Source organism: Leuciscus leuciscus (genome assembly GCF_965113295.1).
Source record: "Leuciscus leuciscus genome assembly, chromosome: 7".
In the NCBI taxonomy this organism is placed as follows: Eukaryota; Metazoa; Chordata; class Actinopteri; order Cypriniformes; family Leuciscidae; genus Leuciscus; species Leuciscus leuciscus.
This window is the reverse complement of record NC_138731.1, coordinates 6,693,622-6,765,710: the sequence shown is the minus strand read 5'-3', so window position 1 is coordinate 6,765,710 and position 72,089 is coordinate 6,693,622. Positions and strand designations below refer to the sequence as shown.

Here is a 72,089-nt window from a genome sequence, read left to right as displayed (position 1 = left end):
TGGAGCAATGGACCCTGAGGTGGAGGCGGAGCCAGGCGATCCTTCATACTGGGAGAAGCTTGTGACCTGAAGCTCCGAGGCAGATCCACCCAGAATGGTGTAGGAAATGAAGAGGGGCTGAAGGGAACCAGCGAAGGCAGGGCTGAGGTACTGGCTGTAGCAGGAGGCGGTAGAGGGAGGCTGGGCAGGACACAGGAAACTCTGAACTATGCAGGACCAATGGAAACAGGAGATTAAAGGGATACTCCACTTTAAAATGAAAATGATGTCATCATATACTCACCCTCATGTTGTTTCAAACCTGTATGAATTTCTTTCTTCTGCTGAACAGAAAGGAAGATATTTAGAAGAATGTCAGTAACCAGACAGTTTCTGGTCTCATTGACTTCCACAGTAGGAAAAAAATATACTATGGAAGTCAATGAGACCAGAAACTGTCTGGTTACTGATATTCTTCTAAATATCTTCCTTTCTGTTCAGCAGAAGAAAGAAATTCATAAAGGATTGAAACAGCATGAGGGTGAGTATATGATGACAGAATTTTCATTTTAAAGTGGAGTATCCCTTTAAAAGGTATTACTTCCTTAAATACCTCCAATCAATTTCCAGTGGTCATGTTATTAATATCCACAGTGGCGGGGTTGTGGGCAGGGTCTGGTCTCTGAATGTGGAGAGGGGCTGGTGTGGTCCTCAGCCATGCCGATGATGAACGGGGAGTTATTGTTCACCAGCATCTCTTGAGGACCATCCACGGGCAGACGTACCTTGGACCACCTCGTGCAGGCTGGAATAATAAAAAAACACACAGCAAGTGGTCGGGGGAAGTTGGTGCGGTACGCCAGGTCTAAAAATATCTTTGTGTGGTCCTCGAGACCTTTTCCTTCCTGCTCCAGACAGAGCAGCTGGACGGCTGGCAGGTCCATGAAAAAAAAGTATAAGTGTCTTTGTTTTCGAGATGTGAGAGGGTTATATGTAGGGCTGCTGAGATAGTGTCTGAACTAGATCTGTTTGGGCGGTAGACATACTGTAAGGGATCCAGTATTTCCGGTACACTGAATGTGGGTCAGAACCACTCTCTCAAAACACTTCATAATGGTTGAAGTGCAACTGGTCTGTAGTCATTCAGACAGGTCACTTTGCTCTTTTTGGGAAATGATTATGCTAATAGTCTAAAATAGGTGGGGGACCGTGGCCTGTGAGAGTGACAGATTGGAGGTGGAGGTGAGAACATCAGCCAACTCTGAGGCACATGCCCTGAGGGCCCGTCCGGGGATGTTATCCAATGTTTAGCCTCCTTGATGGTCTTCCTTCCCAGTAAGTGATAGCCGTCATTTCACTGTCTGGGTTAACTATAGACCTGATATAGTCTGGCTATGAGTAACCCACTTCTAGCCAGAATAACGTGAATTTGGTTACATGTCGTTTTTGCCAAAATAACGTACGAGCATGGGCGTCGGAACCATTGTATATGGGTGGGACAAGACCCACCCACTTTTTAAGACCAATGATATTATACCTATGTATTATACCCACTCACTTTTACCGTCTCTAATTCAGCGCATTTGTCTGTTCGCTTTTCAGAGCGCCGTCAGTCAAATCCATTCCACTTGAGGAATTCCCTGATAAATTAAACTCCATTTCCGCTGAATCGCTACATTATATTTCTCAACGAGCCGCAACTGACGAAAGTAACCGCCCGTTGTACCCTTCCAGTCAAATATTGCGTTGCAAACATCAATAACAGCTTTAAGTTGTCATTGCTGGCAAATGACCATGGAATTAGGGTGATAATCCACCGATAGCTGTGCATTTAATGCACGACGTGGAGGCAAAGAACCGCCCGGCGTGAAGTGGAGTTTAGTTTACTTGTTTAATTAAAAGGCACCAGAATACATGGGATTTACTCCAGTAACATTTTTCTGGGGGAGGACCCACCCACTTTTTTTTTTCTTCCGACGCCCATGCTTACGAGGTGTATGTTATTCCATCATGTAAGCAAAGTAATCAGTGATTACAAGGTGTTTGGTTTAAAGCAACACTATGTAACTTTTCAACCTTCATAATATATTTCCAAGATCCTTGTGATGGTACATCAATTTACAATAGGTTGAATGACACGTCTGCCATAGCCTGACAGGGTCTGTATCGCTTTTACTGGCACTATGTAACTTCGGGGTTCGGGTAGTAACCAGAGCACAAAAAGAACTACAAAATTCGACTGCTTTACGGCATACGTCACTTCCCCCACCACTTCGTCAAATTTGGACGTGAGAGGCCAACCAGCGTTTGTTTTCGGGCTTTCGTGCGTATGTTTTTGTCATGGGGGTTGTTTACACCTGGCCACTTAATGCGTTTTCTCAGATCGGATAGCTATCCGATTGTGAAAAGTCCAGGTTTAAATGCCCTCCGAAATGCATTTGAGACGGATTTGAATCCGACCGCTCAAACCACTTCAGGAGGAGATCTGAGACGCATTCCAGACGAAACTGGACAAGTGTAAATGCATATGGTTGTTGAAACCACATATGTAAATTGTACTCCTCCCAAAAATGCTAAAAAAACTAACAAAAAACGTGTGAGAGCGTGTAATAGGCTATATGCAGTGTTGGGCAAGTTACTTCGAAACTGTAATGCGTTATTTATTACTTGTTACTGTCATTTCAAAGTAATTCATTACATTACAATATTACTGTATTTAAAATGTAAGGCATTACACTACTATTGCATTACTTTTAAGTTACTCTCACCAAAATAACTGCAAATATGGATTTGGCAATCTAAATGTAGCGTATGATGCTCAATTAGCTCATTACACATCCAGTAGAAGGTGATGTGGTATCCGACTGAGCTTGGACCCATAAGAAATTTTACCATGATGTACTATAGTACATACCATGGTATACCATAGTAGTACCATGGTAGTACCATGGTACCTTACATCTAACCATGGTACATACTATATAGTACTTCAGATATTATCATGGTACCATGGTACATTGCATGGTACTGTAGATGTTACTATGGTACATAGTATGGTACCTCAGATTTACCATGGTACATACCATAGTACCTCAGATATAACCATGGTACATACTTTATAGTACTTCAGATATTATCATGGTACCATGATAATATCTGAAGTACTATACTGTACAGTATGTTACTATGGTACATAGTATGGTACCTCAGATTTACCATGGTACATGCCCTAGTATCTCAGAAATAACCATGGTACATTCTGCCGTACATATTACCATGGTACATACTACCTCAGATATAACCATGGTACCTCAAATATTACCATGGTACTTTGCATGGACGCATGGTAATCTTTTTACTTTAAACCCGGGGTAAACTTTAGGCTTAAACTTTAGCAAAAATAAAAATAACTAATGAATAATAACTCAGCCAAATATTTTTATTTTATTTTAATTATTATTGTGAGTGACTGCAGTAGTGTGGGCATAGGCCATTTGGTCTATGAACGAGTCATAGATCTCCAAAATCAGTTTTAAATGTATAATTTAATATTAATGAGATTTTTATTTAAGTAATGTTCTAATTCTAGATGTTTGTAAATGCTGCATGATTTTGACGTGGTTTAATCAATTGCCGTGCGCGTGAACTTTGAACATTCATGTCGCTTTCAAACACTGGAGCGGCCGCGGCGCAGAGTTGCCATGGAAACGGCGCTGGACCACTGCGACTGGTAAGCAGGAAACTCCCTCTCTCGCTGTTGAGAATGTACTATCCGCTGCAGGCTCACTCATCTCGGCTCTGTCTGATTAACGTACAGGAAGTGAAACATTTTGCGCGATCTCGCGGTGATTTTGGCGAATTTGTATGAAGAAAAAAAAAACTACCACTTTATTCCAGGTTAACTAACAATGCTTGTAACGCGCGTTACTGACATTTGTACCGAGTAAAATATTACTTTTTTTCCCCCAGTAATGCCTTACATTACCGCGTTACAGCAAAAAGCAATGCATTACAGTAATTAATTACTTTTGTAACGCGTTACTCCCAACACTGGCTATATGTTATATCCAGATATGACGACGCGCTGGAACACGCATCACCGCAGATGAGCAACTGCATCAAGCCAACGTGCAAACTATCGCAAATCAAAGTGAAAGTAAGTCGCAGACGCTTAACACACAATCTTCATCATTAAAAGTAAAGAAACGAAATGATCTTACCAGGGCTGTTACTGCTCTCTCTTATTGCGGTCTTTGATTTAGAAATTTTAGCTGATGATCTATAAAATGCAGCTCATATCTGTTGCTTTCGGTGACGTGCACTCCATTAAATCTGCATATACAGCGCGAGAATTGAAGATCGAATTTAAATCCGTTTCGCAAAAATACATTTATGTGACCAGGTGTAAATGGAATCGTTTTGATAAATCAGATAGCTATGCCTCACGAACTAGTTTGCCAGCTGAACTCAGGTGTTGTGAGGTGTATTTATCACGTAGTCCTGAGGGATATCAGACAACGCCGTTTGATGTTGATTCCTGCGATTATCATGAGAACAGCTTTCAATATCTCACATAATTATCAGGACATAAATAAGCCTAACGTAGAGGTTGTAAATAGTGTAAACGAGCACAATTTGCAAACTATTATGATAAATTGCAATAATCATGTCTAATGACATCATAACGGCCAATGTTATGAAATAATGCGACGTACATTTAACTTAATTGATGTTATCTGGCATTTTGTAATGTTTACATTCCAATAGAAACAACACAAATTAAATTATACAGTAGGCCTAGACTATAGACTATTTACTTGTGATTTAGCTGCAATCATGTAAAAACGTTATAATATAATATATTTACGACAGTGCAAGTATTCCACAGCGACTCTAGGGGTCGCTGTTTGACAAAAACACAATTTCTACTTAGTGTGGCTTTAAAGGGTAACTAAACCCCTGGTCAGAGCCTGACTCCACCCACTGGCAATATTTGAAAAATGCTAGAAAAGTAGGCAGAGCCCAGTGGAGAGGGGGTGTGCATCTGTGACGTATCTCTCTGTAGGCAAGGGCGTGGTTAGCTGGTACCCTCTGACGTCAGAGTGTACCACAACTTCCAATAGGAAAATTCAACTGCAGTAGCCACTGTTCAACCTGAAGAGGGCAGCACTCAGACATTTTTACACCATATTTTGTCAAATTAAAACACTTTAAACACAAATGTAAAAAAAACTACTTGAATCAATGAACAGCACTAATAAAGCCCCATCCTTACAGATCATTAACTAAAAAAAGTTGGTTTAGGGTTTAGTTACCCTTTAATTTCTTTACTCATTTAATTTCTTTGTTATCTAGTTGATGACTAGTCTATTCTTGAGCTGTGGTTTAAAGGTCTATTCAATTTTCTCTGACTGCCCAAATTTTGCATTGTTGTAGCCTAGACGTCTGGGCTGTGTTTGGACGGCTATTAGACGTCTTTTAAACACAATATTGTATGTTGGGTTAGTATGTACTTTGCTGCATTTGGATAAATTGACGGAGACAGGACAAAGACTGCAGGAACACAAGGAGTATACATACTAGACTAAACGAGAAAATAATAAGATATTAAATGAAACAACAACAGGTGAACTGAATACAAATATCAAACACACTGGGAAACTGGGTCAAATGACTGGGCACACAGGCAAACATGACAGAAGCAAAAAAAACAATATTCATGTTACATATATTACGTTGTACATTATATCATAGATTACATTATTTGTACTGTGCATATAATAATATTTAATTATTACCATATTTATTGTAACAGTTTATGAACCACTTATCTGAATAATGAAGGGACAATCTCTGTAGTAATTCTACAAACCTGGACCAAAAAAATCCAGCTTTTTTCCATCCCTTTCACTCTCTTGGTATTTAATGCCACACATCATGTGCTTTGTTCAGTTATAATCATACATCATGTGATTTGTGTGCATTTTTTTATATCTGCTGTCCAGCGTGAGGCGTTTCAGCCTGAGGCAGCTCATCATGGCGACTGAATTATGGCTGATAATGCTGAAATAAATCTGAGATGCTGAAGCGCCCATCTTCTGTCCTTTTCTGCCTCGATCTTCACAGCTGCGCTCTGCCCGTCACATCTCTATTCATGAGGCTTTTACATAATGAGCTGTTATGGAGTTCTGGGTGATCTGTCATCAAGAGCAGCGACCCCCAGGGCTCTCACTGGACCACTAACTTCACACTTCACGCGCTGGGTAAGTCACTGATGCCCATGCCATCCTCAAGCTAACTCTCATTCTCTCTCTCTCTTTCCCTTTTTTAATTTTACTCTCTAGCTGCTTCTGTCGGAAAATTGGTTTTAATATGTGTTTCAGACTTTAAAGTCCAGATGCAACTGATGATTATTGCCAAAATCTGTTACAGGAGTCATTTTAGCTGTCAGTTTTTAAAAAAATTTTTTTATCTAGGCTTCAGTGTTTCATATCATGATGTTTCTTATGAAAGTGTCACGATACATGAGCTGATAAATCTAAAATAGACAAGATAATGTTAAAATTCTAGCAGGAATATTCCTTATTCATGTTCAATGTGTTAACATGAATACAGAGCCGGAATTAATTAAATGCATATTAAGTGCTAATATTATGAGGAATGATATTTGACTTGAGGTCAGATCTGAGGGAAGTAAGAAATGAATAATAAGTAAAGTTGTGAAATCTTTCCCTTGTGAAAAAAGAAGTGTGCTTATTTTTAATGAATGTACACTTGTAATGTACTTCAAAATCTTAAAAGAATATATTTTTTAAACTGTACTCAGTGCCGTCACCAGAACGTATAGAATGGGGGGCAGGGAATTTAGTTTTCATAGGGGGGCACTCTTCTTTATGATCTGAGAAACAAACATTCACCAAAACAGTAACATCCCGTATTTAGCCTAATATAATTTAAATAGGCTAAGTTCTATATTAAAACAGCAAAAAAAAAGAAAAAAAATGAGTTTTCTGATATGCAGGGGAACCAACACACTGAGGATATGCGCTTCCCCTTTAAAAACATTTACATAGATTTCTTTGAAATAAATTTCAAGTTACGTGTCGCCACACAACCTACACATCCCAGCATAAACGCTCCTGATAAATTATTTGGTACTAAAGCGTCTACATTTACAAACCAATGTAAATATTAAAGTCCCCCTGTAGAGTCAATCATTTGATCCTTTTAAAACTCATCTTTGATCACCAAAATGTCGTTTAAATGTGCTTATATTCTGTTCAGCTGTGTTGCTTGTGTTCCTTTAAGTTCTTCCTTTTCAGTCAGTCCTTGTCTGTTCACCGTCTTGGTTAGTGTGTGTGTGTGTGTGTGTGTGTGTGTGTGTGTGTGTGTGTGTGTGTGTGTGTGTGTGTAGTGTGTGTACCTGATCGTCTGTTTGCCAGAATTACCATTAAACCTGTAATTTTGGATTTCTTATCTTCGTCTGTGTTTGCCTTGCTGCAACCACCGTAAATCAGTATAATACATTTTCTTTTTATTGCTATTATCATGCTACTAAGTGTCTGAAAACATTACATTTAGTTCTACACACACACTCAGTATGTTCTTCTTTATTTCCATAAAAGTATGCTAAAGTGTACATATTTTTCACAAGGAAATGCAAATTTAGCAATGAGATATATTACAAATGAATTCTGAGCATAGCAATATGAGTGTGTGTATGAGAGAAAGAGAGTTAAAAATAAATGTTGCCTGCAGACCCACAGACACTGACTCTGGTACCAGCTGCATCTCCCTGAGCACAGACTGACTGTGACACACACACACGTTCATACGTCCTGTCCTTTCAGTGTGACTTACAAAGTTCAGACACATTAGCACTCTATTATAGACTTAGTTTCCTAAATATATTTCCTTTTTTTATAGAGCTACACTGTAGAGGTGTCAGTATATATATTAGAGATATACTTTGTATGTGCATGATTGTAATTTATGTCATGACAACTCTCAGAGCATTTGACATAGAAATGGATATGACAAAGTTGATATGTTTGTTCTTGGTGGAATAGATCTGCTGTTATTGCTGCTGTAAGTACGGGATTTGCCACTGCCATTACATTAACAGACATTCTGCTGCTGTACAATAAAATATACATGAATTTCTCAAAGCAGATCTATACAGGTGGAGCTGGGGAAGATGGAGGGTTTCTGAAAGCGCTGCAACTGCATCAGCAAATGAAGGTTGTGCAGTGATCTCATTGGCTACTGATACAGCAGGAACCAATCAGCTGTGCCATCTAGAGTTTCATGACAGAACTTAGTATCTAGTGGAGGAGAGAAACAGAATTAGAATTAGCTTTAAAGGAACAGTTCACACCAAAATGCAAATTCTGTTATTACTGATTGACCCATATGCCGTTTCAAACATTTATGCAAGCTGTAAGAAAAAAAAAAAAAGAAAAAAAAAAGAAAGAAAAAAGTATAAAATTATGTATTTAACTGTAATAAATGAATCCATTCATTTTCCAAACTGATTTGCAGGGATGCTGGAGAGAGAGTGAAATGTGAACGAAGCAATGTGTGTTTTTGCTCACTGGCACTCTGAACACAATCAGTCTCCTGAGCCGTAAATGTCATGTGACTGATAACCCTGGTGCCACAGGATGATGATGACATCACGAGACGCTGATTGACACACACAGTCCCAAAACATTCACATCTGAGTTGTGACGTTGAAGACAGCAGAAATTTCATGCTTTTGGGAGCCTCCAAAAATAATCTGTCTCTGGTTAAATATCTACTGTAATATAAAGAAATACTTACAATTAATATGACTAGAAAAAGTTTTTCATATGAACACACAGATACTTTTTAGCAACCTGATGTGTGCTTCGATCTCTATGGGCCCTACATATTTAAATGCTACAATGCTCTATGGGCCCTATATCAGCGCGATTCAGATATTATTTTCACGTCCTGCACCATGTTGTTTAAAGAGCAAATGCACTGAATTGCGCAGTATTTTTTATTTTATTTTAAAGAGTGCGATAGTAATGTGCGCCTATAGGCATGTCCACAATGTGGCTCGAACTCAGGTCTCAGGTGTGGTGAGTTGAGGGATCTACCACTTAGCCACAGAGAAGGTAATGTTGGACCCAAACGAAACACTCAATGCAATTCTCCAGGCAAAGTAGATTTATAAAAAAAGTCAAAACAAATCTTCTCAGAAAGAGGTATTACTAACAGTAGTGATACTGCAAAGAATCACAAGAGAGAAATAAAATAACTCCACAAGGCGAGAAAAACAAAATAAAATAACTAAGAACACCTTACTTGGGATAGCTTGGGAGAACACAGCAGGAGACGCATAGCCAAGACTCAAAAACCTAGTGAAGAACAAGAGAAAAAAACACAGCTAAATAGGGGAAACAAGGCACGGGTGACCTGGATAACCCTAACAAGGACACACGAGGAAGAACTAAGGCAGAGGGGAACACAGGTGACCTCTAGAGGCCCGGAGACAAACAACAGGAGGCAGGATGTTGACAGCTGGAGGCATATTTAGCATTTTTTATGTATCAAACATCAAACACCCCTTGTAAAAAAGAAGTAGCCTAAATTTTTGCACATTAAAAAAAAAAAAAAGAGTACTTAAGGACTTTAAAAGAATATACTCGAGTTTATAGAAACTTGCATGTCAGTATTTACCTATATTTGTAATTACACATTTGTAATGATGAAGTTGCAATTTTGAAGTCAAAGCAACAGGGGATCTGATCTGATGTATGATGTAAAAGAAGGCTGTCATTCTATAACATTGGATGAGGTCTGGCCTTCTCCCTTCTGGGAAAAATGCCAAACTGAATTTAAGGCAGCAGTGATGAGATCCATGGATGTCAGGTGCACGTCATTATGCACAGCCATCAGCCCTGTTGTCCCATAGCAAGACCAGTTACACCCGTCATGAACCCGGTCTAGCCCCAGTGATAGGAGGAGGCTGATCCTCGGTCTCAGTATGCATGTGTCTGATAAGGTGTGCAGGGTAAAGACTGGCGTGTGTAAGTGTGGGTCTGTGGAAGAGGGGTTTTAGGGGGCAAGCTGTCAATCAAGATAAAGAAAGAGCTATATGAATTATACATGTGCTTAGAGCTGAACCTTACAGACCCACCTCTCCAAAACACACACGTATATAGTTCCTTCCATATGTGTGTGTGTGTGTGTGTGTGTGTGTATGTGTGTGTGTGCAGCTGATCTGTCTGTCCCTTAATGCCTCTGTCTCTCTCATTAGCTAAAGGCCACTTACAGATGACCTCTCTTAAGCTCAATAAGAGTTTCATTATGCTAATTAAACACACAAGGCCTGTGTGTGTGTGTGTGTGTGTGTGTGTGTGTGTGTGTGTGTGTGTGTGTGTGTGTGTGTGTGTGTGTGTGTGTGTGTGGCAGCAGACACCTTTACACATCGAGCATTAAAATTAGCTTTAGTAACTATGCAGCTGTTCTGCTTCATTGTCTGGCAAAAAAGTGTTCACAGATGATTATGTCAGGTAAAGATAACAGGTCACCTGTGCATTAGTGACATCAGTGTGCATGACCTGCTGTGCCTCAATCAAATCTGTAAAACTTTACTGATAAATCCTTTTCTAACCTGAGAAACAGGTTATTCATCAATAATCTCCATCATTTAAATCGGGAAGGCTGATTATTACGCTGCATTCAACTTGCCTCCAAAGTCAGATGTCGGAGCTGGGAATGACGTCAAACCCGAGTTCACACGTTCCAGCAAACAGGTTAGAAAAAAAAGATGTTTCTGTGTTCATGCCTTATGTTCAGACAAACCTTTGTTGTGTCAATATCTCAAATTAATCAAGGAAAAAGTCGGTCACCCCATAATGAAATTACACTGCATAATACATCAATAAAAATGTCAAATTCAGATCTTAATGAAGTTATGGATACAGTTGTGAAGATTGTCCATTTTATTGTTAAGCGATCTTCCCTCACAGTTCCAGTCCCTTCTCGAGGAAATGGACTGCACGCCCAAAGATATTCCTCTCCACTCGACGGTAAGCTGGCTAAGCTGTGGTAAAGTTTTAGAAAGGTTTGTAGGCTGCTTAGTATTAAAACTTTCCTGGCTGAAAAAGGCCAAGTCTACTCTGAACTCGAAAATTAGAAACTTGTTTCTCAGCGATAACACAGGCCACTTCAACGAGCTAACTCTCCGACTTCAAGGTGCAGAACAAACTGCTTTGAACATGTTCGAAACATGGGCTGCATTTGTTGTCAAGCTAGTAATCTTGTCAAGGGATATTACTAATGCGCAGCATTAACACAGGTGAGATATCCAAGTACATTTCTGAACTTTAATCTGAGTTCACAAAACCTTCGAAAATATGGACCCATTTTTTGTTTAAGCCTGAAAGCTTCGATGGACACGGATTTGATGAATCCCTGATACAGTAGATGGATACACGGGACATGGAAATGCAGCTGATTGAGTTCAAGAGTTCAGCATTGTGGACGACCAAATTTGCAGAACTGCGCAACGAGTTGGAAACCATAGCAGTGTACATTCAGGGATCCTGCATTTTCACATGCTGAACATCATTGGCAGATAAATCCTGCTGTCTCAAAAGAGTTGCTTTGGCTTTGCTGACAGTGTTCGGGGGGGGGCTCTGTTCCAGAGCCCGTTCCTGAGTCTGTTCCCAAGTCTGTTCCCGAGCCCGTTCCCAAGCCCGAGACTGTTCCCGAGCCCGTTCCGGAGTCTGTTCCCAAGTCTGTTCCCGAGCCCGTTCCCGAGTCTGTTCCCGAGCCCGAGTCTGTTCCCGAGCCCGTTCCCAAGCCCGAGTCTGTTCTCGAGCCCGTTCCCGAGTCTGTTCCCGAGTCTGTTCCCGAGCCCGAGTCTGTTCCCGAGCCCAAGTCTGTTCCCGAGCCCAAGTCTGTGACCGAGCCCGAGTCTGTTCCCGAGCCCGAGCCCAAGTCTGTTCCCGAGCCCGTTCCCGAGTCTGTTCCCAAGTCTGTTCCCGAGCCCGAGTCTGTTCCCGAGCCCGTTCCCAAGCCCGAGTCTGTTCTCGAGCCGTTCCCGAGTCTGTTCCCGAGTCTGTTCCCGACCCCGAGTCTGTTCCCGAGCCCAAGTCTGTTCCCGAGCCCAAGTCTGTTCCCGAGCCCAAGTCTGTTCCCGAGCCCAAGTCTGTGACCGAGCCCGAGTCTGTTCCCGAGCCCGAGCTCGAGTCTGTTCCCCGAGCCCGAGTCTGTTCCCAAGCCAGAGCCTGTTCCCGAGCCCGAGTCTGTTCCCGAGCCCGAGTCTGTTCCCGAGCCCAAGTCTGTTTGTTCCCGAGCCAGAGTCTGTTCCCGAGCCCGAGCCTGTTCCCGAGCCTGTTCCCGAGCCCAAGTCTGTTCCCGAGCCCGAGTCTGTTCCCTCCCTCTCTCTGCAGTTGGCCTATCTATGGCACGAGGACGTGCCTACCGGGAAGGGGGAGTACTGTCACATGTCAGTGTATGTTTGAACTTTCGGTTTGTGTTTTGATTTGTTCCTGTTTTCCTTTGTTCTTTTCCCGCCACTCCTACGTTTTCATGGTTACTGTCATTATCAGTTCAGTTGTATCACCTGTTTAGTCATCATCGTCATCTGTATCACCTGTGATCTGTTAATCAGTGTAATCTGTGTTTGTATTTAAGTTCTGTCTGTTCTGTCAGTCTTGGTCCGATCTCCGTTATATTTAGTGTGTGTTGCTACCTGTTCTGCTGTCCTGTGTTTAATTAAATTAAACCTTCGTTTTGAAAATATATCTTCGTCTCCGTCTGCCTTCCTACAACCACCTGTGACACCATTACAGTTTTTGCAAGCCTAAAAACTGTTTTGAAATTGACGTGTTTTCATTGGGCGTATTTTAATTCGCAATTTACATTTTTGCAATTTAAAGGGTAATGGAAATGTGGCTTATAAGTGCTGTTCTGATTGCATAAATGAGTGACAGGTGTGTGTGATTATAGTCTGGGGAGAATACACACGCTGCATCCAAAATCAAATACTTCCCTATAGTGTACGTAAAACAGTACACCAACAGAGTAGTATGTCTAAAAACATAGTATTTGAAAAAACAGTAGGCGAAAGGTACCCAGGATGATCTACTATTTCCACCCGAGGGTGTATTGCAGGGAGACTGATGATATTATGTGCTTTTGAACAATAGATTCAATCAGGATCCTCCCTAACATTCATTCCATGAGTTCACATATTCATATCCCTTGGGAGTGATACAGTATGGCTTGCTGCACAGAATGGAAATAAAAAGAACACCATCTTGTTGTCAGGCTGATGAAATGTGTATTTCTTTCTTCTAAGCAAGTCTCCTTCTGACGGATGTCTGACACTGGGATGCAAATGGACCAGCAGTGGTAAAGTTTGTCCAGTAAACACTTCAGTTCACCTCAACTTACTTCAAGTTCACATGGGAAGCTTGTATCCCGGACATATTACAGCATGTCGGAAACATAACATGGAAGTAGCCCAAATTATATTGTCAACAATAAACCCAAAATGACTACACCTGAATTCAAAAGTATAAAAAAAAAAAATTAATTTCTGTCATTTATTTATACACAATAAATATTTTTGTTACACAAAGCAAACCATGAATGTTGAACAATAAACGTTACAATTGTTGTCTATAAGCTGTTTCGTGCCTCACACCTTTAAAATGATTGAAATACTGCATGTCAAATTTAAATAGATATATATTCATTTATTACCATTCACTACAAACATTGGTGCATTGTGCAATACTTCAAATTGACACATCCTTTACAACGTCACAACTCGGCAAATTGTGTGAATCATTTAGAATTGCGCAGCCGATTTCAGAAGAAACAAACTAAAACAAAACAGTAATTGTCAGCATGCCCAGAATCCCAAGGTCATTTGTTTGAGAGAAATTCAGAAAGATCGAGAATGGGAGGGAATTATATATATATATATATATATATATATATATATATATATATATTTTTTTTTTATACCAAAATTGACCTAACCAGCATTTTAGCCACTAAATGTTTGCTATTAGTCACCGTGAGATCCTCTACCACCATTTCACCCAGTGCTCATGTGGTTTTGGATCTTGGGAAACAAAAAATATTTAAATGAAATGAATTGACAAAAAACTGAAGCAGTGACTGATTACGATTATGAGATACTAGGGGGGGGAAGTATATTTTTATATTGTAATATTACAATAATTATAGCTACTAATAGTTATTAATATGAATGTATTGAAATGTATCTGTACTAACCACGTATTACAGTTAAGTTCATTGTTAAAAAGCCCATTTATCTCTGTCCTTCTACTGACAGAATAAGACCATGTCAAACGGTATGTATCGATCTTACTGTTTAAATGTTAAAAATAGTCTGTTCTGATGTATATGCATGACACTATTCCACCAATTTCATGTTTAGTGTGGTTTTAAATTTTTGTAATGAAGAAGAGGCATGAGCTACTGAACAACACTTCCTTGATAACATAGCATTACATAGTCACATCTACAATTGACCATTTACTCTTCAAAAGATCCTCCAGCCACGGGACAATCTTTTCTTTAGACTGTGCCAGGCTTTGACATTCTGAAACCTTTCAAAATGTGTGCTGTCATGAAATGTCAAAGTCTGAGAGCTGAGTTACCATTATAGTAATTTTCCCTATACAGTTAATTTCCCCCTGCAGTCAATGATTTTATTCCTTAAAACTCATCTTTGATCTCCAAAATGACATATTTAAAAGTTTTTTCATTGAAAAGAAATTTTCGTCATGCCTTATAATAGCTTGAATGTAACTCGACACCTTTGACTCATTTAGTATGCGTGGTTCTATGAATATGCAAATGCGCCCTGCCTCCACTCACTCACTCAGCTCAGAGATCCACTGGTTGACGATCACACGTTGATCTGATTGGTTACAAGGTAGTTTGTGACGTCAGAAACACCAGCGATTTCAAACCGTGTTTTTGAGACTGTCTTTGGTTCACTGCAGTTTTAAGGAGAAAATACTCAGTAATGGTGTCGACTTATGAATGATGTCGACTTATGAATGGTGTTGACCTCTAGAGTGCCTTAAGTTGGAATATAAGCTAAGTGAAGTTATCCTGCAGTTTCACCTGAGGACACCTGTGCTTTTACTCCTCAAAGACAGTGCAATCCTCCATGCACAAATAGCTCACAACCTAAGAGTCTAACCTCTTATCGTTTTAGAATTTGAAACTATTTTTAAGTGCCCTCCCATCTATGTTCCCGAGGGATCTCTCTCTCCTCTCTTTCTTCATTATTAATCATGCCATTGTGTTTAAGATGATCAGCAGGAGAAGCTCTTGACAGAGGACAAGGTCAGAGTGAGAAACCGAGTCCCGGCTAAGCAGAATGTAAAGAGACACCAACAGGCTCTGTGTAAAGAGTGATCAGATTTATCTGAGCCGTTTGGTCAACAGGAATCTTTGGGGATTTTAGAGCAGAAGGAAGTGGACAATATTATGATACACTCTGTTCTTTATCCTATGTTTTCTCTCTTCTTCGGCTCCCTTCATAACCGTTAAATCACATGCAATAACCATGAGACCAAGCGAGCTAAAGACAAAGAGTGTGGTTGATAGGTGTGTGTGTGTGTGTGTGTGTGTGTGTGTGTGTGTGTGTGTGTGTGTGTGTGTGTGTGTGTGTGTGTGTGTGTGTGTGTGTGTGTGTCAGAGTAAGCTGTGTTTTATAGCTTTGATTGAGCTCTAGCTGCTGTCTGGAACCGACACTACATTCCCCGGCTGTCACTGCCAATAAAACAATGTCACATGTTCCCTTTCGCCACCGTAACCACCGGTTTGACACCTGAACAGCTTGATCTGAAGAGACACTACAAAATGGTTTGCTAGACACGTTGTCTGTTCACTTAAAAAGGGAAAAACAAACAGAGATAAAAATACACTCCTTGTTTTTGCTTTGTACATTTTCAGCCACTTTCTCCCCTGATAATGAATGTTTGATTTGATGTCCATGAGGGAAACAGGTCATTATAATGACCCTAACAAACATAACAGGGTGTCTGTCTCTCTCTCTCTCTCTCTCTCTCTCTCTCTCTCTCTCTCTCTCTCTCTCTCTCTCTCTCTCTCTCTCTCTCTCTCTCTCTCTCTCTCTCATCTGATAGTGCCCTGTGAAGTGGACTTTACAGGGTGTTCAAACATCTCCAATGAGATTTCAAATCGCAGGCAGTGTATATGTGCAATCAAAATATATATTGAGATATGATTTTGAGCACAACCTCAGCACTACACAGTTTGGCTAAAATAAAGGAGTTGAGGGTCTGGTCTTCCTTTACAGAGTCGGCGAAAGGGGGCGTAAATTATCCCCAACTTGAAAATCATACGTGGCCCATTCACTTATTTGTCGGACCATAAACTAACTTGTCGCAACCATGAAACTAAAAGCTACTGAGCAAATGCAGATAGTAGAGCAATGAATAATATTACATTAAGCAAAAAGGAAAACTGCCTAAGCCAACATATTACAAAAAAATTCGATCTCATCAATACACAATTTCAGCAGTTTTATTACGAATACAGACAAGATATATTGACTCATCCTTCCTGTTTAGGAATAGGCCTCATTCACTTCCACTTGAAGTGCTTCATTGTAACCCAGATTTTATAGAGACGTTAACAAATTTAAATCCCATTACTAGACATAGACAAGCGTGAGGCACACATGTGACCATTACAAAGACCATAGTGATAGTTAAGAAGGTTTTTAGAAGTGGACATTGCTATATAATTTGTCTTCTTGTCTTTTCGGTTTAGCTTACAGTTTTTCTCAATTGATAAAACACAATTTCTGAAACCTTGCTCCTTTTTCTGAAAACATTAAACACAAAACCTCATCTTCAAGCACTATTTACAAAACCTCTGACTCCTCTTGCAAAATGAAACTTTCGCCTCAAAACAAACACTGCTCTCAAATCATAGACAAAGTGATCAAAATGATATACACTATCAAACAGTCAGTAAACAATACACCAAAAAATAGAAAACACATTGCTCAAAACATATAGTTCTCGAAAGATATCTATGGATTGCTATTCTGTTTGTAGACTTACCCGTGACACCTTACTGTACCATCAAAAAGTTCAGGGAGAAGTACATTTTTAATCTCAAAACAAATTCCATATTTTTCCGTCATTGCCTTTTAATGAACGAAAACACGTTCTATCATAGTAGCTCAAAATTGATCAGAAATTACCCCTCTGCTTTGCTCTATGCAATTTTATTTTGTTCTTCCTCTTCCTTGTACCACTATTTTTACAGTACTGTACCCTGCATCTCACAAACTTGTCCTTTGTCTCTGTGATACTGTAATTCTTGTTCTTTGTTTATTTGAACCTGCAACCAGTCAAAATCTATTGAGCAGTCAGTGCTGTTACTGTAACAAATGGAAAGCACAATGTTCAGGGCCATACAATTTGAGCAAGGTTTCAGAAATTGTGTTTTAGCAATTGAGAAAAACTGTAACAATGTTCAGGGCCATACAATTTGTTCATTGTAAAGTAAACAGCCTACAATGCACTGTACTACAGTATACAATACTAAAAGGGACAAAAATCAAAGGAGTAAACCAAGCGGCAACATTCTAATCTGAAAAATGAAGCCTACCCGGAAGTGCGAAAAACTGCAATACATCGAAAATCCGCTAGGGGCAGGTCCCAAAAGGGAGCAAATGTCCATACACCCCCATGTTAAAATGTCCGTTTTCACAGCATAAATTCATGTTTTTACAGGTTGGTCCCATGGACTTTTATTGTATTTTTCGATAGGTTCCGAGTGCCTGACAACTGTGAGGGGGGTGAATTTTTTTCTAACTCGTTAGTTTAGATCGTATTTAGATATAAAATGTATGACAAATAAGGGCGTGATTGACAGCTTGATTGACAGCTGACAACGAGCATAGGCTGCGCCGAGTGGAATTCCTGAAATTTGACGTCTCGGCCATGATCTGACACAACACATCATACCTGTAAGTTATCCTTTCTGAACATTTGTATTGAAATATGGCGCCGCCCATACCCCCCATAAACGGCCTCAAAACCGTTCTTCAGAAGTCTATGGGTGACGTCACAGACGCTTTGTCCATATTTTTTACAGTCTATGGAGTAAACACGTGATCAATGTGCTTCTTCTTGTCTTTGGGCTGGGTCAGGCCAGGCCAGAGCACTTCGTCGACATCACAAGCAATATTGTCCCTCCTCCTTTCTTTAAATTAAATACATTTTGAGTGGTTGTGTTCAATCAATGACGTGTGTTCTCTATTTGTATTTGATTGTTGCCACTTGTGTTTACCAGTGTGGATGACATGTGCATTACAGTGCAGAATGTATTTTGAGAATGAGAATGTGTTTAGAGTTTTGCTGAAAAGTCTAAGTGAGATCTGCAAACTGTGTTTTACCATGTGAAATGGTTTAAGGTATTGACAACAGACTGCACAATTAGCTAAATGAGTTCAGGCAACTGAGAACTTTGTTCAGCCAATGGGTTTTAGTGTTTTAGCAATTGAGAAAAACTGTAATACTACTTTCCAACCTTGACCTCTTAGCAACAATCTCCCTCACTGACACTAACTTTAACTTGTGATTGCTTCTGTTAAACTGATTTTAAGCGGTTACTCTTTGACTTAACTTGATATTTTCATTTTGAAATAACATGTTTCAATCAAGTAACCTAACCATGCACTCCAAAAAAAGCTACTTTAAACTAACTCAATTCAATTATGGACAGTTCCACTCAACCAACTTAGTTTTTATTAACATTAAAGGTTTGTTTTTAATCTATGCAATCCTTGTGTTGTGACAAAACAACTGACTGAGGAAGAAACTAAAATAGTCCAACCAACTCAATTCAATCACTTCACTGTAACTTAAACTGGTTACGTTTTCTGAACATGTGTTAGTCTAGTAACATATGCAGCACTCAATCAAACAGGACTTTCACTTCCCATCATGCTTTGCAAAGGGGCTGAATTAGGAGAGTAAATATTGAAATAAAGTGTTATTTTAAGCATTTATTAGCAAGATGAGAAAATGGAGAGACTTTTTAATATTTTATGTTCTATTGTGTTCTGTATTGAAAAGTTTCTGTAATGTTAGTTTTTTGGGGGGATTTCCATTGTGGTGAAGTGTCGAGCGTGTGCTATGGGTTGAGGACCTGCCAACAAGAATTCAAATCACGCTAATAATAAAGCCATCATATGGTAGTGCTCTGGATGAAGCCAGTATCACCACTGCCAACACAAAACTAAGTTATATATAGTTTGATGTTATGTAAATCACAGGACTAAACAATGAAAATATGAACATAAATAAACATAAAAATATGTTGCCTCAGCGAAAAATATTTGGAGAATTTTTACTAGATCAAAACGTGTTCAGAAAACGAAACCAGTTTAAGTTACAGCAAAGTGATTAAATTGAGTTGGTTGGCCATAACTGTTTTTCATAGATTCTTCCTCAGTCAGTTGTGTTGTCGCAACGCAAGAATTTTATATTGATTAAAAATAAATCTTTAATGGTAATTCAAACTAATTTGGTTACATGGAACCATTGTCCATAATTGAATTGAGTTAGTTTAAAGTAGCATTTTTTAATGTATCCTAACTTACAGTGACCCCTAAATATGCCAGCAACTGCAGAAACATACTTGTGTGTGTTTCACCACACTGTACTGTGTGAGATTATCCTGAGAAAGCAGAAGTAGAGTGAGGTGGTCTTCCCTAAAAAACACCTCTCATCCTCATGTTACCCCCTCTATCCTCGATGAGGAAGAGAAATCCCTGGGTTTCACCATCAAGACAAACGAGTTGCGCATCAAACTCAACTTCCTGCATGATTTTGTAGTATCAGCAGTTTGTTTATTTGTGCTTATCAAGTTATTGTTCCTTCCTTAATCACAGTGACAACTAAATGTGAAGATCTAAATGTCCCATCCATGTGAGGGGATACTTTGTTTTAGTTTCTTGTAAATCGTGAGACTGTGATGTGAAGGACACTCTTGTGTGAAAAGCACTGTGTATCTAAACATGATTGAGCTTTTAATCTTCTAGGCAATCATCATTTTCTCCAGGTGTGTGATGCTTATTTACTCAATAAATGCAGACAAATCCTAAGCAAAGAACAAACAAATACATCTAATACTTCTAAATAACGCCTTTCTGTTAGTTATTGCATGATGCTTATTTGTTTATGTTAGTGAATATACTGCTTTTTATAATAGTAAATTACATATGTCTAAAATAAGACATTACACAGCACAAAAATAACACGCAGTGCTAATGTTGTAATGGATTTTAAGTATTTGGAAACCAAAGGAAGTTGTATCACTAAAATGTAATGTTTGTGCATTTTGTACAGTTATTTATGCAATTTCTGAAATAGCTTGTTTATTCAAGAAAGGTAAAACCTCAAAAATAAAATGCAAAAAAATACAGGTTTGTGATTTTGTAATAATAAATAACTGGATATTGTATAGATATATAATCATTTTATTATATATAATATATCATTCTTGAATTTTACAGAAAAAACCCTACATTGAAATCAACATCAGCACAGACGGAAAAAATGTTTCACAAAAATTACGTTTTTTTTTTTATAGCAGTTGATGGTTCCCTGAAGAACCTTTAACATCCATGGAAACTTTTCAATCCACAAAATGTTCTTTATAGTGGAAAAAGTTTCTTCAGATTATTAAAATGTTAAAATACCACCAAAAGGGACATGTAGGCACTAAGGCCGCTACGTACACCTTCAGTGTGGAAGGGGATAACCCTGCGGAAAAACAAACCAGCAGTAACTCCAGCACTGTACCAATCGGGCAGTAACTGGGCACCACTGTCCAAGACCCGCAATATGAAGGGAAAACCCATCACTAAATACATAGAGTTTCCTCATGGAGGGAGCTCTGGAGTGAAATATGGTCTCCACAACCTCAGTTGAGAGACCAAAGTCAATGAGTTGGGCCCCCTCAGAGGCCAAACCCACAGGTTCCAAATCTCTGGGCTGGGGTGAAGGGTCACCCCTCCCACTTAAAACCAAAGGTCCCTCCTGACTGGAATCTCCAAGGGAGAGCCATCGAGGAGAGACACTGGGTCTGGGAACCAGTCAGCCCGGCCAGTACGGCTCTACTAGCAGTAGACTTATTCCGTCCTGGCGGACCTTCTCCAGAACTCCTGGGAGCAGAGTAATCGGGGAAAGATGTACAGACGTAGCCTCGGCCATGTCCATACCACAACGTCCAGCCCCAAGGGAGCTGGGTGTGTGAGGGGAGAACCAAAGTGGACCGTGCGTCGTATCTTGAGATGTGAAGAGATCCACTTGTGCCTGGCCATAAACCCCCCAAATGTGCTCCACCACCTCGGTGTGGAGCCTCCATTCCCTGGGCCTCAGCCCCTGCCTCAACAGGATGTCTGCTCCTACATATTTATGTAAGAGACCACTGATGTGTTGTCTGTACGCACAAGCACATGATGGTCCCTCAGGTCTGGGAGGAATGTCTCAACGCATTGAAGACTGCCATCATCTCCAGGCAATTTATGTGCCAAAAAGATGATGACTCCTCCACAGGCCCTGGGATGAGCGGCCTCCCATTACCGCTCCTCAGCCGGTGAGGGAAGCATCTGTCGAGATAGCAACTCAATGGCAAAGAGCTCCTAACACTGGAACCTGGGAAAGGAACCAGTATTTCCTCCATATAACCAAGGCACGGAGACACACCGCTGCGTGATCTTGATCGTACGAAGTGGGTTTCCCCTCTGGGAGAACCCTCTGGTTCTGAGCCACCACTGCAAGGGTCTCATGTACAGTAGGCCAAAGGGTATCACAATGGACCCGCTGCCATGAGGCCCAACAGTTTCTCGAACTGTTTCACAGTGCGTGACTGCTCATGTGGGATGGGAACCAGTATTTCCTCCATATAATCAAGGCGTGGAGACACTGCCACGTGATCTTGATCGTACGAAGTGGGTTTCCCCTCGGGGAGAACCCTCTGGTTCTGAGCCACCACTGCAAGGGTCTCATGTACAGTTGGCCAAAGGGTATCATGTTGGACGCTGCTGCCATGAGGCCCAACAGTTTCTCGAACTGTTTCACAGTGCGTGACTGGCCTAGCTTCAACTCTTTTGTCCTCACATTCCACCCATTGGCCCTTACCAATCATGGCCTCCTAATAATCCCCTTACATTGAATTGGCTCTATCACTCTCTCTCCTCTCTCCACCTATAGCTGGTGTGTGGTGAGCGCACTGGATGCTGCACACTGGAGGTGGTTGAGGAGAGATCCCCTGATATGATTGTGAAGCGCTTTGGGTGTACAGTAGTACATATGAAAGCGCTATATAAATGCCTCATTCTATTCTATTCTATTCTATTCTATTCTATTCTATTCTTTTGTGGCTGTGAGGATAACAGCTACATGAACGGGCAAAGTGTGGCTCGCATCCTGACTGAATCCCATACCACACCAAGGAAAGTGGTTCTCTGTAGTGGAGAAAGCACACTCTTCTTGGCATTGAGTCTCACCCCAATTTCTTCATCTGAGCGAGGACGACATCTCGATGCCGAACCGCTAACTGCTCTGATTCCGCCAGAATCAGTCAGTCATCGATGTAGTTCAGAATGCGTAGCCCTGCAGCCTGGAGCTGCATCTACGCACTTTGTGAACGTGCAGGGTGATAGAGTTAGACCGAATGGAAGCACCCGATAATGATATTCTTTGCCCCCAAAAGAAAACCTCAGGAACTTCCTTTGTTGAGGGAGGATGGAAGTAAGCACCTTTTAAATCTATTGTGACAATCCAGTCCTCAGATCTGATAAAAGTCACGATCTGTTTGAGTGTGAGCATATTGAACTTGAGTTTCATGACTGCACGATACAACAGATGAAGATCTAAAATGGGAACGCAACCCCCCATCCTTTTTCGGAACAATAAAAGTAGCGGCTGTAAAACCCCGATTCTCTGTCGGGCGAGTACACCTACTCTATAGCTCCCTTCGCTAATAGAGACTCTACTTCTTGCTCCATTACCAGAGCCTGCTTGGGATGTACTAACGCGAGTAGCACCCCGTTGTAACGAGGTGGAGGAGAACGAAACTGGATTCTGTAACCTCTCTCTATTATCTGCAGAACCCATAGAGATTTATTCGGCAGATTCTTCCACTCTGTCAGAAAATCTACTAAGGGTACCAGTCTCTCGGTGTTATTGTAACAGCCACTTCGGTGACCTGAAGCATCCTGGCAGGAAACAACCGAACTGACTCTTTTTGAACCCCCCTCAGAGGGTGCGAGTTTGACACAGTGTCGTGGTGACACTGAGCCATGTGCTCGCTGGAGACCGCTGCGCCCCGAGGCACTAAGGGTGGCGGGGTTTGCAGAATGGCCTCCTGAGGGCCTATACTGAGGTGTACACCGCTCAACCCCGGTCGGGGTTGCCCTCAGAGATCTGACACCAGTGGCATCAGGACCTTGGCTGAAACCTTTTTCACAGAAAAACAGTCCTCAGATCCATCTTCTGCTTTAAAGTCTTCTGTTGAGAATGCCATTCCGGTCCCCAATCTTTCTGAGGGGGAGCACAGGAAATTACACTCTGCCCGTACAATGAGTTTGTTAATGGCTAGGGCTGCTCCGCCCAGCAGCCCCATTTACAAAGTTATAAACTCCAAACTCATTGTACACAGGAGATTGAGATGAAGAATCTTCAATTCCCTTAACTCGATGCTCAGCACATCCATCTCCTTGGAGGTGGACAGCTGTAGCACCAAATTATACCATTTAATTACTCAAAATGAAATGTAGTAAAAGATCAACCAGACAAGTTAACACGGTCTGGATGAATTACTGAACATATACATGAATCTAACTAATGAAAGTCAGAAAAGCAAATTTTAAATGCAGCCCACTTATTTAATTCCTCAGAATCAAACAGCAAAAAATCAACCAGACAAGTTAATATAGTCTGGATGAAAGGCTGAATATATATTTATATATATAGGCTTATATATAAAAAATTGTTTCAACATACAATAAAAGAATCATAAATTCATAGCTTGCAATACACTATGTCAGGGGTTTTCAACTGGTTCTGTGCCAGGGACCACCATTCTGACTTACAAGTAATCGGCGGCCCACTATTGTGTGTGTCTGTGTGTGTAGTGTGTGGATTCCTTTGTCAGATAGCACAGTCAGACGTCGAATTGAGGAAATGGCATAAAAAAAAAAAAAAGAAGAGTTTGTCATGTCATTTTGCTGTGTTCTGAACCATATTTCCTTGTTTAAAATGTACTGCAAGATGCAGTTTCTTTCCAAATAGCGAAAAGCGCCAAACCTATTTTTAGCCTAAACGCGATACATCCTCGAGTCTCGACTAATCAGAATTCTCTCTCTCTCTCTCGCTCTCTCTCACCCTCAAATCACTCGCGCGTATCGTGCCAGACGCTCAATTTGCCTCATTCGCGCGACCGCGCCGCGCTAAACGCCTCATTCGCGCTGCAGGACCTCCAGATGCGCGTAAATGCGTATTTACATTGACTTGACATTTAAATCACTTGCGCCAGACGCTCTATTCGCGTTTGGTGTGAACGCTACTCACTCACTCACTCACACAAGGTCATGTTGTGATTTGCTTTATGTAAAGCGGACAATGGTTCTACTTTTTATGGGTTCGACACTTTACTGGATGCCAATGTATTTATTACTGACTGACTTGCCTTTTTTTTAAGACAAACTTTTTTTTATGGAAAAAAAGTGATTTTAATAGTGAAATTACGTACGTAGGCTGGAATGCATATCACGGACCACATGCAATGCCGCCGCGGACCACCAGAGGGCCGCGGACCACCGGTTGAAAACCCCTGCACTATGTATCTCTCTTAATGAATGCACTGCATTTGCATAACCACTGGATTCTTATTGCAGTCTTTTTTTTTTTTTTTTTTATAAACAGTAGCATGGGGAAACTCCCGATAGTGCACACACGTCGGTAATTTTCATGAATGAATGTAGCCCGTCCACTATTATTCTTAATGCAGACCATGTAATTTACGCGCTGCCTCAGCACACACGAGATCCGAGCCAATGAATCTTTATTGACTTTCTTCCCTCGAGAAGAAAGCCATCAGGAGCAGAGCTAAACTCTCGATAGTGCAAATGTTACACGTCGGGAATTTATGAATGAACACTGTAAGCCCCCTTTTACTAGAGCTGACCGTGCATGCTCCACTCCCAAACAAACAACACATGAATCGCGTGTGTCCCCATTCGTAACGAAGCGAGTGCGGGGAGGAACACACAATCCAAAGCTGTTTGCTCGCCATACTCCTGTCCAGATATATGCTTGTGGTTGTGGACTGCATCGATGCTCAGCACATCTACCTCCTCAGAGATAGACTGCTGAAACACCGGGCTCTCTAACCAGGGCGGAAAAAGCCGCAGCGCGGGCTTCCGAACCAGAGGAAAAGGCAGAGAAAAGGCAGAGCCCGTCTCTAACTCCTCCGCGAGATCCATTTGCGAACCCCACAATACCAGCTTCCGTGCTGCCTCGGCAACACGGGGCCGGTACTGCGAGGAACGCGAGCCTGAACACCCTCCTCAAAGAGTGACGAGCGGGAACGGAGCGAGTAAAGCGATAGTAACTCGCAATGCTCGTGGTCAGCGCCCTCGAGCGCTGACAGATCATGCTCCGTTGCAAACAAACAACACATACATCGTGTGTATCCCCACCCGTAAAGAAAGAGGGCAGGGAGAAGCACACAATCTAAGGTTGTTTGTTCGTCATAATATCTATGTTTGTGACTGATATAGTGACAGACAACAATAAATAGGACAGACAGTATAACACAGAGCGCTTGCTGAGGCACAGAAGCTAGTGCGGTTCTAAACCGGATGTCCTTTATCCTTTCCAGGTCGTCACGTCACCCGCCCGTGACGCCCACTCTCGCCATTGGACTAGTTGACATAGGTGCTTCAGACGCAATCACGCAGGAGCGTTCCCAAAGCGTCATTGACGCATCGCGAGTTCCCTCGAAAGGGAAATATTCATTTAAGAACTAATCAATGAAATGAATCTATGGCATCACTTTGAAAAACATCTTTTACAACCTTTATTTTTAATTGGTTTGTTTTATTGTACCCATCTTGTTTTTTGCAAAACCAAGTCTAAACATAACAATTTATATATTCATAATATGAAAAATAACATTCACATGTCTCCTTGCTGTCTATAATGGATGGCATATAATATTATAATGGAAAGTATGAAATTCTCATATTTCATGAACATATCAATGAAAATAAGGAAGGTGTTTTGGTGGGTTGACCATAGGCGGGTTATAATTTTCGGGTGGGACGGGTGTGCCGTGTCCCCACCACTGTTTTGACGAGGAGAAAAAAATCGATACGAGGGTGGATTAGAACCCAGATCATCTGACACACTTAACAAAAGCACTCCCACTAGACCAGAGTACACAAACAAACTGTCACGGTTTATGGGTTCACTGACTCGCCCTCGCTATGTTCTGTGTGTGTTTGTGTGTGGTGGGTGTGGCTCATTATCGCTTGCAGTTCCTGAGACTTCATCCCTGCTTCTTGCCTTTTTCTTCTCCTGTGTTCCTGAGGATTATCTGTTGCCACCTGGACTATCTGCCCATTGCATCCCTGCGTTACCGAGCTCAGCATCATTATCTGCCCACGTCGATTGACCAGCATCTCTATCTATCTTCCTGCATTTACAATAAAAGTCTCTGTTTCACTCGCAAGTGAATCTTTTGCCTTCATTTACAGAACCTGACATAACGATCTGACCACGATGGATTCAGCGAGTGCACCCGAACGTTAACAAGTTGGTTTTCCACGGGACATTCTAAAATGCTTAACGTGAAAAAAGCTTTTAAAGCGCTTAAAAGGCACTTTAACGTGGCTTAATGCATGTACACAGTACACACTTTATTAAGAAACCATACTATGTGCAGATAAGTAGATGAACCCAGAATATGAACGCAGTGCGTTCCTCCTATAGTAAAGGAGGACTTCTTTACATAATTTGACATTTTTTATTTAACTATTTTAGGAGATTGAGTCGTTAAACGTTTTTCACGTTAAAGGGATAGTTCACTTTGAAATTAATTTTTGGTATGTTTTAGCTTACCTCAAGGGCATCCAAGATGTAGGTGTCTTTTTTTCCGCAGTAGTTTCAATTTTGATATTTTTAGGTCAAACCGTTCTTGTCTGTCAGTCATATAATGCAGGTCTATGGTCACGGTCTCAAAACACAAGCACAGAGTCCAAATTAAAACAATTCCCCGTCGTCCAAATTAAACAATTCCCCATCGTAAGTACACATTGATGGCCTAAGACACGAAACGAGCGGTTTGTGTGAGAAAACGAACAGTATTTATATCGTTTTTACCTCTTATACGCAGACATGTCCAAGTGATCTGATCTGACATGTACGCAGACTGGTGCATAGATATATACACTAGATGTCGCCTTAAAGACATTCGTTCCAATGAACTGCCGTAGACAAGGCGACATCTAGTGTGTATATATCTATGCACCAGTCTGTTTTAGAATGTATTTTATCCGCGCACACAAAAGACTCCAACGGATACAGACAGAGTGAAAGACTGGTTTTCCTGATGCTAAATCCAGCCTTGGAGAATATCCTTTCTGATGGTGTACATTCACACTTTAGATTTTCTTATCCCAGACATTGTTAAAGATTTAAATCCTTGCCGCGAAGACGCTCCTCTGTCAGTCACGGATTGAAAGTGAAACTTAAATCTGTCACGGGGTGTTTGGATTTATTCACGCACGTAAAAATTTTTTTTATTAAAAGCTTCTTTCTTTGCACATTTTTATATACAGCATTATCATAATAGGCTGAATATTAGCGTATTGACAGAAAACCGGTAGTTCTATGTGAAATCAGACATTGAGTGCCCTTATATAGCCAAAGTGGCATGATCCTCGTTTCATAACACCTCTGCGAAGATTCGACCGTGAGATCGGTAGTCGAATCAGGCTCCTCCTATCGAAGCATCGAATCTTCGACTATTCGGGGTCACCCCTAGTCGCTACTGGTCGGGCTATACAGGCTCTGGTAACGCAAGTGTCCGAGCTCACCTCTCAACTTCAACAACTGAGATTGCCCACTGCGCCACCCCCACCACCCGTTCCCCACGATCCACCCAACATCAACCAGCACGAGCCGTGCATTCCAACGCATGAGAGGCATTCCGGTGAGCGGAACCTCTGCAGAACCTTTTTAACCTGTTAAGCTGCAACGCCACTTTTGAAAAATCCCCAGAAATGACATACCCAAACTGAAACAGATACAGTTCATGAACCCTTTGCACTAAAAGCACAAGTATGATCTCATTTGAAAGCTGACACCTGGTAGTTTATTGTAAATGTAGAATTAATTATTGTCATAATGAAAAAAAATTTTTAAATAGCTTCAAAGTTTTGTAAAGTTATTAGAAATTTATTTTTATTAAACATATTCATGAAAATAAAATTGAAGTGGGCCCTGGAGCAATCTAGAAATGCACTGCAGCTAAAGCCATATGTGTGACCATGTTATATTTAAAATCTGAAAATGATAAGTCTAAAACTCTGTATTTGGTTAAATGTTTTTCAAGATCATGTCAAATTACTTTATTTTGATTAGACTCTAAAAATGCTACTGATGTTTAGTCATCATCTAAGTCATCTATTCAGTCTATTGTCTCTATTGTTTTGTGGTGCAAACGAGCCCCATTCAGTCTCAGTCTCCCCATGCACACATTCACACCTCTCCAGCCTGGTTATGGATCTAAATATGCATATCTTTTGTCTGCATTATAGTTACTAACGACTGGCTATTCACAGGCTATTCATAGGGTTTCAATCCCTAATTTATTTTATCAAAGTTCTCACTTATATTTGAATCTGTATCAAATGCACTAAAACATTTCAGAAAAGCATTACTATTTAGAAAAAAAACTCATAAAAGAATAACTTCTAGGTGACAGGTGCACCTGAGCTAGCTAGCATGTTAGCTTAGCACACCATCAATACACGACCATTTATGAGATTAAAACTATGTTTGTGCTTCAAACTTATTTTATAACGCAAGCCGATTGTTTTAAATAATCTTCTGTGATCTAATTTGGCTTCAGATAAAAAAAAATCAGAAAGAAAATATATTATTTATAGTATGCATGATGATAAAGTCTATATCGATTAGCATTACATTATAAATATAATCTATTATTATAAAAATACCTGGCATTGCTTGAAGAACACTCAAATATCAAATATCATTTGCAATCATGTTTATTGTCTTCAAAACGTCTATATCTGCATATTACACATAGACAGTATAAGAAATGGACAGAGTCATCTCATTGGAACTCAATTGAGGCAAGTGAAGCCCATTTTCAGCGATTTTTTAGGACTTCCGTTCCTGACGCGCAGACTCAAACTGAGCTTGACGACGTAGATGTGACGTGAGCAACCCGTCTGTCTTCTAGTGGCTGTGGCATGCGAAATCTGAATCATTCCCTTCCGAATCTTGCAGAGACGGAGAGTGTGAGTAGGAGCTGTCCATGAGCTAGGAGCAGGAGAAACTTTTGCTAAGTATTCTGATTAATTATTTTGTCATTTTGCCTCCACGTCCCCCCGATTGCCCGCGAGCTTCTCCTCCCGTCAATACGGTAATCTCTCTACTGTGCGACAGAGAGTCACGTGGTTATGACGCAATCGTTAGCCCTACTTTTACAAAAACGGTTTTTACGGGGCCATAACGTAAGCTACAAGGTAATGGAGCATTTTATACATTGTCGTGTTTCTTTAGAAATAAATAATGGACAAATGGAGTCTTCAAACGCCTCAGATGTAAAGTTATTCGCTGTCAAAGTGACGCCAAAATGAATGGGAGTCAATGGGATGCTAACAGCAGGTGAAGTTCTGCTACAAGATGGTGGCACGCGGCCGGCTTCAACTTCCGGTCGACTTCCTTCCCGCTTGATATTACAGCGATCTCTGTGTTAGCTTTGTGTGTAGCTGCTATCAGTGACGTCCTTGAAGGTCACATGATTATGGCTCTTCTTCATGTTCCATATATGGAGTATTATTGTGCATATAGCGCCCTCAGGCTATTGGTATGAATTGAAAACACAGCACATCTCAGTAAGAAGCGCTCATAATGATTACATCGACGCATTTGGGTATAAATTCAATGAATATTATTCCTGTCTATAGAAATATGATGTGAATCTATGAGAATATATCAATATTTCTCCAAGTCTGCACATTTTTGAGCTAAAAGCCCTGAGGGACGTTGTTTTGTGAATCGCTGTCATGACAACAGCACGGAGTTTTTTTTTCTGAATGGACCAGCTGACGCTCATAATTCATATTAAAGGTATCAACGCATTTTTCCATTTCATAACTCCTGACACAAAATAAGACATAACTGTCACTATAAGTTTCTCAGAATACAATAGTTGTCAAATACTGAAACTTGAGTCTTATATCTTTTTAATGATGTATAGTTTGTCAAGGTAAAACATTTAATCTGATAGTAACTTTGAACTAGCCTAAATAAATAAAAAAAACGCTTCAGTGCGCCGACGCCGACTAAGTGTACCATCTTCTTTTCTCTCCAGCCTGTAAACTTCACTTCTGAGCAGTCTAAAGTGGCGTTGGTGATGACTCTTCTCTCCGGACGCGTGGCTCTGTGGGGAACGGCGGTGTGGGAGAACCAACATCCCTGCTGTTCCTCGTTCCATGCACTCGGAGAGAAGATGAGACGAGTGTTCGACCGTGTGGTAGCCGTCTCCGATTTCTCCATCGAATTCCGGACTCTGGTGGCCGAGTGCAAATGGAACGAGGAGGTGCAGTGGGACATGTTCCTGCAAGGGTTGGCTGACCGTGTTCAATGTGAGATATATACTTTGGAGCTACCTAGGACTCTGGACGGACTTATTGAGCTTTCATTGCACGTGAATGCATGTTTGCAGCAAAGAGAGAGTTGCTCACACCAGGCTTTGGTGCCAACATTCCCTGAGTATTCCAGTTCCAGAGGTGAGAACACGGTCAGTCAACCGTTCGATCCTGAACCCATCCAGGTAGGTCGAGCTCGGCTTTCCCGGGAGGAGAGAGAACGTCGGAGAGCGAGTGGACTCTGCCTCTACTGTGGCAAGGCCGGACATTTCATTGCTTCATGTCCGTTAAAAGATCAAGCCCGATAGTTGGGCGGAGGTTACTGTCGGGTGGGCTAACCATGAATAAATCCTCTACCACTCTCCTCCCGGTAAGACTGCAATGGGCAGACCGTTTTCACGATTGCCAGCCACTCATAGACTCTGGAGCTAAGGGGAACCTCATGGACCACTCCTTGGCTCGACAGCTTCAGGTCCCTATCACAGCTTTGGAACATGTCATTTCTGTCAACGCCTTAAATGGACAAGAACTTCCTGGTATTACACACTCCACTGGTCTACTTACCCTCATCATTTCTGGGAATCACATTGAAAACACCACCTTCCTGCTCACTGAGTCACCTTTAGCTCCCATCGTTCTGGGTCATCCGTGACTGGTGAAGCACGAACCCAGAATAGGATGGGGTCTGAACTCGGTCTCAGCATGGAGTGAACATTGTTATGCCTCATGTCTTTTGTCTGCTTGTTCGTCTGTCTCTCGTTCTGTGTTGCAGGAGGAACCAGTGAACCTGTCAAACGTGCCACGGGAGTATCTCGACTTGAAGGAAGTGTTCAGTAAGTCCCGGGCTGCTTCTCTTTCTCCGCATCGTCCGTATGACTGTGCCATAGATTTACTGCCAGGTACGTCTCCGCCTAAGGGCAAGTTTCTGTTTCTGCTTCGCTTTCTGTTCCTGAAAGGGAGGTCATGAAGAAATATATGTCTGATTCTTTGGCAACCGGGATTATTCGCCCTTCTTCATCTCCCGCGGGCGCAGGGTTCTTTTTCGTGGGTAAGAAGGATGGCTCGCTGCGACCATGCATTGATTACAGGGGGCTGAATGACATCACGGTAAAGAATACTTATCCTTTGCCGCTGATGTCTTCAGCCTTCGAGCGGTTGTAGGGAGCATCTCTTTTCACCAAACTGGACTTGCGCAACGCTTATCATTTGGTCCGCATAAGAAGGGGGGATGAGTGGAAAACGGCGTTTCATACCCCCAGGGGACACTTTGAATATTTGGTTATGCCTTTTGGCCTGTCAAACTCCCCCGCCGTTTTCCAAGCACTTGTCAATGACGTGTTGAGAGATATGGTTGACCAGTTCATATATGTCTATCTGGATGACATATTGATATTTTCTTCTTCTCTCCAGGAACACGTTCAACACGTCAGACGAGTGCTCCAGAGGTTGCTCGAGAATGGGCTTTTTGTCAAGGCGGAGAAGTGCACGTTCCATGCACAGTCAGTTCCGTTTTGGGGGTATATCGTCTCGTCCGAGGGAGTACGCATGGATCCTGACAAGGTTAAGGCTGTGGTAGATTGTCTTGTAGTTTTGATCGCTCCGACCGCCCGTCTACTCCGGAGTGCATTCTACCTGAGAGACTTATTGTCTCTACACTCACATGGGAGGTCGAATCGAAGGTCCGCACTGTCCCTTCGAGACCCTGGTCACACATTGCGTTAGATTTCATCACGGAATGCGACTTTCCGTGAGATTCTACCTGAGAGACTTATTGTCTCTACACTCACATGGGAGGTCGAATCGAAGGTCCGCACTGTCCCTTCGAGACCCTGGTCACACATTGCGTTAGATTTCGTCACGGAATGCAGACTTTCCTAGTCTGGAATGCGAAGTCGCGGCCCCCTCTGCTCACGCCTTTGTCCAGAGGTGTCGCCGCACACGGAATAGAGCCCGTGAGACTCTCCTCCAGGTGGGAGCGCGCACCAAGGCTCAGGCCGATCGCCACCGGCTGAAGCCTCCCCTATATGTCGTTGGTCAAAAAGTGTGGCTTTCTTCCAAGAACATTCCTCTCCGCTCCGTGAGTAATAAGCTGGCTCCTAAATTTATCTGCCCGTTCACTGTGACTAAGATTCTTAGCCCAGTGGCAGTCCGCCTCAAACTCCCTCCTGCGTACAGGAAAATTCATTCCGTTTTCCACGTTTCCAAATTAAAACCTGTGTTTCATTCTCATATTAATCCACCTACCCCGGTTCCTCCCCCGCCGCGTCTCATAGATGGGGAACCAGCCTATTCGGTTAATCGTATTTTGGATGCAAGACGGAGGGGACACGGATTTCAGTGTTTGGTGGACTGGGAAGGTTATGGTCCGGAGGAGAGAAGTTGGGTCCCTGCTAGGGACATCCTGGATCATTCCCTTATTGATGATTACAATCAACGGGTAAATTCTCCTGGGAGCGCCAGGAGGCGCTCCTAGGAGGAGGGGTACTGTCACGGTTTATGGGTTCACTGACTCGCCCTCGCTATGTTGTGTGTGTGTTTGTGTGTGGTGGGTGTGGCTCATTATCGCTGCTGATGAGCGGATAAGCGGCAGCTGAGTCTTATGATTGGGGTCCTATTTATTGTCTGTTATTTCGTCCTGTCCTTGTCAGATCGTTGTTGTTCACCTGAGGCTTTCTCTGTGCTTGCAGTTCCTGAGACTTCATCCCTGCTTTTTGCCTTTTTCTTCTCCTGTGTTCCTGAGGATTATCTGTTGCAACATGGACTATCTGCCCATTGCGTCCCTGCGTTACAGAGCTCAGCATCATTCTCTGCCGATGTCGATTGACCAGCATCTCTATCTATCTTCCTGCATTTACAATAAACGTCTCTGTTTCACTCGCAAGTGAATCTTTTGCCTTCATTTACAGAACCTGACACAAACTTTGCGGATCTATGTATTTATTCACGTGAAAAATCTTGGCACTAACGATATATTCTATTATAGTAGAAACTCATTAAACATGAGTTCTATAAATTAAACCCAATGTACTATTGAAATTGATTTCTGGACATCGTAATGTTTCACTGATCTGTATAATGACTCTACATGTAACATATATACATATATTGTACATATAACTGATATTGCATTGTATTAGCAACCCCACCCCTCACATATACCTGTCCCACCCACTTTTTAAAACAAAGCCACTGGGGTTGACTGAAAAAGAATGAGGTAAAGAGTTAACCAGATTATATGGACATGATGCTCCTTTAAAGCTGCAGTCCGTAGCTTTTTGGGGTTAAAAATTATCCAAAATAAATGTTTGAGCAAGTACATAACCAGCCAGTGTTCAAAACTATCTGCTTGCAGTAGTTCTATTCAAAACGGTAAGCTTGTAACAATGTTTTTAACTCCAGTGGAATTGGTGGATTTCCGCGGGAAATTCAAGCATGAATTTGCGTCATTACGTCACATCTGTACACATAAAGAAGAGTCTCGGCTAGTAGGCTATGAGTGTGTGGATGTTGGAGGTGGAGATTTATAGCCTTTTCTCACAGTACTTGATATAATTAAACGTATAAATTTGATGGCGGATCCAGAAAGGTTCAAACGACATTAACCAGTGACAACTGGAGATTCACCCGTTGTAAAACACAAAAGACTTCGGACTTCGGAAGGCCGTTAAATGTAGTCACGCAATGCTGATGTTGTTAGCATTAACAGTTTGAGAGCAAAGTATAATTTGCACGGTTTAACGTGATATGACAAGAGATCGTTAGATTTAATCAGCGCGATTTTCTGCAATGCTTTTTTCTCCTTAGTTGGTCAGAACAAAAGTGGATGTTACTTACTTGTTCAGACGACATTTTACGGTGAAAATTCTTATGTTGGTCATACTTCCAAAAAGTAGAATCTGTGATTGCGAATGACAGGATCCACACCGGCACGGTGATTGACAGCCACATATTTTCCTCAAAACATTGGGTTCATCCGCACTGTGCCGTGCCGAGGCACAACCCACGTAAAGTTGATAATTCCGCGAATAACTGCAATTGCAGATTTCGAACAGAGATGGCGACAAAGAGGAAAAACTGCGGACTGCAGCTTTAAAACCCAAATGCAAATGAACACAGACACAATGTGCAAATAAAATTTAAACATCCTGACTGTATTTTACAGTGACGGATATAAGTGTCTCTGTGTACAGAGGACACACGCTGCCGCAGAGGGTAAGAGACGGCGATAGCATCTGATACACACTGACAGGGTCACCCAAGGTCATCAATCACCCTAAAACACATACATCAGCAGCTGAGTGGTGTGGTGTGGTGTGGTCATCAAACAAACAAATTAACAAAACACTGAGTACAGTAAACAAGGTCATTCTGTCAGCGGAGGTTAAGTGTGAGCAGCGAGGGCTGTATAGAGCTGATCTGAGGTCAGGGGCGGCACTGCGGTTCTGTTCAAAGCTTTCCGTCTAAACAGATGGCCTGATCTCCAACCAGTTTACCCATGACAGGAACACACACTCTCACAGAGCGAGAAGTGACTATCATTCTTAATGGAAGGACAAAGGCATATGCACATACAACTTTGAATACACAACTATTTGCACACACACACATGTTGGTGCACACACACACACACACACACACACAATTCAATTCACATTTAATTGAACAATTTATAGCGCTTTTCACAATACATATTTCAAAGCAGCGTGTCTACATTGTGTCTACATTACAATTTAGAGTGATTTGTTATCAGAGGTGACTGTGTCCAAGTTATGTATTTCAGAAATGTACATATACAAATCATACAGTTAGCTAACAATGTATTAATTTAAACAATGTATTAATTTAAGGAAGAAACAATGAGCTCATTGAAGTAATGAATACACGTTGTTAATAAATTATTAAGATGTATAGAAAATGTAGCATGGAGTCCTATCGAGTCATCTCTTCAAAGGTGTTGGCGTCATCTGAAGTCTACATATCAGGCTGGACCAAACTGGAGCTGATGGACTCTCTACACTGTCAGAAAGAAAGTACAAAACTGTACCTTTTAGGGTGCAAGTGGCTGTCAGTGGGTTAGCCCCAGTGGGTGGTTCCCTGAACGGTACCTTATTGTACCTTTAATAGGGGTTATGTTGCATACTTCCGGGTTCTACAAAACAGATATAACTACTTCCGGTAGTCAGCTACTGAGGTAAACACAGCGTAGGAATGGCAACCTTTTATAGCCGGTGTTTACAGGAGCTACCCATTCTATCCATTTCAGATGTACATCGTATTGCTAAACGGACTTCCAGAGCCCCGAGTACTCCGTTAGATAAAGGATTTAAGTTTTACGCCTCCTCATTTATTCATGATTATGAAGGTATGTAAGTTAGTATGTAGTTTTTGCTAATGGGACCCGATGTAGAGTTAGCTAACTATCAGTAAGTTAGTTTAGACTTGTATGCTATCATAGTAGTTTAACCTTTTATATTTGCTTGCAGACGATTAAAACAATCAAATGAAGACTGCATTTAATTTTTTTTATAAATTAATTTTTTTCTGATACTTAAGCATTCGTGACATTTTAATTAAAACAGAAATAAGATTTGTTTTCTAAAAAAGCGAAAAATAAGTTACCTCAGAGATCAACTACTGCTGCTGATGCGTACGGTAGTGCAAACCGGAAATGCTTATACCTGTTTTCCGGTTCGAACGTTGGGCGTTCCGCATAACCCCTATGGAAGGTACAAAATTGTACCTTATAACTTTGTACCATTTAAGGGGCAATTTTGTACACCACGTAACAATTGTGCATACTTCAATTAAAGCACAAAATTGTACCTTATTAAAAGGATCCCCAGGGTATGCCCCAATGACTAAGCAGTTTTGATCCTATGGTGGACAAAAACTAAATATCTTAAAGAAACTGGCAAATTTATTTATATTTATTACTTGAAATGTATTACATCATCTCACAGCAGCAGTCTGGTGTGAGTCGAGACAATTAATTGTTCATGGCACATAAAAACTCATGAGACATTACTCCACAAATATAATCAGAAGTATAAAGCAGTCATTTAAAACCATAACACCTTCACACAAAAAAAAAGGTGACAGGAGTACAAGAAATTGTCTGTAGAATACTAACAAATGAAAATTAAAGAACAGTTATACATTGTTTTCAGTTTTCCACTGCATGGTACGGCTCGGTATGGCTCACTTTTGGGGGGTTTTCTAGTGTGTGCAGTACCAAGTACTTTTTTTTTAGTACCACCTCAGTTGAGGTTCCAAGCGAGCTGTACAGATACTAAATAGTGACATGTAAACACTGTAGATCACAGATTGGTCAGAGAGAATCGTCACTACTTTCGTCACTGGATTTGCTACACGAGACACCAAACCTGCAAGATTTAAATAGTCAGCAACAGCCACACCAGTATCATTTCTACGCATGACTTTTTTAAACTATACTTGCTTTAAACGACAATCGCACACAACTTGAAAACAGAAATGGCTGTATTGTGGTCAGTAGATGAGATGGCGGCGCAACTTTCACGATCAATCTATAATCCCACCCACTTTGAAGCAGTACTAAACTGCAGTGGAAAAGCAAACCGAGCCAAAGTAAAGCAAGCCGTGCTGAGCCGAGTCGTACCACGCAGTGGAAAAGCGGCAATACATAAACCACCAGGGGGCCTGAGGTCGCGCTCTCTGTGCAGACTGGCGGCATCAGATCCTCCAGTGCTCCCAGGGGAAACTGAGATGAGTGTCCCTGAGAGCAGTCTACATCTCTGGGCGCCTGAATTTGGGAGCAGATATCCTGTCGAGGCAGGAATGTATACTGTACCCCGAATGATTTGGAGAAAGTTTGGCCTGGCGACATGGACGGGGTCTGTCTTCTCCTTGTAGCCCTATTCTCTTTCTCTTTCCCCATTCACACTTAAGGTGTATGTGGCGGCCATAGCTGCACTCCATGCACCGTTAGGTGGTGGATCCTTGGGAAGCATGTATACTGTACCCTGAGTCAGTGCAGCTGATTTGGAGAAAGTTTGGCCAGGTGGACATGGACCTCTTTGCGTCTCTAGAGACTTCTCACGGTCCCCTCTGGTTCTCCCTCACACATCCAGCTCCGTTGGGGCTGGGCGCCATGGCCGAGGCTTCGGCTGTACACATTTCCCCCAATCACTCTGCTCCCGGGAGTTCTAGAAAGAGGTCCGTCTTCTTCTTGTAGCCCCGTTCTCTTTATCTTTCCCCATTCACACTTAAGGTGTCTGCGGCAGCCATAGTTTGTGGCTATGTTGTCACCACCTTGTGACTGTTGTACCCTGAAGATGAGGCCTACGGCTCAGGTTAGAGTTCCATCATGGGATCTACCCGTGGTTATAGAAGCCCTTGGACTCTACATCTGACAAATGCATGTTTCTAAATAAGGCATTCTTGCTGGTGATCACATCACTCAAAAGAGTAGGAGACTTTCAAGCTACTGCCCTGTTAGGGCCGTTGAGGTTTATGTCCTGACGACCTATCAGTGGAGAAAAACTGATCAGTTTCTGGTATGCTTCGGGCCCCCTGAGAAGGTCTGCCCGGCTACCAAACTAACTGTAAGCATGTGGATTGTGGAAGCTATTTCTATGACTTATGAGGCCATGTGGAATGTGCTCTGATTAGAAGCACTGTGTATAGCATCTTCTAAAGCCGTACTGTCGGAAACTCCTCTCCGCGTCGTGCCTAACAACGCCCCTCAGCTGTTCTAAATTCACTGTAAATCACGGCTTTGCAGGGCTTATTGCTTTCTTCTATATTGAGGACAGAACTGTTTGTGTATAAAATCTATATACTTGTTTGTATGTCCATTTGTAAGTACTACTGTCTCACCATAGCTTTAACTTTCCCACAAAAAAAACTAAAACAAAAAACAAAAAAAATCTAATTTAGGAATTCCCAAATGTACCCAAAGGGACATTTTGTCAAATTGATCTGACTTCTGGGGCTAAACCTGACCCCAGATGATATCTAAAAGTCACTATTATATTATAATAGTAGTATTAGTAATATTAAAGCTGCCGTCGGCAAGTCTGGCAGATTGGGTCGATTAGCAAAAATGTTGAATGTTTACAACTCTCATGCCCCTCCCCACTACCAGCGAGCACCCTCCCATCGAGGTCGTGCTCGTCAGTGCGTCACTGTGCGTGTGTACCTGATTTTCTGCGTCCGTCTCTTCAGCATCTATCAACACCATGGACTCGGAGGTAGGCTGCCCTGGCTAATCTATCCATATATAGCAATAACCGAGGAATTGGAAGCTTGTTAGTAGATTTTCTCTCCGCCATCACGCTTCATGCAATCTCCAGGCGAACTTCAGGCGTGGCGTGTGCATGTGATATTAACGTGCGCGAGTGAGGGGGGATCTGTGGCGTGTGCACAACCTGTGATTGACAGTCAGATCTCACACCCCCCTGCGCTGATTGGACCCGATGATCCGGGAGCGGTGGATTTTTGCAAAACAAATAACACGCTCCAGGTGGAGTTAGAAGCTCGGGTTTTTTTCTAAAACCACCTTATTTATGTTGTTCTGTCGGATTATAGTGTCGATTACACTGAATATGATCAAAAAAATGTTGCCGACGGCAGCTTTAATATTATCACTATATATAATTAGTTTAATTTAAAACAGCTGTTTTCTATGTGAATATATAGTAAACTGTCATTTATTCCTGTGATCAAAGCTGAATTTTCTGCATCATTACTCCAGTCTTCAGCAAAAGCAGTTTATGCTTAACTTGCTACTGTAGCCAACACAGCACAACACAGCACAACACAACACAACTTCCTTTTTCTTGACAAACTCGGAACAATTTCCGCTGCATCTCTTTTGTCAGATGACTTATGTTTCGATGAGCCAGCATAAGTTTTTTTTTTTTTATTGGTTTTGTTTTTTAAACTGTCTCCCAGGCTGTCTAGAGGTCAGTGTGTGGTGGAGTGACTGATGGAGACAGAAGTGGACACCATTGAAGGGAAGGCCTCTGTATTCAGCCAGGCAAACCCTCTTTATGACAACAACATGAAGCTCTTTGAGGCCGAGCGCTACGACTTTCAGCACAGCGGTGAGTAAACGGCAGACTGATACTGTTCACATTCAAAAATGCTTCAAAATGTTTGTGTGTTTCTGGAATGTTTCATTCTGATCAATAATGACATTCAGTGGTCTGATATTTCATAATATTGATTGACTGTTGTTGGTCATGGAAATGCTGTGTATTGTAACTTAAAATAGTGCTAATTTTATTTCCCTCATATCATATCACTTATAATGGACTTATAAAATCAGTTTTCTGTAGTTTAATCCAGAGTTCTGCATTGTTTGTTACAGAGCTAACACCAAGGAAACCAGCGAAGAAACGTCACTGTATTCCTGTTCTCATAGTGTTTCTCCTGCTGCTGATTGCACTGAATTCTGTGCTGGCCTATAAAGGTAAGATGGAACTGAAATAAATTCACATTTAAAAAGTATAACTTTATAAATGTCCTTGCATTATATACAAAATGTCAAACCAAGTGGCATTGATTTTAAACCAAGCAAGTTTTAGGGTTTAAATAATTACATTATAAAAAAACTTAACAAAATGAAGAAGCATTGTGATCTTTTGTGGTTGTCAGATGTCAATGGATCATGGATCATGGTGATAGTTAAAGTGATTTCTACACCTGTGGTTTCTCTGAAATGACTCCGACTTAAAAAATGCACTAATAATCACCAAAACACCAGCTGATTAAAACCTACTGAGCAAAAATGATGAAGAAAAGGAAATGTATTGAAGAGAAAAGCTATATTCCTATACAGATGTCACCGATATTTTGTTGTATTATGCAATGAAATTTGTATATTTTTAGTTGTAGCCTTAAGGTGCAGTCACATTCACCATTGCTTGGCGAAATATCATTTGCAAAACTCATTCTAATAGGAATCTGTGTGATCGGGTGCAAAAAAATCCCCTATAAAAGATTTCACTGATTTTCTAGATAGTCAGCTGAATTCACCACACTGACCAATAGAAAGCTGCTTGATTTGAAAGTGACTTCTGTGTGAGCTGAGCTTTATACATCGCTCCACTATTAACAATATATAACTGACCATTTTTATCTAATGTGATTGCACCTTACAGTAAGTGTCCAATACTTTTTGTGAACATGAATATTTCACGGCATCATGTAAACTATCACCTTGTTTCTGTTAATCTGCTTTGTATGATGTGTGTTGTATGCAGTCTTCACTCTGGAGGCTTGGGTTCACACTCACTGTACATCAGCTGAAGCCAGATCAGAGGAACTCCAGTCTGCTGGATTCAAGCTGGGCAGCTCCAGCTCAGATGAGGTTTATACAAACACTTCACACCGTCATTCATGTTGTGCCATACAAACACATACTCGTATTAGGCCTGTTTTGAGTGTGTCAGAGCTGAAGGGGTGTGTGTGTGTGTGTGTGTGTGTGTGTGTGTGTGTGTGTGTGTGTGTGTGTGTGTGTGTGTGTGTGCGTGTGTGCGTGTGTGCGTGTGTGTGTGTGTGTGTGTGTGTGTGTGTGCGTTAACAGGAGTGTCTGTCTGATCTGTGTGGGAACAATGGGACTCTAGAAAAACTGAGGACTCAAGTACTCAACGTTAGTGCACAAAGAGGTACACATCTTTGTCTTTGGTTCACACAAGAGAAATCCTATTGGTTGATCAGGTACTATTTTAAGAATCTGCCTTGATTTCAATCATTAAAGGGGTCATGAAATGCATTTTCAGATCTATACTTTATATTTACTGTCTTTAACAACTAGAGTATGTATTAACATTTAAATTAATTATTTGATACAATGCACTTATTGTGCTTTTACACTGTACTTATGTTTAAAACACACCTGCATGTAATTACAGCTGTTATTCATTTCTGTAATTACATCTATAATGACTCTGTTGACCTTCTCTTACCCCTTAACCTAACCCTACCCATACTACCAAACCTGTCCTAACCTCACCTGTATCACCTCAATAGCAGCACAAGTGTTTTAGAAAATCGTTACATCAAGAATGGGGAGATTTCAAATCTTGCTGTTTCATAAGGGTGGAAAACAAAAACACATATTTGAGTAATATTTAAGGTGTGAAAGTTTCAGTATGATTTTATTGTTTATGTGGAAATATCAAGAACATTTAGATTTTCCATTTCATGACCCATTTAAAGCATTTTGTCAGGAGACACCATAGTTGTGTCTCACAGAATTAAGGTTATCATTTTCCTTTATATTTCATAGTCATGGTTTGTCCGCCTGGTCCACCTGGTCCACCTGGAACACCTGGAACACCTGGATTACAAGGTAACTGTGTACTGTGACAATGCTTTGAAAATAGTGTCACTCAGTCACCCTCTCACTCTAATTTAACATTAGTAGATTGCAATATTTAGGCAATAGCTAATAAGGGAGATAATTGTGACTTATTTGCCCAAACCTTGTCTACAACTATCACCGTGAGGCATCAGCTTGAACAATAAAACATTTGTAATTTTTATTTTATTTTTTTTTTATCAGTAAAACAACTTATTAAAAGTTATTTGAACAATTAATTTAAAATCTAGCTGTTTTTTGAGGGATGTTAGCAGACTATGCTAAAGTAACTGTTCCTACTCGCACCACTCCGAACGGGATTCGTCATCTAGGGCACTTAAAGCCTAAGCCCCTTGAAGTTTCACCTGCACAGCTCTTTCTAGCTGGCCTCCAGTACACACACCGCCCGGAACATCACTCCACTCCAGGGTCATGGGACCAATGTAACGGGTCCTACTCACACCTCTCCGAACAGGATTCGAACCATCGTCAACTAGGGCCCTTAAAACCACTGCCTCTTGTGCATCTCTTGTGCATCTCTTGAGGTTCACCTGCACAGCTCTTACTAGCTGGCCTCCAGTACACAGACCGCCCTGAACGTCACTCCACTCCGGGTCACGGCACCAATGCAACAGGTCCTACTCCCACCAGTGAGGTTTTACCTGCACAGCTCTTCCTAGCTAGAATCCAGAAGGATACCAAACATCTGTGAGGCACCCAAAATCTCTGAGATCCTGTCCCCAGTTAAAAGGGGTGAAAAATTGACAAATTTTCATCTCTTTGTTTGAACCCAGCAGCAGATCTCAGTGACCAGAATAGAGTCAATCGCTTTCCACATGTTCCTTCACAATCTGTGTGGTTTTAGTGCTCCCTGCTGGTCAAAACAGACATAAACACTGAACTGAACTAAAGCTGTCATTTGACCTTTGGTGTCTTCCATTCTTTTTTCCAGCAGATGCGTGTGAATAGTATTTTGTCATTGTTATGTCATGCTTTGAGCAGTCAGATTTTATACTCCAGCTGTGCTCTGTATTAGGTTCTCCTGGAATAGCAGGGTACCCAGGACAGAAAGGAGGCATTGGCTCACCAGGTTAGTGTATTTTTGTATATCTGTATGAATTTGTATGCATATGTGTATGGGTGTGAGTGCTCTTGAGAAGCATGTGTGAGTATTGTCCTCTTAATTTTTCGCCAGTGTTAACGAGCTGCATAGGCTTAGGTAATAATTGTACGTTAGTAATGCTAAAGCATTCACTTCTTTGGTGTACACAAAGAAAATGCTGCAAAACAATGAACATTAATTGAAAATGATTGTATTTATTTCAGGGAGGGTAGGTGAGCCTGGAGCTCCAGGTGAAAAAGGACAGAGAGGAGACCCAGGTATCGCAGGGGAAAAGGGAATGGTCGGCACTCCGGGTGCACCTGGTAATCGCCTCCTTACTTTCACACACGTCTCATCCCAGTATAGCAGATCCACATCTCTCCCTGACTGTATTTATTTCTGTCTTCAGGTGTTTCAGGCTTAAAGGGGGATCCAGGAGAGAGAGGAATACAAGGTGCCTGATTATTATGATGAAAGGCCACCTTAATAATTCATACTGGAATAAAACAGAAAATATGTGTTGTGGAAATGCCTTGCACATTTGTCCATGCTGTAAGAGATTTATACTGCTCTAATGACTACTGCTCTGTGCACACAAGGTTTACCTGGGAATGACGGTCGTCCAGGTGCCGATGGAAAGAATGGTTTGGCAGGAACACCAGGGGCCCGTGGAAATCCAGGTACTTCTTAAAAGATAAATCTGACCCGAATGATTTGACAGTTTGTCTATAGCTGCTAATTACTACTACTGATAAAAAATAAGATTTTTTTTTCACAGTGTAGTGCAGTTGTGCAAAAGTAAAACCACACCACAAAACCACTTTAGTCTGTTTAGTCTGAACAGTAGTAATAGTGATGGTTTCCTTATTAAACACCACTAAAACTAAATCTCAGTCAAAGCCACACTTGACTGTTCTGCATTTTGACTCTTTTTGATACCTTGTACTTGAAATCTCTCTTCCTCAGGGCCTAAAGGAGACCAAGGTCCCAGTGGTGAGCGAGGAGGGCAGGGACCTCCAGGTGTAAGCGGTAAGAAAGCTTTTGGAAAGAAACAATACAACATTACTTAAAGGTATTTAGCAGTGACATTGTCAGGCTTTTTTATTTACAACAAAATAATCTAATTGAATGGGCCAAATGTAATATAACACTGCATTATAACAATATAACAAGTTTACAGTGGATTTATACATTAATTAAAAACATAAAAAAAGCAAAACACACCTGATTCAATTATTTGTTCTTCGTTTTCTAGAAGTAGAGTTTAAAAACCTTGCTGTATTTTTGTGTAGTTAATTAAGAGAAGGTACACTGCCATCTTGCTCCGACAAAAGTGACTTGCCAAATACTTACCAACTCGTAAATTTTCCCAGAGTACTTGAATGTACCAGTAACCAGACTTATGACAAATGACATAAAATCTGGTGTACTTTGATTTATCTGAAATAGCTGATACCACAATATTGGAGAAAGCTTATTGCACAGCAGTTTCATTCCAGAATATATTATACTGCAAACACAAAAGTACTCAAAAGTAAAAAGTAAAACATATGTGTTGACTTTCAAAGATAATACGTTTTTCCAAAAACTACAGATTCTTTCACACACAGTATTTACCTTCAAGTCACTAAACTCTACCACAACTTCATTAAATACAGAGATTATAGTTTTTCCTCACAAGTGCTCATTGTATCATCCTGGTACTCTGTAAATGTGACTTTGTTTTCAGGCAGAATGGTGCACCCATGAAGTTTCATAATACCTCATTCATTTGGGCCCTAACCTGTGGTTGATTGGTCTTTTAGGGCCTCCTGGTCCACAGGGACCTCCTGGCCTGCGAGGACCACCTGGAGAAAAAGGCTCGCCTGGACCAAAGGGAGACACTGGCCTTGGCCTTCAAGGTATTGTAGGAGTGCTAAGAACATATGCACATAAAAGTGATATAAGCTGTTGCCAATAATTTTGGGTAAATAATTGTTTTCAGGGCACCCAGGACAACAGGGGGTAAAGGGAGATAGAGGCTTGCCAGGTAAATAAAGACAAACATGAAAACAGATGATAAACATCGGGTTTATATCATGCAGTCGTCATCTGAGTTTGATGTTGTATGTAGGTGTCCCAGGATCTCAGGGTCTGAATGGAGTAAAGGGCAGTAAAGGGGATTCAGGTGGGTTTATTAAAAAGTTTATTAATGACAAGAAGGCAACATCCATCTGTGTCTATTTCTTGACTTTCTTCCTTTCCTCTTACCCTATTCTCTCCCAGGGCAAAAGGGAGATCAAGGTATGTTTTGGCATATTTTTTGTGTATCCACGATATCTGTTAGTGCACAGCAGTTATGTGATTATTAACCTGTTTTGCAAGTGAATTGATTGTATGTACATGTATGATGGTCTTAAACAGGTCTGAAGGGTGAGAAGGGTGATGTAGGACCCAAGGGTAGTGTGCCTGGTAATATCCATCTCTCTGTACTACTGTGTGTCACTAGCTATGTTTCTATCCAAAGTTGCAGATTTAACTTGTGTGCAAAATTGCATAAAACATTTGTGAATAAAGCAACGTTTCCATCCCATGTGTTCAAGAGAGCAAAATCATCACTTCCTGGGAAATTGGCACATTATATCTGTAATAAAACCGTAAGATGCTGCAATCAGGCTCTGTTTCCCTCCATCATAAATGAGTTTGTCTCAGAGCGTCAGACGAAACACAATAAACACTGTCATGTTCTCTTGCGTTCGGATGCTGGTGTTTGGAAACGCAATCGTGTGAGACGCTTCTGGAGGAATTAAACCAAATCATTCTGATGACAGTCTTTGACTCAGGCATTTCAGAAACACCAAACCAACAGTTGAGATGCTGTGATGCCATTGGTCCACTGGTTACTCCAGTTATCCAATCACAGCCTCTGCTGAGGCAAAGTCACATGAGGTTATTGTTGCGCATCAAATGATTTATTCTGCAACGGTGTTTCTATCATAGTTTATGCACATGTCTAAATAAAAAATTACAAAATTATATGCCGCGTAAGTTATGCACATTTTTTAAATTTATGCACATCTTGGCATTTCCATCCAGCGTTTTTTTATGCGATAACCCAAAATTCACATTAAAATAGGTGGATGAAAACATAGCTAGTGTTAACGTCTATTAAATTCTCATAGATTCTTGTATTGTTGTTGTTGTTTTTTTGTCTACTCTGCAAAATAAGAGTCACTTTAGCATGACATATGAATGCCTAAACATGTCTCATATATATGTATTTGTCTTTAGCTGTGGTTCGTTTAGTGGGAAGCTCCACCCGTGGAAGAGTCGAGGTGCTGCATAATGGTGTCTGGGGAACGGTGTGTGATGACAGCTTTGACACTGTGGATGGGTTGGTGGTGTGTAGGATGTTGGGCTTCCAGAGGGTCACCCAGGTGTACACGGCCGGTGCAGGTGATGTATCTGTCTATGCTTAAGGGGTTTTAGTTAACGGTTCATGGTATACAGGCTATAGTTTACAAAACCCTCTCACAATGGTCTGCTGTGTATCTCCTGCAGGAACTGGAAAAATCTTGCTGGATGAGTTGAGATGTACCGGGGCTGAGAGGAGCATTTTTGACTGTCCACATGGAGGAATTGAAGTTCATAACTGTGGCCACGCTGAAGATGTGGGAGTTAGCTGTGCCTGAATAAAAAGAGGAAAAATTCTCACACCAAGAACTCATTTTGTCTGTGTTTTGGTGATTTTTAGAAAGTCAGTTCTCCTCACACAGATGCAGTTAATCAGATTCCACTATTTTCCACTAATGTTTGAAAGTGTTTCATCATATGAAACCAAATTCTTTTTGTCAAATGTTTTAAAAAAAAGTGTGCATGGTGTCAAGGCAGCAACATTCATGCATTGTTTTTTAAATGGGACTTGTGTGTGCGCATATATTTGTTGTCTTTGTACAATATGAATGTATAAACAAACTCCTATCCTAAATCCTAAAACTGTCCTAACTCATAACACTTATACACAGCAAAATAAAGGGCTTACAGTAAAATAGCTTTTGACTCTAAAATGTCTCTTGTTTCTGTTCCTGTTCACTCAGGCCTTGTCCAAACTAATAGGTTTTCGTTTGAAAACACATCTTTTTCTCTCCGTTTTGTCAAAACAGAGGTATTTAAAAATAGATATTCATGTTTATACCAGTATTGTGGCTGTTATGTGCTATTCACTTTCACACTGTTGTTAAAATATGTTACTTTGCATACACTTCATATCACAGTCATGCAAAGATGACAGAAAACTCACTCACATTAGCCGTCCTGCGGCAAAACATGAGAGCAATTGCGTTTTAGACCAAACAAATAGGGGTGAGTGAGTGCGACCTGGACGCATCAGAGAATGCTGAGATATTTTGCTAAATAAAATGACCCTGCCAAAAGAATTGTGCGATAACTTTCTTATTTGTCATTTTGTGAGGTTTTATGCATGCGCAGTAAAGGTGAATTTATCGTCTTCAGGCGTTTTCCAAGAATCTCCAACAAACCCAATCGCATTTCTCTCACGATCCTTCTTTAACTAGCACTGTCCTGAATTTTGGATCTAAGAGACACTAAGCTACGATTATCATTCAGCTCCTGTTCTCCTCTCCAGGGAGTTCCTCTCTCCAGTCCTCCCTCTCTCTCACAGTGTCTGTCTGGCCCCTCATTAGCTGTGGGACCCTGGGTAAAGAAGACTGGGTTTGGGAGTGAGGTCCTCTGAAGGGCTAAGATGGCGCAGTAATAAATAAATGATCCAGTCAGTGACAGTAATAATAATGAGAGAGGAAGGGATACGGTAGCATTTATAAAGAGCTCCGGTCCACTGGGAGCAAGAGACTCTGTGCTCTTTTATACTGAAGCCCAATCTGAGAACTGATCAACACCAGAGTGTTACTACTGTTACTTACATAATTACCACAACGCACTTACAATGGGAGCATTCAGGGATATACACCTCATAGACTTCAATGCATGAATCGCTAAAATTATTGACTATATTTTGAGACAAAGGTCTTTTTAATGATTTTCAGTTTTCAGTTAGCAAGGGAAGGGCATAAAAAATCTATTTAAACACAGCCCTAGTTGACTAAATGCCACTTGAAATCAAGGAGATACAAAAATCTGGACTTTTTCAGGTACTGGACAAGAGATATTATTATGAATAATATCAGAGAGGACCTTTATTTATTTCTATTAAATGTTTTACTCTTTTTTTTCAATTTTTTTTTTTCATTGTCAATAATTTAATTGTATGTATTTTTCATGTTTATGCCAAAATTCTGATAATTCTTAATTATCCTTCATAGCAGTAGTAGTAACAGTGCTGTCTATGTGTTACTGTTTAAGACTAATTAAATATGTTTAACATTGTTACATTTCTTTATAAGGCAAGTATTGCAAGAACTGCATTAAAAGGATGGACAAGATCACAACAAGAAGCAACACACAAGCAGCAAATCCTGTTTATCCGTCAAATTCATTTAGCCTATAAATTAAAACTCAACAGGTATGAAATATGATCAGTGAGTAAAAAAAAAAAAAAAAAAGAAAACATAAATGAGAAGATGAACACTTTATGTATTTATTATTCAAATTCACATTTGGAAAATAAAATATTTTTATAGGAAGATTTCAGCCAGTTCAATATAATTCATGTTAACTTTTAGAAAAGAATCCAAGGTACTTCTTCTAGCTTAAAAGAGTTAAATTATTTTACATCATGGCTATCACAATAAAAACATTAAAAATGGCAGAAACGCTGCACACTAATGCATTTCAGCCATCAGCCTTCCTCACAGTGTGTCAGGGACTAAATTAATTCACTGGTGTAGATGTAGTCAGTTACTCAGTAGAACTGGGAAAAGAACTAGGGCTGCGTCCCAAATCGCGTACTCGCTTGAGTACATCTGCTGCCTTTAAAAATCATTCAGATGAAGGAATATCAGGAGATAGGAAGTAGATATAATATTGTTACCCATTACAAAGTATAATGACATGCATCAAACAAAAAAGCAAAAAGAGTAAAAAAGAAAGAAAAGAATAATAATTCATGCTAAAAAAAAATCATGTTAACACAGAGCATATGATTCATTGTTTTAATCAACTGACAGTCCTAAAACATAGTAATAATCTGTGTTCTCATGAGTAACTGTCTGTATGGAGGTGTGCTGAATGCTGTTAAAATGCCTGAGCCGTACAAGTAGAATGAGGAAGTAGTTGTGCAAGCTGGTCATTAACAACTTGTGCAACAGGAACAGGAAAGCATTTTAATTATTTTATTTAAAAAAAAAAAAGTTATTCTAGAGAGTAAATGAGGAAGTATAATTGCTGAGGTTTCTGTAAAAGTAGCAGATGCGTGTTTGTAAGTGTGAGTGTTGTAAACAACACCGCAATATAGAGAAACTGCTGACCAGATCCAGCAGAGCTGAGTGTTCATGCCCGGTGTCCAGGATATCAACTAACTATTCATACGTGTTATTTTTCTTCTGGTGGATATCTGGTGGCCTGGCTCCGCCCTCCTATGTACTTCCGCTCAATTTTCATTTTGCTTCAGTACTCCGTCTGGATTTGCGGTATATTCGTGGGTTTTCTCCGGCCAAATTTTTACCGATCCAATCAGCGAAGAGAGGGAGTGGCTGAGAACGATGATGTGGACGTGGAGGTCGTGCGCTAGTTTGAGTTGTAGGGTTACGTTACGACCAAACGTTAGCGATTGGTTAAGGCAGATCCAGAGTGGCTCTGGGCAGATCCAATAGTTTTAAACTTCAACAGAATACCCGCCTTCAAGGTTAAGTTAACACTTGTCAATGGAGAGTGGCCAGACCCTCTGTACAAATGAAATGTACGAGAGTCTAGTAGGACCAGGCTAGATATCTGGTGGATCACTTCTGAAAATTCCAGCACAGCGCTACAACAACCATAATGAAATAAGCCTTCACAATAGATAATGCTTTACAATGAACTCTGTTAGAGAGCTACATAGGCTATGGTTGTTTATCTGTTCAATAAAATACCTTACTGACCCGGTAATACAAATAAACGCCATTTCCGCATCACTTTTACTTTTCCTAACTGAAGAAATAGACAAAAGAAATGCTGTCTTCAGTGTGAGAAGTGTCTAATGGCTCTAATTGACCTATCGGTAAGCCCCTCCCCTCGAACGCAGATGAGCCAATGGCAGTTTAGTATCAGTTGCACGGCGAATGAAACATTGGAAGATCCGAAGCTCTCATCGGTTTGATGGTGTTTATGCTACAAAAATGGTAAAACGCCAATCCCAATGAAGACGAAAACGTTAATTTTCCACCAAGAACTGGAGAAATTACAAGACTGACTCCACCTCGCATGAAACTGGGTCCATTTCCCTGGACTGACACCTTTGAGAGAACCTTTCCCACTAGCAGCATTCAGCTGCCTTGCAGATGGGGCAGACCTGCTTCTCCAAGAGCTCTGGAAGACTCCCGTCTAGCGGCCAGACATGTAGATTGTACCTCCCTGGATCTGGTGCCAGATCTGACTTGGGCCTTCAAGATCTCCACTTTGGCCAGAACCGCTGGTAGTAGTAGAGGTGGTCATTTGCTTGCTAGAGCATCCACCCCGAGGGACACTATTGAATGACAATGTGCTCTAAACAAATTTTTTTTAAATGGATAGTTCCAGTCCTTGATTCTGATTGGTTGAGTCGCGTTCAAAGCCGTTGTAAATTACTCAACAAACACACACCTGTGACCGCATTACATTAGTATTATTGCACAACTGCCGTTTGTGATGCTTTGTTGTGTTATAACGTTATATTTTTGGTTGTAAGCCCCTTGAAGCCGTGTTTTACAGTGAATTTAGAACAGCTAAGGGGGTTTTAGGCACGACGGCTTCGCGGGGCTTATTGCTTTAGTTTGACCCTGCATGATTCATTTCGTGTTATGGTGCCTTCCCACAGTCATTGCTGTTTACCATTGTGTGTTTGATAAAAGCTCTGCAAACGGAGGCGCACATGAAACTGCCTGGCCCGTCTCACTGACGTGGTCAAATGGGGTCAGAAGTTGTCTGATGTGGTTTCTTGGGGGTCTGTTGAGGTCTGATGGGGTCTGAAGTCATCTGATATGGTCTGTCTGAATTTGTATTGATCTGTCTGAGTTGGTCTGATTTTCTATCTGTCTAACAGTAAAAAACTTCAAGCTTATAAAAACTACTTGAATCTTTCAAACAAGAATTTGTCAAGCAAACATTAAAAATCATCTTTTACAAACTTAAATTTTAAGGCCCTAAATGGACAAGTTGGTGGGAAAATACGGGATGTAAAAAAAAAAAAAAAAAAAAGTGTTTTTCCAGAAACATGTCCCTTTAGGCCACTAACCAGTTTGTACTATAAAAAAACATAAATAAAATATAAATAAAAATAAAGTCTACATCAACAACCAATTTCATCCTTTACTGAACAGCACAGGGTAGAGCAAACTATTGTCATCCAAAGTACTTACAGAAGCAGCTGACTTATTTAGATATATATATAACTAGCGTAGGCTAGTTATGTAGATATAACTTATAAATCCCGCTGCAAATGTGATTGTAGGCCAGAGGTCGTGTTAGACCTCAGCATTGTACATTTGTACATCATTTTGACGGACAGGGTCGTAAAAATTCTGTCATAATCTCTTACCGTCATTTTAATTTCAATTTTCATATTTTAATGATAATAAGACATTTAATAGGCTCTGTTTTTGTTCACATTTTCATTTTTATTCACAAACTTACAGACCAAGCATATAGGCTAGATTATGCTAAATATGGGCTATGAAGAGAAAGTTGAACAGAGACTGGGTCACTTTTCAAGTTTCATAATGAATGTTTGTCCAATAAATCATAATAAGCTTTGTGCTTTGTTACTTTTGAAATGAAACAAAGTCTCAGCTTTCAAATTATGTCCATTTTATCACAAAATGCAAACAATAAATACTGTTTTGGCGCTCTTTAATGTGGCGCGAGAGATCACTAGTATGGCAAGCCATTTTAACTTTTATTCATTTCCAGGATATGAATTCTTGATATCAACAATTCAGTTTTCACTAGTTCAAATTATAGTTATTAGCCGCGTTTCCATTGTCGGGCCAGGGCCGGGCCGTGCTAGTGCGTGCCAGGGCCAGTCGCGTTTCCACTGTCACTTCCGGGACTTGATCGGGGCTGACTCGGGGCCAACGGCCAGGATTTCTGGCCCATCGAATACCTTGGGCCAGCTCGGGCTAGAGGCGTGGTCAAGGTAAAAGGCGGAGTTTATCGGTGTTAGGGAAAGTTATGGTCTGCGGCAAGATGCACATTTCACTTTTTTATATCGCGAAAAATAAACGCTGCTCGAAATGGAGAATCGCCTGTTAGTGGAGAGTTAGTGGAGAGAGTTAGTGGAGAGAGTTTCTAAGAGAAAGAGAGAGTTTCTAACCACAGTTAGTGGAGAGAGTTTCTAAGTTTTCTAACTTCCTAAGAAAACAAATAAAATATTGCATAAGTGGCTCATATGCGTGTTTATGTTTTGTGTGCTAGAATCGTCATCCCAGAGTGCTTTATTTCCAATCCAATCCAATCCACCTTTATTTATAAAGCACCTTAAAAACAACACTGTTGACCAAAGTGCTGAACACAGTCTATAAATAAACAATAACATACAACAAAGACACAATAACAATAAAAATAAAACAATAAATAAAAATAAAAATAAATGCAACAGTAATACAAAACTGAAAGTCAACAATCAAACTGAGTTAAAAGCCAAAGAAAATAAATGAGTTTTAAGACGGGATTTAAAAACAGGAAGAGACTCAGTCAGTCTGATGTGCAAAGGCAGCTCATTCCAGAGTCTCGGAGCTGCCACGGCAAACGCTCGGTCACCTCTTAATTTTCGTTTGGTCTTGGGGACAACCAGCAGTGCCTGGTCAGCTGACCGGAGCGAACGAAAGGGGGTGTAGGGCACGAGCAGATCAGACAGGTACTGGGGGGCCAGGCCATGTAGACATTTAAAAACAAATAAAAGAATTTTAAAATCAGTGCGAAAGTGCACAGGGAGCCAGTGGAGGGATTGGAGAATGGGTGAGATATGGTAAAATTTTCGAGTTCCAGTTAAAAGACGAGCAGCTGCATTTTGGACTAATTGTAATCATGCCATAAGTGATTTGCTAAGACCAGTATAAAGTGCATTACAATAATCTAAACGAGTGGTGATAAAAGCATGGATTAAAATGTCAAAATCGCGAGATAAAAGCGGTTTTACTTTGACTAGTTGCCTCAGCTGGAAGAAGCTGGTCTTCACCACTGCACTAATCTGGGCATCCAGTTTTAAACGACCGTCCAACTTGACTCCCAGGTTTGTAACCACAGGGCTAATGTCTCGGGTTAGACAACCCAGGTCAACAGGAACCGCAGTAGCTGAGTCACTAGGAGCAAATAACACAATCTCAGTTTTGTTCTCATTTAAATACAAAAAATTCATAGCCATCCATGCTTTCACCTCATTCAGACACTCTAAAAGGGTTTTTGACTGACTTAGCGGCACATATATTTGGCAATCGTCAGCATAAAGATGAAACGAAACATTGTGACTTCTGAGGATTGACCCAAGAGGCAGCAGGTACATTGAAAAAAGTAGCGGCCCAAGGACAGACCCTTGAGGAACTCCACACGACAGAGAAGCCGAAGAGGACACAGCATCACTGACCTGAACTGAAAAACTTCTGCCTTCCAAATAGGACATAATCCAGGCTAAGGCCAACCCCTTAATGCCCACACAGTTCTCCAGTCGAGACAATAAAATTTGGTGGTCAACTGTATCAAACGCAGCCGTAAGGTCTAATAGCAGCAGAGCAACAGTATCACCAGAGTCCGAAGCCAGAAGAATGTCATTGAAAACCCTCAGCAGAGCTGTCTCAGTGCTGTGGGCTGACTTAAACCCAGACTGAAAAATTTCAGTTATACAATTGTCATTCAAAAATGTGCTCAGCTGCAGATAAACAACTTTCTCCATAATTTTGGAAAGCAAAGGGAGCTTAGAAATCGGCCGATAATTAGAGAGCTCAAGTCGGTCCAGACCAGGTTTCTTTAATAAGGGTTGAACAACTGCATGCTTAAAACTCATAGGTACGACTCCAGTAATTAAACTGACATTAACAATTTCAAGTATGCAGGGCGCCACTGTAGGAAAAACCTCTTTAAAAAGACGAGGGGGAATCACATCATTGGGGGAGCCATTGATCTTCATTTGACCAATAATCTTTTCTAAAAAAGGCAAGCTAACAGGCTCAAACTGGTTCAAAACAGCAGAACAGGTTACAAAAATGCCAGGGTCATACAAAGGTGGACCAATAAGGGCCCTAATGCTCTCCACCTTGTGAATAAAAAAATGAAGAAACTCCTCACACACTTTTGATGGGTTCTCAAAGCACTGAAGTTGTGGGACATTAAAAAGTATTGTTTTGAGAGTATTAAAAAGAACTCGAGGATTGTGACCATGAGAAGAAATAATGTTAGAAACATGCTTGGTCTTTTCAGATTTTACAATTTTCTGATAAGAACACCAACTCTCTCTAAGTATCTGAAATGACACTTGGAGTTTATCCCTCTTCCACTTTCTTTCCGCCCTTCTGCACTCGCGTCTGGCAGCGCGGGTGACATCGGTCAGCCAAGGATCAGATCTCGGTTTGGACAGCTTGGTTTTTACGGGGGCTACCGTGTCTAATGCTGCTTGACAAGCAGCATTAAAACCAGCGCACAGATCTTCAACAGTTGTGTTAGGACAGAGAGAGACATAATTTAGATTAAAAACAGAGGAAAACTGAACAGCAGTGGAAGGGTTAACTATCCGACCACGGCGCACAGGAGCGCACGGTTTAACTACGACACAAGAGAGGGAAATTTCAAATACAACAGGCATATGATCAGAGAAAAAAGCATCACAGACTTCAAGATTAGAAACAGTTAAGCCATGAGTTAAAACCAGGTCAAGAGTGTGCCCACGTTCCTGCGTGGGGCCAGATACACACTGTACAAGATTAAAACACTCAATGACATTTAAAAAAGTGCTTGCCATTGGCTTTTCAGGACAGCACACGTGAATGTTAAAGTCCCCTACAATAAGGAGGCAGTCATACATTGGCACAAACTCAGCCAAAAAATGAGAAAAGTCAGTGATGAAATCCTTGTTGTATTTGGGTGGCCTATATACGAGTGCGCACAGCACTGGAGATGCACCGCTCAGTTCAAACAAATTCACCTCAAAGGTGGCAAAGGATACAGCGAGTGCGAGCTGTTTACACTTAAAATTTGTTTTATAGACTGTTGCCAGTCCTCCTCCACGACCTGACGTCCTCGGGGAGTTAAAGTACAAACAGTCAGACGGTAAAAGTTCACAAAAAGCACTCGACTCACTCACCGGAATCCACGTTTCCGTTACGCAGAGAAAATCCAGATCACGCGACTCAAGTCCTTCAAGATGAAAGTTTTGTTTGCTAGCGATCTAGCATTCACCAGGGCAAATCTAACTGGATCCGGGGCTTTTGCAGCCAGTGTAGTCCGAGCAAGCGGCCGGAGATTCTGCTGATTCACCCCGCGCCAGCGGAGGTGAGGAGCCTGAACACGGCAAGCAGGGAGCCCCACGTCCAAGCCAGCCACTGGAACCAAACAGGAGTCGATCGGGTCCGCAGAACGCCACGGCGCGAGGCGACGAAATTCCGGACGGATTCCAGGCAAAATCATAGTAGAAGACGCCAGCCTGGTCCTCAATTTCACCAGCCAACCACCGCGTTTCCCCCGGCGTCTCCGGCGCGCTCTGCGCAAAAGTGGAGCTGACACACGGCGAAGGTGAGCTGGTATTCCCGTAAGAAACGGAGGACAGAACGTTTTTTGGCCATCATGCTCAAATGGCACCACGTTTTTAATCAAGGGTCGAAGGTCTAGGAGTATTTGGCGGTCGTAGACCAGTAGAGAGTTGACATTTGCAATAATAATTGACAAAAATAACGAAAATACAAACAAAGTGCGCAGAGACAGACGGCAAGCCATAGACACCGGCGCCATCTTTACTCCCTTATTTGACTCAGAAGTGGAGCAGGGACCGTCTACTACACTTGTATGACGTTTGACGTTTGATCCAGGAAGGCGTGTTAAGGGCGGGGTTTAGGGCAGAGCTGCAGGGCTCATGGCCCGGCAGTGGAAACGCAAGCTTGAGGCCCGAGGCCACTGGCCCGGCTCGGCTCGTTGTTAGCCCTAGCCCGACAGTGGAAACGCGGCTATTGATATCAGAAATTAGATTTATATTAGTAACAATGGCAATTTTTGATATCAGAAATTACATTTCCACTAGTAACAATGCTAATTCTTGATATCAACGATTACATTTTTACTAATTAAAATGCTCATTCTAGATATCAAGAATTGAATTTCAACTAGTAAAAACTATAATTCTTGATATCCGTAATTGTATTTTCACTACTGAAATGTCACCATAGGCTGCCATTCAAATTCAATTGTTGATATCAAGAATTGATTTCTTACTAGTTGAAATTCCAAATACACATATCAGCTTTGTATTTCTTACTAGTAGAAATATAATTTTTGATATCAATAATTATTGCTACTAGTAAAAATGTGAATTCCTGATATCAAGAATTACGTGGTTACTAGTAAACATTTTTATTCTAGATATCCACAATTAAATTGCTACTAGTAAAAATTTAAATTTTTGATATCTGAAAATGTATTTCTGATATCAATATAATTTCAGATATCTAAAATGGCTTCCTTACTAGTAACAATCACATTCATAATATCAGAAATTAACATTGTCACTAGTGAAAATTATTAGTGGAATTATTGATATCAAAAATGAACATTGTTACTAGCAATTCAGTTGTTGATTTCAAGAATAGACATTTCAACTAGTGACAATTGAATTCTTAATATCAAAAATAAAGGTTTTTACAAGTAAGAATTGTATTTCTGATATGTGAAATTGTAATTTCAACTGGTAAGAAATCAATTCTTGATATTAACAATTGAATTTGAATGGCAGCCCATGGTGACATTTCAGTAGTGAAAATTACAATTACAGATATCAAGAATTATAGTTTTTACTAGTTGAAATTCAATATCAAGAATTATCATTTTAATTTGTAAAAATGTAATTGTTGATATGAAGTATTAGCATTGTTACTAGTATAAATCTATCATTCCCTTTCGAGGGAACTCGCGATGCGTCAATGACGCTTTGGGAACGCTCCTGCGTGATTGCGTCTGAAGCATCTATGTCAACTAGTCCAATGGCGAGAGTGGGCGTCACGGGCGGGTGACGTGACGACCAGGAAAGGATAAAGGACATCCGGTTTAGAACCGCGCTAGCTTCTGTGCCTCAGCAAGCGCTCTGTGTTATACTGTCTGTCATATTTATTGTTGTCTGTCACTATATCAGTCACAAGCATAGATATTATGGCGAACAAACAACCTTAAATCGTTGTATGTGTTGTTTGTTTGGAACGGAGCATGATCTGTCAGTGCACGAGGGAGCTGACTACGAGCATTGCGAGTTACTATCGCTTTACTCGCTCCGTTCCCGCTTGTCACTCTTTGAGGAGGGTGTTCAGGCTCGCGTTCCTCGCAGTACCGGCCCCGTGTTGCCGAGGCAGCATGGAAGCTGGTATTGTGGGGTTCGCAAATGGATCTCGCGGAGGGGTTAGAGACGGGCTCTGCCTTTTCTCTGCCTTTACCCGGGGGATCCAGCGCTCTCTCTCTGGGATCGGAAGCCCGCGCCGCGGCTTCTTCCGCCCTGGTTAGAGAGGAGGTAGATGTGCTGAGCATCGATGTAGTCCACAACCACAAGTATATCTAGACAGGAGTATGGGGAGCAAACAGCTTTGGATCGTGTGTTCCTCCCTGCACTCGCTTCATTACGAGTGGGGACACACGCGATTCATGTGTTGTTTGTTTGGGAGTGGAGCATGCACGTTCAGCTCTAGTAAAAGGGGGCTGACAGTGTTCATTCATAAATTCCCGACGTGTAACATTTGCACTATCGAGAGTTAGCTCTGCTCCTGATGGCTTTCTTCTCGAGGCAGCGCGTAGATTACGGGTCTGCAATAAATATTCTGTTACTCGACCTCGGATCTCGCGTGTGCTGAGGCAGCGCATAGATTACGGGGTCTGCAATAAGAATAATAGTGGACGGGCTACGTTCATTCATGAAAATTACCGACGTGTGTGCACTATCGGGAGTTTCCCCATGCTACTGTTTATTTAAAAAAAGACTGCAATAAGAATCCAGTGGTTATGCATTCATTAAGAGAGATACATAGTGTATTGCAAGCTATGAATTTATGATTCTTTTATTGTATGTTGAAACAATTTTTTATATATAAGCCTATATATATAAATATATATTCAGCCTTTCATCCAGACTATTTTAACTTGTCTGGTTGATTTTTTTGCTGTGGGCTGCATTTAAATTTACTTATCTGACTTTCATTTGTTAGATTCATGTATATGTTCAGTAATTCATCCAGACCGTGTTAACTTGTCTGGTTGATCTTTTACTACATTTAATTTTGAGGAATTAAATGGTATAATTTGGTGCTACAGCTGTCCACCTCCGAGGAGATGGATGCGCTGAGCATCGAGTTAAGGGAATTGAAGATTCTACATCTCAATCTCCTGTGTACAATGAGTTTGGAGTTTATAACTTTGTAAATGGGGCTGCTGGGCGGAGCAGCCCTAGCCATTAACAAACTCATTGTACGGGCAGAGTGTAATTTCCTGTGCTCCCCCTCAGAAAGATTGGGGATCGGAATGGCATTCTCAACAGAAGCCTTTAAAGCAGAAGATGGATCTAAGGACTGTTTTTTCTGTGAAAAAGGTTTCGGCCAAGGTCCTGATGCCACTGGTGTCAGACCTCTGAGGGCAACCCCGACCGGGGTGGAGCGGTGTACACTTCAGTATACGGTGCCCGCCCCACCTCGGTGCCCTCAGGAGGCTGTTCTGCCAACCCCGCCACCCTTGGTGCCTCAGGGCGCAGCGGTCTCCAGCGAGCACATGGCTCAGTGTCACCACGACACTGTGTCAAACTCGCACCCTCTGAGGGGGGTTCAAAAAGAGTCAGTTCGGTTGTTTCCTGCCAGGATGCTTCAGGTCACCGAAATGGCTGTTACAATAACACCAGAGGCCAGTCTCGAGAGACTGGTACCCTTAGTAGATTTTCTGACAGAGTGGAAGAATCTGCTGAATATATCTCCATGGGTCCTGCAGATAATAGAGAGAGGTTACAGAATCCAGTTTCGTTCTCCTCCACCTCGTTACAACGGGGTGCTACTCGCGTTAGTACATCCCGAACAGGCTCTGGTAATGAAGCAAGAAGTAGAGTCTCTATTAGCGAAGGGAGCTATAGAGTAGGTGTACTCGCCCGACAGAGAATCAGGGTTTTACAACCGCTACTTTATTGTTACGAAAAAGGATGGGGGGTTGCGTTCCCATTTTAGATCTTCGTCTGTTGTATCGTGTAGTCATGAAACTCAAGTTCAAGATGCTCACACTCAAACAGATCGTGACTCAAATCAGATCCGAGGACTGGATTGTCACGATAGATTTAAAGGTGAACTAAGTAACTTTTTTTACCTTAACTGAACAGCTTCGGAGTCATTGGAATGGTTATATTACTTATTTCGGGTTGAATGGTGGTCGTTTCGCACCCCCCTGGTGCCCGTGAGCGGAAAATACGCACTTGCAACTTTGAGCCAGCGGGCCGCCGGCCGCCGCGTCAGGAAGTCTCGCGTGATATCAGGTCTCGCGATGTAAACAATTGCTTTACGGCCAAAAGAAATCTGCTAAAATGCTGTCATTATTGCGCTCCCTCACGCTGTCCGAACCCGAATGAAGAAGACGTTTTAAAGAATGTCTCATCTGCTTTGATGTCGTTGATCTATAGCCTCTGGTGTCTGAGAATCACCAACGAGTTTTTACAACAGTGTTGTCAAATATCTATTCCGAAGCTGTGGGGGGGAGCTCTAGAGAGAAACCTGCGAGCAAAAAGCGAGAATACAGCGAAGAAATCCCGAAGCTACTGAGTGCTGCTTTAAAAGGCGCTTACTTCCATCCTCCCTCAACAAAGGAAGTTCCTGAGGTTTTCTTTTGGGGGCAAAGAATATCATTATCGGGGGCTTCCATTCGGTCTAACTCTATCACCCTGCACGTTCATGAAGTGCGTAGATGCAGCTCTGGCCCCGCCAGGCTGCAGGGCTACGCATTCTGAACTACATCGATGACTGACTGATTCTGGCGGAATCAGAACAGTTAGCGGTTCGGCATCGAGATGTCGTCCTCGCTCAGATGAAGAAATTGGGGTGAGACTCAATGCCAAGAAGAGTGTGCTTTCTCCACTACAGAGAACCACATTCCTTGGTGTGGTATGGGATTCAGTCACGATGTGAGCCACACTTCGCCTGTTCGTGTAGCTGCTATCCTCACAGCCACAAAAGAGTTGAAGCTAGGCCTGTCACGCACTGTGAAACAGTTCGAGAAACTGTTGGGCCTCATGGCAGCAGCGTCCAATGTGATACCCTTTGGCCTACTGTATATGAGACCTTTGCAGTGGTGGCTCAGAACCAGAGGGTTCTCCCTTCGTACGATCAAGATCACGCTGCAGTGTCTCCGCGCCTTGGTTATATGGAGGAAATACTGGTTCCTTTCCCAGGTTCCGGTGTTGGGAGCTCTTTGCCATCGAGTTGCTATCTCGACAGATGCTTCCCTCACCGGCTGGGGAGTGGTAATGGGAGGCCGCTCATCCCAGGGCCTGTGGAGGAGTCATCATCTTTTTGGCACATAAATTGCCTGGAGATGATGGCAGTCTTCAATGCCTTGAGACATTCCTCCCAGACCTGAGGGACCATCATGTGCTTGTCCGTACAGACAACACATCAGTGGTCTCTTTCATAAATATGTAGGAGCAGACATCCTGTTGAGGCAGTGGCTGAGGCCCAGGGAATAGAGGCTCCACACCGAGGTGGTGGAGCACATTTGGGGGGTTTATGGCCAGGCACAAGTGGATCTCTTCGCGTCTCAGGATACGACGCACAGTCCACTTTGGTTCTCCCTCACACACCCAGCTCCCTTGGGGCTGGACGTTGTGGTATGGACATGGCCGAGGCTACGTCTGTACATCTTTCCCCGATTACTCTGCTCCCAGGAGTTCTGGAGAAGGTCCGCCGGGACGGAATAAGTCTACTACTAGTAGAATCGTACTGGCTGGGCTGACTGGTTCTCGGACCTGGTGTCTTTCCTCGATGGCTCTCCCTTGGAGATTCCAGTCAGGAGGGACCTTCGGTTTTAAGTGGGAGGGGTGACCCTTCACCCCAGCCCAGATATTTGGAACCTGTGGGTTTGGCCTGTGAGGGGGCCCAACTCATTGACTTTGGTCTCTCAACTGAGGTTGTGGAGACCATATTTCACTCCAGAGCTCCCTCCACGAGGAAACTCTATGTATTTAGTGATGGGTTTTCCCTTCATATTGCGGGTCTTGGACAGTGGGGCCCAGTTACTGCCCGATTGGTACAGTGCTGGAGTTACTGCTGGTTTGTTTTTTTCCCCAGGGTTATCCCCTTCCATACTGAAGGTGTACGTAGCTGCCTTAGTGCCTACATGTCCCTTTTGGTGGTATTTCCCTGAGGGGGGGGGACCTTTGGTTGTTTCCTCTGTGGTGCTTTTAGACCAGGACAGGAGTATGGCGGCTTAGAAGCCTTATTATATGTAGATATCCCAGTAGGATGTGGTATGCGGCAGGCTGGTCCTCTCCGCTCACATTCGTAAGGTTTTGCAACTTCGACCTGGGCTCTTCCCCAGGTTCTCAAGTGCTCTTGTCTTAGTTGTGCAGTATTCACACAGACAGGTTCTGGTTCGTATGGCATGTTGGGCATTCTCGTTCCCAAAGCATCATTGACGCATCGTCTCGTTCCCTCGAAAGGGAACGTCTCAGGTTACGACTGTAACCCTAGTTCCCTGAGAAGGGAACGAGACGATGCGTCACTTTGCCATACTTCCTACATCCCTGTGATCGACTTGCTTTGGCCCTTTTCGAAGCTAGCGCGGTTGTCCTTTATCCTTTCCTGGGCGTCACGTCACCCGCCCGTGACGCCCACTCTCGCCATTGGACTAGTTGACATAGGTGCTTCAGACGCAATCACGCAGGAGCGTTCCCAAAGCGTCATTGACGCATCGTCTCGTTCCCTTCTCAGGGAACTAGGGTTACAGTTGTAACCTGAGACGTTTTAACTAGTGAAAATTGAATTGTTGATATCAAGGATGAAATTAATCAAAGTTAAAACGGCTTGCCATAGACTAGCGCCTCAGTTCAAGCGAAGTGCGAGTGAACGTGACCATCCCTTCCGCTTTACTACAGAACGAAATAAACATAAATGACCATCAGAAAATACGTTGAAAAATACAGTCTAACTTACCGAAATCCGTATCATGTCTCTCATGTAACTGCTCAGTCAGTGTTTCATCCGCAGAAAGACATCAATAAAATATAGACAGTAAAAAACAGGTTAGTAAACAGTGTAACTCAGAAAAGCCATTCGTTGCCCATTGACTTTATAGTCAGCAAGAGCGCACTCGCCACCAAGTGGACAGGAGTGAGAATTACAGTTCTCTTACGAGAGGTTCTCTCGTATTGCGTAAGTAGCTTACGCATCGGGAAAGTCTTCTTTCTTCGAGATCTGAAGCCAAAAATGATCCTTAATTTTGTATTCATTGTCAACGCAGTGCGGCAGCCGGCAGACCTAGACAGGCTGTATAAGCGTGCTCATTGGCTGCTCGGCGGCAACTGCTTAAGCCTATTAGTGAGCACTCTGCAACGTGGCCACCAATGAGGGCGCTTCGCGCCCTCCACACCCTTCTAACCGTCAGAATGGGTGTGGCCAGCGTGTATATAACCCGTGCTCACAGGCTAAAATCTGATTTTCTTGTCTTCAGCGAAGCTCTTCGCATCGCTGGATCTTGAGAGCCGCCGCCGTTGAAACCAGCGACCAGCAAGCTTAGGACAGCGCCTGAAGAAGCCGGCCGCCTTCGCCGCCTTCAGCCCTCCGTGCCTGCTACGCTATCCGGCGTCATATCCTTTACTGCTGTGTGCTCGCCTACTGCGACACACGTTTCCTCTCTCTCTAAAAGAGCACGGGGCGTTTTTTTCAAAATGCCCCGTTTTTCCTGCGGCTCGTGCCGCGCTCCGCTCAGCAACGGAGACCGCCACCTCATCTGCGCTCTCTGCCTGGGCCGCGAGCACGCCGCCACCGCGCTCTCCACGGGCGGCTGCCCTGAGTGCGAGGAACTTTCAATGTCGACCCTGCGGGCTCGACTTGAAGTTTTTGACCAGAATGTCGCTCCGCCTGTCCCTGCTGGGCCGCGCAAAAAGAAGCGCCGCTCACAGCGACCACCGGAGGCCGACGAGGCACTTCGAAGTTCGCCGGATCCTCTCCCTCGAGCTTCCCTCTCGCCTTCCCTGCCCCCCCTCCCGGCCGCGCAGCCGCCGGCTCCCGCCCGCGCCGCCGCCGCTTCGGGGGATGAGGCGGATGAGTTTGATGAACACGCCGCAGACAGCTGTTCCATCTTGGCCTCTGACAGCGAGGATTGGTCTACTGCCTCCTCTTCAGTCCAGGAGTCGGGCCGTACTCGAGCGGGCGAGGACGCGGAACTGTTACGCCTCCTCACGCGAGCTGTTGAACAGCTGGGCCTTGATTGGTCTCCTCCTCAGGAGCCAGCACCGAACAGACTTGACGGCTGCTTCCTTCATCACCGCCGCCAACAGCCAGCGGCCAGAACCGCACCCTTCCTACCTGAGCTTCACAACGAGCTCTCTAAATCGTGGAATGCTCCATTCTCCGCGAGAGTTTCCTCACATGCCTCATCGACGCTCTCACAGGTTGACGGCGCCGCTGAGAAGGGGTATAATGCCATTCCCCCCGTGGAAGAGGCGGTCGCAGCGCACCTTTGCCCGCCCTCTGGTTGGCGCTCAAAGGCTGCCCTCCCGTCCAAGGCTTGCAGGACTACATCAGCCCTCGTCGGCCGCGCTTTCACCGCCGCCGGACAGGCTGCATCTGCACTCCACTCTATGGCCATACTGCAGGTCCTCCAAGCTAACCTCCTCCGTGATCTGGACCAGAAGGGCTCGGAGTCTGCTCCCATTACGGATTTGAGGAGCGCGACGGACCTCTCCCTTCGCGCCACGAAATCCGCTGCCCAGGCCATTGGACGGTGCATGGCCTCTCTGACTGTCGCAGAAAGGCATCTCTGGCTCACGCTCGCGGATATGAGGGAGTCTGAGCGCGCGGTGTTCCTTAACGCCCCCCTCTCCCCCACCGGCCTGTTCGGCCCAGCGGTTAGCGGGATCGTGGACCGCTTTTCAGAGGTTCAGAAGACCACACAGGCGATGAATTTGTTTCTGCCCCGGCGCTCCAGGCCTGCTGCACGCCGTCCTCGTGACCAGCCTGCGCAAAGCTCCGCCCAGCGCCCAGCTCGGCCTCAGTCCTCGCAGCGACGACAGGGCGGCCGCCCTCGCTCTCGCTCGACCAGCCGAGCCAGGCCGCCTCCTCCCCGGGGACCCCGGCATAGGATCGCAGTGAAACCTGAGCCTGCAAAAACCTCCTAGCCCGAGGAAAGAAGCGACGATTGTGTCCCGCCGCGGCCGGACCATCGTCGAAGCTTCACGCTCTGTCAGTCCCCGTTGCTACGGTTACTGCAGACCCTCACCTCGCAGCCAACGAGCCGGTGAACTCACCCTCTCGCCTGCACACAACCGCCGTTTTCACGGCGACTCAGAGATATCTCGAAAAGAGCATTTTGCCTGGTCGCGCGACTCGCGCTGTATGTGTTTCAAATGCAGTAAATGTGCCCACTTATCTGTGTTCACCTCTGCACACAAGCACCATAAACCCCATGTTTCTCACAGAGCCCGCTCGCATAAAGCAGGCAGAAGCCGCTCGAGCGTTAAAAGTAGGTCACGTGTCCACCCCGCTGTGCCCACACCTACTCATTGCCCGCTCTGTTACACAACCCCTCACGACCGGTCATGTTATAAATACAGATGCTGTGCCCGCCCCCACGCGCTCACACATCCTCGCGAATACTTCGCCCCCGACGCCGCTTTCAAGCGTCGTGCCCCACACTCTATGTTCCCCGTCCAAAGCCACCGGGACGCTGTGTGTAGAACGGCCAGTTATCGCTGCTTGCGACCCGCCGTATCTAAGCACCGAGAGCGCGCGCGCCGCACCCGCCCCTCCGTTTCGAGCTCTCGAGCCCGCGATCAGCGGCGATCAGAGCCCGGAGGCCATTCTCCCCCAGGCTGTACACGCGAAAGCGTGGGAAGCTATTCCAGGCGTGTCAGAATGGGTGCTGCGCACAGTAAAACAGGGCTATACTCTGCAGTTCGCTCGCCGCCCTCCGCGCTTTCAAGCGCGTATCGAGACCAGAGTGAATGGGGAAGTAGCACATCTACTTCGAGCAGAAATAGCTTCACTTCTGTGCAAAAGGGCTATAGAACCGGTTTCCCCTTCCATGAGCGAGTCGGGCTTTTACAGCCGTTATTTCCTCGTTCCCAAGAAGGGCGGAGCTCTCAGACCAATCTTGGATCTGAGACATTTGAACAAGGCTCTTATGAAAAGACCGTTCAAAATGCTCACAACCAGACAAATTCTCGCGCAGATTCGCCCGAGGGACTGGTTTATATCTCTCGATCTAAAAGACGCGTACTTTCAGATCCAGATAATACCCCGTCACAGGCCATTCTTGAGATTCGCCTTCGACGGTCAGGTATATCAGTACACCGTCCTGCCGTTCGGCCTGTCATTGGCACCCCGTACATTTACGAAGTGCATGGACACGGCTCTCGCTCCCCTGAGGGGTCGGGGAATGCGAATTCTGAACTACTTGGACGATTGGCTGATTTTAGCACAGTCAGAGGCCGAACTCATCGCCCACAGAACAGTGCTTCTAAGCCACTTGGACAGCCTGGGGCTTACGGTCAACTGGACCAAGAGCTCGCTAGTGCCCAGCCAATCAACCTCTTTTCTGGGTTTGGATCTGGACTCTGTGGCTATGACGGCCCGCCTGTCGACACAGCGCGCGCGCTGCATTCGACGCCTGGCCGCGTCCTTCCGTCCGGGCAGCACCGCACCTCTCAAAACATTTCAGAGGTTGCTGGGTTGTATGGCCTCAGCTGCAGCAGTGCTTCAGCTGGGTCTCTTACGAATGCGCCCGCTACAACGCTGGCTGAATGCCCGAGTGCCTCACAGAGCCTGGGCTTCCGGCGGCATCCGAATCAGAGTGACTCAGAGCTGTGTTTCAGCACTGAAGCCCTGGTTAGCGACCGACTGGTACCAGCGGGGAGTGACAATGGGAGCCATCTCACACCGCAAAGTTATCTCGACGGACGCTTCCACCTCAGGTTGGGGCGCTCTGTTCGAGGGCAAACCGGTTTTTGGCCTGTGGTCAGACCAGGAAAAATGCCTCCACATAAACTGTTTGGAGATGATAGCGGTCGAGAACGCGCTCAAGCGCTTCCTCCCATTCATACAGGATCGCCATGTGCTAGTCCGCTCGGACAACATGTCCGTGGTATCCTATGTGAACCGACAGGGCGGTGTCAGATCCAGGAATCTGTGCAAGCTGACAGAACGCCTTCTTGTGTGGGCTCACCGCTCGTTGCGCTCGCTGAGACCACCGTGCCGGGCCACCTGAATGTCGGTCCAGACAGGCTGTCCAGGGACAACATTCCCCCGGGAGAATGGTCCCTGCACCCCCAGACAGTCCAGTTTCTCTGGCGCCTATTCGGCAGAGCGGAGATCGACCTCTTTGCGTCAAAAGACAACGCTCACTGCCCGAAATTTTTCTCGAAAAGCGAGGATGCGCTGTCCCAGACCTGGCCCAGCCTCCCGCTGTATGCTTTTCCTCCGATCTCCCTGTTGCCACAGGTCATTTCGAGGATCAGGGAAACGCACCACTCAGTGCTTCTTATAGCCCCGCGCTGGGAGAACCAAACTTGGTACCCAGAGCTAGTGAGGCTGTCGCACTCATCCCCATGGCCGATCCCGGTGAGAAAGGATCTCCTCTCTCAAGCCGGTGGATCGATCTGGCATCCCCATCCAGAGCGTTGGTCTCTGCATGCATGGGTGATCAACGGATACCCGTTGACCTGCCAGAAGGGGTCGTGAACACGATCACACAGTCTAGAGCTCCCTCTACGAGACGGCTCTACGCGTCTAAATGGTCAGTGTTTTCTAAATGGTGCGCTACTAAGAGCTTGGATCCACGCGCATGCGGGGTCCCGCGGGTGCTCTCCTTCCTACAAGAGCTGTTGGAAAAGGGCAGGTCCCCTTCCACGCTCAAAGTGTATGTGGCGGCTATTGCAGCGTTCGCTGAGACGACGTGCGGCCGGGCAATAGGAAGGAACGAGCTCATTATCCGTTTCCTCAGAGGAGCTAGACGGATGAATCCCCCGCGGCCCCCCTCGGTTCCTATTTGGGATCTGTCCTTGGTCCTGGAGGCCCTGAAGGCTTTTCCCTTTGAACCGCTCGAATCCGTGGATTTAAAGTACCTGTCGCTTAAAACCGTTTTTCTGATAGCTCTGTCTTCAGTTAAACGTGTGGGGGATTTGCACGCGCTATCTGTTAGCCCTGCATGTCTTGAGTTCGGACCGAATGACTCGAAAGTCATTCTCAGACCGAGACACGGTTACATCCCCAAAGCGATTGGAACCCCTTTTAGGGCACAAGTAATTTCCCTCTCGGCTCTGCCAGCATCCGTTACTGGGGACAGTGATATCCTCCTATGCCCTGTCCGGGCGCTGAGAGTATACATCACGCGCTCCGCCGCTTTCAGGCGTTCAGAGCAGCTCTTTGTTTCCTTCGGCGGACGCACCAGGGGTCTCGCCGCCTCGAAACAGAGCCTGTCCAGGTGGATAGTGGACGCGATTGCAGCAGCTTATGCCTCCAAACACCTGCAGTGCCCTCTGGGTATCAGAGCCCACTCTACTAGAGGCATGGCCTCTTCGTGGGCCTGGTCCAGCGGAATTTCTATCCACGATATTTGTATGGCGGCGGGCTGGGCCTCCCCATCAACATTCGTGAGGTTTTATAACCTGGAAGTTCCCGCCTTACAGGCAAAATTGCTGTCAGTATGAGTGACATGTATGCTCTGCCCAGTTTCTCATGTGTAGACTGCGTTCACACGCTGACGATATTTCTGGAATGATATTTGGGGTGAAGTGTTTTATACTCAGACCGGCTGGACCGCTCTGTTTCTCATTCCCCTTTACGTGCTGCTTACCGGAGTTGGCCCGCGCTGCTGGCCGCCCGTATTCCACCCTGTGGCGCGGGGGTCTATTCTCTTCATGAAAGACCAACTATGTCGCTCTTTTACCCTAATAAGCCCGTCTCTCCGACCGGCCACCTATTCCAGCAGATGTACTGTGTGGGCTCGCTACGCCGGCCCTACTATTTTGCTGAAGTGCTTGTACTGTGTTGACCCGTCTCTCCGACCGGCCACCTATTCCAGCATATGCACTGTACGGGCTCGCTCTGCCGGCCCTACTATTTTGCACTGTTATACGCTTATAGACCGGCCGCGCCGCTCTATTTTATATACTGAGTTAAGTGCTTTGTACTGTGTGGGCCCGTCTCTCCGACCGGCCACCTATTCCAGCAGAATGTTTTCCCCGGTCTCCCTGGGATTCATGGGCTGGATGCTCGGCGCACACGGCATTGACAAAGAGTTCCCGATGCGTAAGCTACTTACGCAATACGAGAGAACCTCTCGTAAGAGAACGTACTCGGTTACCTAATGTAACCTGCCGTGTCGCGCCACGAGCTTTTGCGCTTCTGACTGCGAAAACCAGATTTTAGCCTGTGAGCACGGGTTATATACACGCTGGCCACACCCATTCTGACGGTTAGAAGGGTGTGGAGGGCGCGAAGCGTTGCAGAGTGCTCACTGATAGGCTTAAGCAGTTGCCGCCGAGCAGCCAATGAGCACGCTTATACAGCCTGTCTAGGTCTGCCGGCTGCCGCACTGCGTTGACAATGAATACAAAATTAAGGATCATTTTTGGCTTCAGATCTCGAAGAAAGAAGACTTTCCCGATGCGTAAGCTACTTACGCAATACTCGTTCCCTCTTCTAGAGAAGCCGCCGAGCAGCCAATGAGCACGCTTATACAGCCTGTCTAGGTCTGCCGGCTGCCGCACTGCGTTGACAATGAATACAAAATTAAGGATCATTTTTGGCTTCAGATCTCGAAGAAAGAAGACTTTCCCGATGCGTAAGCTACTTACGCAATACTCGTTCCCTCTTCTAGAGAGAACCGAGGTTACATTAGGTAACCGAGTACGTTACAAGTTACAATCATATCATTATCCTCAGTGTATCTGTCAAAATGAGATTGATTTCAGATTTTTCCATTAGGTAAAAAAAATATAAAAAAATTCCAAAAAAAATAAAAAAAATAAAAAAATAATTCGGTCAATGAAAAATTTCCGGTTAACGCAACATCTGCTATAGGCACCTTCTGTAGACATGCTGTAGCTGTAGGCACCTTCATCTGGTGTGTGACGGACATCAGCAAAAAATGCTCAGAAAGACTAACCATTAAATTCTCCTTTCTCCTGAGCTAAATGTATGGCAATAAACGCTTCATGTCCCTGATGTGACCAATAACACATTTTCTTTTTTTTCTATGGGAGCTGTGCAGTGAAATAAGAGCACAATAAGTACGTGAACTGCTGTTTTGTGTCAGCTTTTACTAAATTGTGTATTTTAAAACTGCAATATTGTATTGACGAATCAAAATTCAGGATCGGAACAATTCATTTTATATACACTATATTTCAGCATTTTTCAGTGCTCTTGTCCCATTACTGCTCTGCGAGAAGATTTTTTATTGACCTTTGTAACTAAATAGTATTCAGGCTTTGGATATGATCCTCTTTTCTAAAATGTCATGTTGTCCTCTATAACACATGATATTGGGGAAGGAAGGTCTCATTTGGGCAGTGCTGTGTCCTTTGACCCAGAATCTGCTTTTCTGACGAAAGATTATATATTTAATTGTGCAAGTAATCAATTTTCTTACAGAGGGTTGCATGACTCTTCACTGTCATTTTTTGTCAATGCTTGTACTTTTTACCTCTGTATATTCTACTCATAAAAACCTGGTGTTTGTCTCTGTACTCTTGAGGCACTGCAGAACTAATGCAAATGTCAAAAAGTAGTTAATGTCAATGCAAAGAAAGACACCAAGCTCTTGTAGTTATTTTGATAATGCTGATATGTACGGCACCACTATCAATTTATTTGAAAGTTAGTGGAGTAAAAATTACACGTTACAACAATTTTGTAAATGAAAGTTTCATCACAAGTATTCATATTACAGTACGCTTTTATTCAGAACGACTAACAAATGAGAATAACAAAAGAAGAAGTTATTAATCCAAGGGTGAAAACATGGCAAGCACAGCCATACAACATTTCAGCTGAGTGGATCAAAAGTGTAAATGCAGAACATTTCAAGTGCAACTAAATTAGTTGCTCAAATTTGTTATGTTCTTTAGATAGACAGACGAACACGAGCACCTGCTCCATCACATAACTTTATTAAACTGACTTCAGTAACAAAACATACACACGTGACTCTGGATGTCATTATATCAGATGACCACTAGATGTCCTCATAACCTCATATATGTATAACCTAATATGTTACATCCCCCTTCTTAAGTATATTCCTTTATACTGATGCATAGAACTTCTGCACAAACTTCTAAACACAACATTTGAGTTTCATTTACCAAACTTTCAGCATAACTGCAAAATTATTCAACACATTTTCACAAATGCATTTGTACTCATAAACAATTGCATTTCAACTTATTGCACATCCAACAATGCACATACATTGTATTCACTCTCAGTCTTTGTATTTTTCAGGTATTTTTACAATTCTTCCAGACCTTGTACGGTAAGCTTGCTCTTTCTCTACGCTTTCATTACCCTTTCTTTCATTTGAAATGTCCTTACTGTCAAGTGCATTGCTCTGTGATGCATCAACTGACTGCTGACTATCAGTATCCATGTCAACGCTTTTCTCAAATGTTGAAGAGTCTGTTTTTCTTGTTTTTCTTAAATGTCTGCGATTTCGTCTGAACAGCTTTCCATCAGGAGTCTTTACTATAAAAGAACGTGGCTGTTCATGCTTTCCCAGAACAACAGCTGGCTTCCATGAATCTCCCTTTTGTATCATTTTTCCTTCTCCAGGTAGTGCTATGTACGGATCACATTGACTACTCTGCGCTTTCTTTAAGAGATTTTTCACTGTTTGCACTGCTCTCTCGGCTTGTCCATCAGACTGTGCATAACCCGGACTTGAAGTCACATGCTTGAATCCCCATTCCTCTGCAAAACTTGAAAATTCAGCACTTGCATACTGAGGTCCATTGTCAGATACTACTATATCTGCAATTCCATGTCTTGCAAAGATGGACTTCATTTCCCTGATGACTCCACAGCTTGGCGTGTCCCTGAGTCGTTTTACCTCAAGGTCGCCCTGGCACTTCATGTTGGAAAAATGGCTCTTTTTGATTGTTGTTCCTCAATTTGGGTCGACAT

The 72,089-nt window shown here is 42.9% G+C and overlaps 1 protein-coding gene across 5 annotated transcripts; it reads left to right on the top strand.

Annotated features, from left to right (window-relative positions):
* Nucleotides 1-39,893: 39,893 nt before the first annotated feature.
* Nucleotides 39,894-47,446, top strand: LOC309503392 (uncharacterized protein). Of its 5 annotated transcripts, XR_014207629.1 has the most exons (18): nt 39,894-40,053; nt 40,320-40,421; nt 41,215-41,321; nt 41,538-41,619; nt 42,243-42,305; nt 43,351-43,404; nt 43,641-43,739; nt 43,826-43,870; nt 44,016-44,096; nt 44,383-44,445; nt 45,222-45,317; nt 45,401-45,445; nt 45,530-45,583; nt 45,682-45,699; nt 45,820-45,867; nt 46,687-46,851; nt 46,957-47,206; nt 47,267-47,446. XR_014207629.1 is itself a non-coding variant. In XM_082176205.1 (17 exons), the coding sequence occupies exons 1-17, from the start codon at nt 39,936-39,938 to the stop codon at nt 47,085-47,087; spliced, it is 1,362 nt and encodes a 453-aa protein (XP_082032331.1). In that variant the 5' UTR covers nt 39,894-39,935; the 3' UTR covers nt 47,088-47,446. The 5 variants fall into 5 exon arrangements, 4 of the variants coding, with proteins under 4 accessions (XP_082032331.1, XP_082032330.1, XP_082032333.1 ...); XM_082176205.1 differs by having other exon boundaries at nt 45,539-45,583; nt 46,957-47,446; XM_082176204.1 differs by having other exon boundaries at nt 46,957-47,446.
* The last annotated feature ends 24,643 nt before the right edge of the window (nt 47,447-72,089 follow it).

Excerpts from the sequence above, each read along its gene's own strand:
- LOC309503392 (XM_082176204.1), top strand. The coding sequence starts at position 39,936 with ATGGAGACAGAAGTGGACACCATTGAAGGGAAGGCCTCTGTATTCAGC. Across the intron at positions 41,620-42,242 it reads CAACGTTAGTGCACAAAGAG|TCATGGTTTGTCCGCCTGGT; the intron begins GTACACATCTTT and ends TATATTTCATAG. Across the intron at positions 43,405-43,640 it reads AGGAGGCATTGGCTCACCAG|GGAGGGTAGGTGAGCCTGGA; the intron begins GTTAGTGTATTT and ends TATTTATTTCAG.